The sequence below is a fragment of the Benincasa hispida genome, chromosome 1 (assembly GCF_009727055.1).
Source record: "Benincasa hispida cultivar B227 chromosome 1, ASM972705v1, whole genome shotgun sequence".
Classification (NCBI taxonomy): domain Eukaryota; kingdom Viridiplantae; phylum Streptophyta; class Magnoliopsida; order Cucurbitales; family Cucurbitaceae; genus Benincasa; species Benincasa hispida.
In genome coordinates, this window is record NC_052349.1 from 15,354,306 (window position 1) to 15,426,394 (window position 72,089).

At 35.2% G+C, this 72,089-nt stretch overlaps 2 protein-coding genes and 1 pseudogene across 2 annotated transcripts; all 3 read left to right on the plus strand.

Annotated features, from left to right (window-relative positions):
• Positions 1-29,939: 29,939 nt before the first annotated feature.
• LOC120070241 (G-type lectin S-receptor-like serine/threonine-protein kinase LECRK2) lies at positions 29,940-35,129 on the plus strand. Its single transcript, XM_039022127.1, has 2 exons — positions 29,940-31,346; positions 32,708-35,129. Exons 1-2 carry the CDS (start codon positions 31,272-31,274, stop codon positions 34,628-34,630), a joined length of 1,998 nt encoding a protein of 665 aa, XP_038878055.1. The 5' UTR covers positions 29,940-31,271; the 3' UTR covers positions 34,631-35,129.
• A 1,015-nt stretch (positions 35,130-36,144) lies between these two features.
• LOC120076072 (G-type lectin S-receptor-like serine/threonine-protein kinase LECRK1) lies at positions 36,145-37,239 on the plus strand. The gene has a single exon (XM_039029855.1). The coding sequence runs from the start codon at positions 36,145-36,147 to the stop codon at positions 37,237-37,239; it is 1,095 nt and encodes a 364-aa protein (XP_038885783.1).
• A 30-nt stretch (positions 37,240-37,269) lies between these two features.
• Positions 37,270-38,807, plus strand: LOC120070242 (annotated as a pseudogene).
• The last annotated feature ends 33,282 nt before the right edge of the window (positions 38,808-72,089 follow it).

Genomic DNA, 72,089 nt, shown 5'->3' on the forward strand with positions numbered 1-72,089 from the left:
ATGTAATAATATGAGATATTTTCTTCACTATTTTCGTCACACACCTTCTCATGGCCCGAGAGGTGTCTACTCATAGCTGGACTATGAGATATTGTTCATTAGAGGGATCGGTGGTACTTAAGGAGTTAGATGTAACTACAGGGGAAAAACTATAAATTGGCCCAACTGTACTTATGAGCATCTGTGAAGAGTTATCGTATTGTTAATTGGTTATATCCGATGGACACAGAAATATATCTGTGGTGAGAAGAGTGCAGTTGTCGATCTTTAGTGGAGTGCCTGAAAGTTAACGGATGATGGATCTCGTGGCTAAAGAGTTTAGTCGGCTATTCACGTACCGTTGGAGCTTTAAGCTATAGGTTCATAAGGTCCACTTGGTAGATCAATGGATTCAAGTTGAGAATCAGTTTTTTAGTCAGTTTGAAATGTTCAAATTGACAAGAGGGAGTTTGATTATATATGATATGATTAAACTGGTCAATTATATATGATATAGTTGACATGATGTATGACATACATTAATCGGAGGAAAAAGATATAAATATGATTTATATCTAGTAGAGGAGAAAATTACTACGGTTTAAATGTTGCATATGATGTGATATTAAAACTATAGGTTATAATATAATATGATAAGTTAGTTATTATATTTATTTATAATTAAAAAATTATGAGATAATTTTTGGTAGTTTTCTCCATAACCGTGCGTGAAAGTGGGAGGTTGCATTCAGTTTTCATAACTGAAAGGATAAAATGAAAATAATTTTCATTTTGGAAGGGATCGAAAAATCGCTTCATAAAATTGTACACTATCTATCATTTAGCTAACAAGATCCTACACGACAGCTCAAGTTTTCCTAAACGATCGTGTACACGCGCAATTTCATAAACAATCGTGTAGTTTTAACTAAGTAATCGCATGCCTGAGAGAGATTACCTAAACGATCGTCTAAACGATAATTTGATTTACTAAACGATCGTATATCTTTTTTTACTAAATGATCAAGCACTAATGTATATGATAGACTCCAAACCTCTTCCACTTGCTTGGTCATTGAATACGATCGTTCTTTCCTCCTACCCTCTACCAAATCTAATAGAGTTCACACCTCCTGGATTCTCACTCCAAGAATACCAAGGTCACTAAATAGTGGTGTCCTAGTTGCTGCTTGTTCATGTAGAAGACCATTCAGTGTTGACCGACAACGAGAGATCTAGGTTGCCATTGGAGCGACAATGAGAGGTGCTGTTCTTGATGAGAGCGAGAGAAAGACAGAGGAAGAGTCCTTCAAAGGTGAGTCTCTCGTTTCTTTGTATTTAAGTTTTGAAAGCATACTGTAATTTATTCTGAAATGCATAACTTGTATATATGTTTGTGAATGTTGTATTTCTGTCACAATGAATTTGGAACGATCTTGCTTCCACTCATAGGTTCTCTTTAATAAGAGTTCCTTCACTACCATGGTCATGACCTCGACCACGATTATTATTAAAACTCACAACATTCACTTTGGGAATGGTGTCGTTCCGGTTGGTCGAGATTCATGATTTTTCATCAATAAGTCATTATTTTGTTCGATTACATGAAGACATGAAATTAATTCAGAATATTGTTTAAAACCTTTCTCTCGATATTGCTGCTGCAGGAGCATATTCAGGATATGAAATGTAGAAAATATTCTCTAACATATCAACATCGGTAATTTTCTCTCTACATAAACACAATTTCGAACTAATTTTAAATAATGCGGACTTGTAATCACTTACTGATTTGAAATCTTGTAGTCTCAAGTGCATCCACTCATAGTGAGCTTTAGGAAGAATAACTGTTTTTTTATGATCATACTTCTTTTTCAAAATTTTTCACAAGATACGAGAATATTTTATTGTAAGATACTCCATTTTTAATCCCTCGTGGAGATAATGACGAAGGATTATCATAGATCTTGCTTCATTTCCTTCATCCACACTGAATTTTGTATTTCCTTTTTTAATAGTCTCTCCAAGATTCATAGCATCCAGGTGGATTTCGGCATCAAGCACCCATGATAAATAACTATTGTCCTTAATATCAAGGGTGGCAAATTTTAATTTTGTGAGATTTGTCTTGGTAGCACTATCATAAAATATTGAATATATATTAGAAATTTAATAGATATTATATATGCAAAATAACATTAAATTTATTAATTATAATGAAGAGGAAAAAAATCGACATACCTTTATGACCTACCTTTAGCGAGAAAAACGACGAGAGCTCGTGCTGATAACATGTTGTGAATTTGAGGTGAAAAACGAGCACAACGGAAACACAAATATTGAAAAATATAATATTAAAATAATAAATAACTAAATAAATAAAATAACTAAATAACTAAATTTAGAATAAATAAGGAAAATTATAGAAAATAGAAAATTCCTCAAAAAAATCTCCACTTTCTCCAAAATTCATGAAATTTCAACCAATGTATGATATCTACAAAATCCACAAATGACCACTTATTTACGGGAAATTTTTGCAAGTGGGGAAATGACACACGTAGACACTATGCATAGGTGGTTGAATGACATATGACCAATACATGTGGTAATGAAAAAATGATACTTGACATTGGACACTAAGCATGACTAATGGACCTCTATTATTATTATTATATTTCTAATAAAGAGTATGGTTTTTTTTTTTTTTTAAAAAAAAATGAACATTATGTAGCCTAGAAAACTTTAATTGGGTGGGAGATTCAATTTTTTAACTTTTAATTTAGAACCTATGTAACCAACCATGATTTAGTAAAGAAAAATGGTTAAACAATGTGATTTATTTGCAAACTACTTTTCACATGCTTATAAAGAACAACCAACTTAATGGAATATAGAGTATGATTTTCACTTTATCACAATAACAACGATGACTTTATTTAAAGGAATAAACGTGACCCGTAAAAAGGAAAACTTGCACATCTATGTGGTACTTATCACACTCATGTCATAGTGTTTTTCAATTTTAATGATTATGCTGCTTTTTTCTTATTCTGTTTGTGGAGAGTTTTTCGATTTCAAGATAGGATTTTACTCAGTCCATCAACTTTTGGTAGAAACAAAGCTTATTTGCACTATATTTTCCCTCAGTGTAGTACTTCCAGAATCGATCCTTAGTATTAGTTTGTTTTTTCTTCTTTTTTTCCTCATCGGCCTTAAGCTCGATTTGTCATCCATCTTGTGCAAAGGACTTTTGAATTTGTCCTCCCCAAAATCTATGTTCCCTTTTTTAAATATGGACGTATTTATTATTTTTTTAAAAAGAAATAGTGATTGAAACACAAATTTCACTATGGGTATAAATTGATACAATTATTCAAGTTAATGAAATTAGAAATCTAGGATTAAAATTGAAGCAATCTACTAAATTTAAAGCGATGAAATTCAAAGTTTAAATTTAAATTAATTGTAACGACCTGACTTCCTAAGACTTAAACTAGGTCGTTATTATAGACATGCATGTGTTGGATTTTATGTCCTAAAACTCGTAGATAGTAAATGCTATTAATTGATTGTTATCAATGATGAGTTATAGATATTAAATCAATAAATGTTATTGTTTGTATTATTGTCTATTTTGTCTAAATAACCCTAAATCCAATAAACTAATATCCAAGACTGCCTTTGATAGAGTAAACATGCAAAAAACGGAAACTAATAAAATCATTAAGCACTCTAATTACATTTAATTGGAGTAACAAGCATGTTAAAAACATAGTTTTTGAAGATAGGGTTCCAATTTTCTCATCTTTGTAGATTTCTACTGATGTTTACTAGTTCCACGAAATTGACCTTCAATTTCTTCAGTAGATTACCAAGAGAATCTTCTCTACTATTCTCAGCCTTGGATTGAGTGGTGGAACTCTGAATTGAGAGGATACTTGAGGTGATTGGAGAGGGTTTGAGAGCAAAATAATTTTATGCAAATTTTTTTCTAAAATTCTGATTGCATTCCCTTCAAACTAATCAAATTAAAGTATATATTCAACTTAACCATGCAAGCACTAATTTAATCATCTATTTGACACTTCAAATAGCACTTAATTAGTGGACTAAGTGTTAGATGTTGGAAAAATCCACTTAAACTCAAAAATGGGACAAATCCACCTATTAATTTATTTTTTAAATTTTATTTAATTTAATCTTTGATTTAATTAAATAAAACAATAAAACAAAAATTCAATTTCTAAAATTGGAAATTGGAAATTGATTTAATTTAAATAATTAATTAAATAATAATAATTTAATATCAAATATTAAATTGGTAAAACACCTAATTCAAACATGAATCCTATTCATATAATTAATATTTAAGTCATTATTTAAATATAAATTGAACTCTCCAAAAACGTTTAATTTCAATAAATTTAAACGTTTAATTATATCGAATATAATTATCCAAACCCTAAATTGGATTTGAATATTTCAAATTCACTATAAACCATATCCCTCTCTATCATGAGAGGGAGACCCCTTTGTTCAAGTCCAGGAATCAGTGCTTAAGGGAACAACCTATCTGCTAACCCTAAGACGGGTATGAGTGAATTCCTTCTTGCAGGACTATGTCTCTAACTATCTATTCGATTTTATCCCTAAAATGGGAGACTTTAAGCGGTGATATTGAACCACTCTCACATATGCAGATTAAAGAATAATCCTGAATAAATAGGAGTTCATAGTTAGCCTAGGATTAAGATCGAGTTACCTTAGGGCATCGATTTGAAATAGTCAGTTTTAACATTAAACGGTTGTATAAAGAAAAGTGACTTTTTGTGGTCCGGTCTTATGCAAACGTCTTTTGCATAGGATGCCCCCATTTGCATGTCTCTATATGAACGATTTCGGAATCACATCGTTTGTATCAATATACAAAGTAGGCCGCATCCATAGTGTCCCCAAGATGAGGTATCCAATCTTATCCATATACTTATAGATGTTTTTGGCTATAAACTAGAACTTGATCCTCTTTTATGTCTTGTTAAAGTATTCATACTATAGCCATGGGTACATTTATTGGATTCTATAATAGAGTGCAATTTTAATAACACTTTTATTGAATAAAGTTTCAATAATACTTTTATTACAAAAAAATAGAATATGTTTAAACAATACAAACTGTGAGTTTTAAGACATTCCCAACAGCCTTATGAGTCTTGAACTGTATGTGGAGACATACAGAGATCAATGTTCAACATACAATCTAAATGGTCTATAGTATAAGGATAAGGCTGGGTACCTTATCCTGTAACACTATGGATATGACCCACTTTATATTTGATACAACGTAATGATCCAACGCATTTGTGTAGGTGACACGCAAGTAGGGGTATCCTATGCAAGGAGTTTGCATAAGATGGATCGTGAAATAGTAACTACTAGATGCAACATCGTTGACTAGTTAGGTTTCTATTTCAATAGGATGACCTAGGCGACTTAGTCTTAAGCCTGAATATATTATGAACTCCTGTTCACGAGAAATTGTCCTTTCATTTGCATGGGTGAAGGTGGTCCGTTCACCGACCCAATATGCCTATCATTTTGGGAATGAGATCGAGTGGGGAGCTAGGAACATAGTAATACAAGATGGGATTCATTCCTTTCCTCTTTGGGGGTAAGTAGATGAGTGTTCCTTTAAGTGGTGTCTCCGGGACTTGAACAAAGGGCTCTCTCCACTTATTGGTCCGAGAGGGGTTTTTGTTTATTGGTTGGACCATAAATAGGTTGTTTAGAGGAACACTGATACTTAAGGAGCCAGAGTAACCCAAGGGTAAACGGTAATTTGACCCAGTTGGAGTTACGAACACTCGGGAAGGAGTAACTTGCTGGTATTGGTCTATATCCGTGGACACAGAAATATATCTATAGTGAGAAGAGTGCAACTATGGGTCTTTAGTGGAGTGTACCCATATTGATCAACTTGGTTAATGAGTTTAACTAATTAATCTCATATCGTTGGAGCTTCTGATCTACAGGTCCATCAGGTCCCCTCGTTAGCTCATTAATGGATACTTAAGAGGGATAATTTGAACTGTTCAAATTAATTTGAGGAAACTATATATTAATGTGATTAATATATAATTAATTATGGATATGATCTATCATCAAATTGGAAAGTAATATTTGAATAAGATCCAAATTAATTAATTCAAGTGAATTGATTCATAAAGAATTAATTAATGGAAAGGTTTTGCACATATACATGGGATATAAATAATTAACTGTAGATATTAAATTGGATTTAATGTAGAAGTAGCTATTCAATTATTGTGCAAATCAAAATTAGATAAGCGTTATTTAATTGGGCTAATAAAATTGAATAAGTACTATTTAATTAAATGGAATAATTAATTAAATAAATATAATTTAATTAATTGTAGAAAAGGAAAATATATTGGGAAAGATGCTTGACCCTTCTCTATATAAAAATATCCCTATGGCCCTTTGGGAATGGACTAAATACATAATTCTCATTGCAGAAAAACTCTAACAATACACAACTCCCTAGTGTTATTGTGCAGAATTTTCTCTGAGCCTCCTTACTCTCCAAAACTTTATTCTCCTCTCCCTCTCCCAATAGTTGGATACCACCTTTCCCTCTATTGGAATCCTAGAGAATAATGAGTTAACTCTCGTGATAGTGTTCGAGATCGTTCAAGGAGTTGTTCGTGATCAAGATCGTTTGGAGATCTGTTCGTTGAAACCTTGGAAAGGATTGTTCGTGGCACTTGGGGAATCTAGAAAGGTAAGAATCGTTCTAACCCTTTCCCCAATAACATACTAGTTTACTTGTTTAGTACAACGATTTTGTTTAATGCAAAATCAAATCGTGGGATGCAAGGCGTTCTAGCACAATGCTTCCGCTGCTGGATTCAATCCCTTCAGCATGCATGCAATTCAAATTGACATATTTTTATTTTTGGGTTTTATGCTCTAAAACTCGTAGATAGTGAATGTAATTAAATGACCATCATTAATAAATGGTTATTAATGTTTTCATCAATAAGTGTTATTGATGTTTTATTTAATTTTGTCTTAGTAACCTTAAAATCCAATAAACTAACATCCTAGGTTGTCTTATGAGTTTTGAACTGTATGTAGAGACATATAGGGATCAATGTTCAAGATACAACTTAAATGGTCTATAGTATAGGGATAAGGTTGGGTACCTTATCCTGGTAACACTATGGATACGACCCACTTTGTATTTGATAGAAATGCAGTGATCCAACACATTCGTGTAGGAGACATGCAAGTGGGAGTATCCTATGTAATGAGTTTGCACAAGATCAGACCGCGAAATAGTAACCACTAGATGTAACTCCGTTGACTAGTTAGGTTTCTGTTTCAATAGGATAACCTAGATAACTTAGACTTACTCTTGAGCATGTTATGAACTCTTGTTCACGAGAGATTGTCCATTGATTTATATGGGTGAGAGTGGCAAGTTCTTTGACTCAACATGCCTACCATTTTGGGGATAAGACCGAGTGGGTAGGTGGGAACATAATCATACAAGATAGATTTCACTCCTTCTGGACTTTAGGGTAAGTAGATGAGTGTTCCCTTAAATGGTATCTCAGGGACTTGAACAAAGGGCCCTACCCTCTCACCGGCCTGAGAGGGGTTTCTGTTTAATAGTTGGACCATAAACAGGTTTTCATTAGAGGAGCACTAATACTTAAGGATGTAGAGGTAACCTAGAGGTAAACCGATAATTTGATTCAGCTGGTATTACAAACACTCGTTGGAGCACTAATACTATATAGTGAGAAAAGTGCAGTTGTGGGTCTTTAGTGGAGTGTACCCACAATTAACGAATATTGATTAATTTGGTTAAAGAGTTTAGCAAATTAATCTCACATCGTTGGAGCTTTTGATCTGTAGGTCCTTTAGGTCCCCATTCTAGCTTGTAAAGAACATTCTAGCTTGTAACGAATATTTTTTAATGTATGTTGATACATTTTAATGTAAAGTTTAATTTTAAACTTTATTATTAATTCTTCATATGATTCAAAATTAATAAATGCAAGAATGAAATATTTGAAAGGAGTTCAAATATTAATTTAATATGAATAAGATTCATATTGAAGACTATAGGTTAAAAATAATGGGTATTGGATGCGCATTAAAACTATAGGTTAAATGAGAGAAATAATTTTTAATATGATTCAAATGGAAAATTAAATTAAATATGTGATATTTAATTGGATGATTAATTATTGAAGAATTAGTTAGTTATTTAATTTAATTTAATTTAATTTAATTTTGAATTTAATTAAATTGATTAAATCAAAACTATAGGTTAAATTTATTGTACATTAGATGCACATTAAAACTATAGGTTATGTGAGAGAAAATCATTTAAATATGATTTAAATAATTATTTTATTAAATATAATTTGATTAATAAATTTAATTTAATTAAAACAAATTTTATTTAATTTAACTTAAACAAATCACAAGCATCTAACGACATTGAATTGAAATTAAACTAAAGAAATTGCTTAGTTAATCAATACAGTTGAAATAATTAGCTCCCAATTTTAGGGAAGTTACGAGAAAACATGGGATAAGTCTCACGTTTTTCTCTCCCTCTCTCACCATCCCTCTCTCTAACAAAAGGCTTTTGTTTTGCAGAGGAAGCAAAAAATAGCTCTCAGGGTCTCTGTGTGTGTTTTCTTTTTCATGAGAAAAGAAAGAAAAATTGTTCTATGATATTACCAAATTCGAAAAGAGAGAATCCCATAATTCTCTATAGCCTCAATTCCTGCAAGAATAGGAAAGTTTCCAAGTGGTGGTACTCAATCCCAATTCAATAGAGAAATTCTACCGAATTTTCAAAAGGTTTGCAAGGTAGGGTTTCTTCCCCTATATAATTAGCCTTTTTGGGAATTGCATGCTTAATCGATATTACTTTTTATTCCAATGCAAAATTGTTTTATTTTTAAATGCCAATTTAAAAAAACAAAATGGTTATGTGTTTTGGCTTTCGCTGTGCCTCGGGTTTTATCCTTTCAATTAGTATCAGAGCCAAATCATATTATCAATTTGGCCATTTAATTTTTTTTATTGGTTTGGTGGGATTTACTGCACTATGAATGTTATGGTTTGCAATTGAATAGTTTTTGCAATATTTGACCTTAGATTTATAATTTTGATATAATCAATGTAAAGACCCCTATGTTTTTTTAGCATTATTATTGTAAATCGATCTGTAAGTCCAAGTCTAGAATTAGGGTTCATGCCGATGAAAATCAAGACCAATTTGGCCGACATTCTGCATACACAATTCTGCCGAGAATTAGGATTAACAAAGCGAGCTTGGTTCGACTATGATTCAATTGGTGGTCCGGTTCAATTGGGTTGGCTTGGTTCGCAGGTTAGTGATCCAGTTCAGGCTGGTTCAGATTGGTCTGGTCCAGTTCTAAGCAGTAGAAGAAATTTTATGATAAAATTAGCTAAATTAGTGTAATTTACTGCTTTATTTTATCTTAGGGGGCCAAAATTGCAGGTTTATTTTCTATTTAAATGCTTTGTGGATGCCATTTAAATAAATCTCACCTTAGGTTAAGCATATTCATGCATTTTTTTGTTATATATTATAAGTGTTATAATGATGGTATGAAATGCGTGATTTATAAGTTCAAAGTTTATTTAATGTATGTGATATGTTAAATATATGAAATTGGAGAAGCATGTTGTATGACATTAATTAGAAAATACAATTAGTTATATTTATTAATGTATATGAATTTAGTTGATTTTCATAATATTATATGAGTGTTATATTTAATTGAAAATCAATATGCATTGAGCATGACACATCCATAACTTAATATAATGGTTATATTAAAGTCATGAAATGCATGTAATATGGTTTAATTTTTTAATTAGAATATGATTGTTGATTAATTAAAATCACAGTGAGCATGTTATAGGACTAATTACAGAGTTGCATGCAAACATAGAATATTAGGGAAATTATATTAATTTTAAATTGTTTAAAATTAATTAGACCTAAGATCACATTACTAATTAGATTAGAATAATTACTTAGTTTTTTTAAATAGTTTTAAAATTGACTAAGTAGGATAAATAGAATTAAGGTTATAAAGGAACTCAATCGATACAGTTCTGTCTAGACGAGAGGTATTTAAGTTGACGGTTTACGTAACACCTCCTAACTGAGAACTGGATCGGAACCTGAGTTGAATTAACCGAAGTCTTATTAGCATGCAATGTCACTAGGTAAATTAAATGGTTTAATACACCCAAAATTTAGCTAAATATAACAAAATCCTAAAATAATTATAACATTTTAGTAGGAGAAAATGGTATATAAGGTATATCATTTTTACGCTCTCACGTCCCTAAGAGTTCACACTGTGAGATCCATGCTCGGCTTCGTGTCGCCTTGGGCGGGACCTCCCTTCAGAAAGTGTTTGCATGGATCAATATCAAGGTGAATAGGGGAAATGTTCAGAGTAAGTGGGAAAAGGTCACATGTCAATGTATCCTACGGCCTCTTTCATTAGGTTGCACCGTGAGATTCTTATAACCCGCCTGCGTGTCGTCCTAGAGCAACCATCTCTTCAGAGGACCTGATCATAGGTTTCAGAACAATGCAAACTCCAGAAATGTATAGGATTTCTTCGATTAATTTTTAATAATTTTCTTTCTTAATAGTAGTCTATTGAAGCGTACCTTTGAAAGTCAAAAATAAAAGAGTCACAGTTATAGGACGAATTAAACAAGTTAATAAATCCTTGACCAAATTAATGGTAGCTAAGAGCTACAGGAATAAGAGTTATTGTAGAATTAGTAATTAGCTGAGATGGTCTCAATTCAGGGGACGGATAGCTGATCACCCTTCGGTGGGGATTGCCTAGTTTTTCTACATTGGATGTTTTATGTGATGGGTTAAGGCAAAAATAACTAAAATGGTCGTTTGTTTGTTTGCTTTTCAACATATGTAACGTTAATTAGATACCCACTAGAGGTTGTGTTTCCTTCGAGATTTACTAGTGATTGTGTTTCCTTCGGAACTCACCAGAGATTGGTCTCCTTTGGGATTCACCAGAGATTATGTCTTCTTCGGGATTCACCAGAGGTTGTGTTTCCTTCGAGATTCACTAGAGGTAGTGGGTACTTCTAGCTACGATAGGATGAGTTTAGATGTTCATTTATATGTGTTCTATGAATATTAAGGGTGTTTGTCCCACCAAAGGTTGACATCTAGAGGACATGGATGTCTAGCCTGACCCCGGTAATGGGTTATTTACTGAGTATTTTATACTCATCCTTTCTCATGTTATATTTTTCAGGTAAGTGCAAGAACATACCGGCGAGTGACTGAAGGAATCCATGACCATGCCATTAGGACCAAAGAAATGCTTCTGCTCACGTTTTCATGTTTTAGTGTTTTACATTCCATTCTTGATGCTAGAATTTAAAGTTCCATGGTTGAAATTTTTATTTATCAAACTTCATAAAATTTATTTTGAAAGATTTTAAGTTATTTGGATGTTACAAAAGTATTTATGTAAATAAATTCTTTTAGTTTAGTTAAAATCTGTGAGAGAGTCGTTTTCAGATTTTTGCATGTATGAAGTAACGACCTAATATAAGTCCTAGAAAATCGAGTCGTTACCATTGGTATCAAAGCCCATGTTTTGGGTTATGTAGACTGACTTACTAAGTAAGTCTAGATTGTCCTTATGGCCCATGAACGGATTCCTCATCATCGCCAGATATGTCTTATCAATTACAAGTTTTATGATAGTTGTGCATTAAAATATTTGTTTAGCTTAAATGCACCAATTATGTTCTAATGCTAAGCCAGTGACTCGATGGAAGATATTATAAGTTGATTATTCTATTACGATGCTATAAAAAGGAAAAGATAAATAAATAAATAAATAAAATTATGAGGTCACTTGGCACTAGTTTATCTCATGGAAATTCTATTAGAGACGAACAAATATATATCTCAGTTCAAAGATCTTAAAGGTTGATGAAACTATGTAGAGTTATGACAGTTTAGAAATAAAGGTATATATGTTTAAGCTAAGGAATAAAATTATAGATAGATTTGGAGTTATATGAATTTATTTGGAGTTATTGTCAAAAGTAAATTCAATTTGGAGGGGAAGCAGTTAATTTTCAATTGGAATTAAGAGAATGATGGTTATAGATGGATTTGAAGTTATTGTCAAAGTTAAGTTCAAAATTATGCATGCTAATTGTCGGGTCATTATAGATGGGAAGAATGTAACATCCCGTGTATTCATAATTTTGAATTAAATTCACATGAATTTATCTCTTCTTTCTCTCTTTCCCTCATGCGTGGTACACCTTCCAAATTCTCTCTCTCTCTCTTTTGTCTTCACGAAATGCCCCCACCCTCTTGGATTTTTTTCCTCCCCGTCGTCGTCCCTTCGCTCAACAATCGCATTACCGCTCACCTCCAGCTAGCGCCTTGCCGCAGAGAACCGTCGCTCGCCTTCAGCCAGTCACCACGCCGTCTGCCAAATCTGAGCGCACCCTTCGTCCTTCGCCACTAATCTACCACACAGATTTTCTTTCCTTCGTCACTATTCTTATTGGATCTTTGCTTTGGGATTGAAGTTAGTGTGGAATTTATTTTTTGTTTAGCGGGTTGATTTTGTTAACATTTTTGGTATAGTTTTAGAATGTTAAATTGAATGCTGCTAGTGTTTGATTGTTTGAGGTATTCTTGGAATTTCGACTTGAGGTGAGTAATCTTACTACTGGAATTGCCCATGTGCTAGGCAAAGAAATTTAAGCTGCCATTAAAGATTATGATGTTGTTTGCATATATACGTATGAGGAAAGAATTGCACTGATTAAATATGAACGATGTGTGATTGTTAGCATGAACTTCAGTATGTATGATATATGAACTCCTATGGATGTATGAGTATAAGTATAAGGTGATGTATGTATATGTTGTGAGCCTATGTTATGATGTATGATATATTTATGAGATTGTTGTATGTACTGCTAGTTAAATACCCACTAGAGGTTGTGTTTCCTTCGAGATTCACCAGAGGTTGTGTCTCCTTCGGGATTCATTAAAGGTTGTTTCTTCTTCGGGATTCACTAGAGGTTGTTTTTCCTTTGGGATTCACTAGAGGTAATGGGTACTCCTAACTACGAGGATGAGTTTAGATGTTCATTTATATGTGTTCCATAAATATTAAGAGCATATGTTCGTCCCACTAGAGGTTGGCATCTAGAGGACATAGATGTCTAGCCTGACCCCAGTAGTGGGGTTACTTACTGAGTATTTTATACTATCTTTTCTTATGTTATGTTTTTCAGATAAGTACAAAGACATACCGACGAGTGATTGAAGGAATCCGTAACTATGCCATTAGGACCAAAGAAATGCTTCCGCTCATGTTTTCATGTTTTAGTGTTTTACATTCCAGTTGATGTGAGAATTTAGAGTTCCAGGGTTGAAATTTGTATTTATCAGACTTCATAAAATTTATTTGGAAAGATTTTCAGTTATTTGGATGTTACAGAAGTATTTATGTAAATAAATTCGTTTAATTTAGTTAATATGTGAAAGAGTCATTCTAAGATTTATGCATGTATGAAGTAATGACCTAGTATAAGTCCTAGAAAGTCGAGTCGTTACACGCGTTACGAAGAGGGAGGGAGAGAGAAAATACTATTTTTTCTTCTCTTTTCTAATTTCTCTTTTCTTTTTCTTTTTCTTTTCTCAAATAACTTATAAATAAACCTTAACCCAAACCACCTATTTATAACAACTCAAACCTCTTTCCTTTTCCTTCTCCAAATTCCAAATATCCAAAATCTTTTTTGGATTTCAAATCCCAAATCTTTTTAGGAAAATAATTCAAAATCAGTTATTTCAACTAATCAATTTAATTTAATTATCTTCTCCAAAAATCTTAAAAAATCCAAAATTCTAATTTGAATTACATTTTTCAAATTAAATTAAAATTGAAACAATTTGACATAGATCCCAAATTTTCCTTTAATCAAATTTAAATTAAAAATTTCTTTTCTAAGCATATATAAAAATTGAATTATCTTTTCACAATAATCTACCCTTAAAAAGTTCCAACATAATCTTTAAATATTAAAAAATAACTGAATTTAAATTACATAAAAATTGGGATGACACATTAATACAACCTGCTTAAATCTAAGGTTAAAAAGTTATTTGTCCTTTCTTAAATTAACATATGAAATAAATTGAAATTCTGATCGATAAAATGTCAAAAGGATTCTATGGTTTGTAGGACATGTGGCAAGGCCCATCACTTGTGCATGTTGGGCTGACTTAACCCAGATATAGCATCTGAGGCCCAATCTAATTTGCAAACACTCTAAGCAAGTTGGGCTTTCTACACTACTATTCTAATTAAATAGGCTAAATTACAAAAATGTCTCAAATCTATCCTTTTTTTTTTTCATGAATGGCCTAATGGTTACAATATTACATCAAAATCAAGTCTAAAAATAAATGACACCCCTATTAATTTCTGACCATCAAAAAGAAAAAAAAAAAAAGAAAGAAAAATTCGAATATACACAAATATGAAAATCATCATACACAAATATGAAAATCATGTGTATTAAAATGATTTTGTTTCAAAATTGTTTATTTTTCTTAGTCTTAATTACCCAATTTTTTGCTCTCCCTCACCCACCACCTACTATACCTTTCTCATATTCTCTACATTTTTTTTCCAGTTTCAAATATATACGTGTTTATTTCAAATAAAAGTTTATGTTCTAATTTATCGTGTGAGCATTATTGTTATATAATATAAAATACATATTTGTAAAATAACTAAATTAATGTGTATATATGAAAAATTATGTGGAGTAAAATATCTCAATAGAAACGAGACTAAAATTAAAATATGGAACATATATTAGTACTTGTTCTGAATGCATTTGGAATAGGCTCGTGTATATTTTAACTAAATCTCGTATATAAACATAAAAAACAAAACACAAATGAACACGAAGATATATAATCATACTTCGGCATTAGATGTAGTCCACCAAATTTGGGGATTCTAAATTTTAAGTCAAAATCTAAAATCTATAAAAAAAGGAAAAAGTATATATTTGCAAAATGACTAAATATATATCTTAATTTTAAATATATACGTGTATATACACCACAAAGTATGTGGAATATATATTTTAACAGAAACGAGACTAAAATTAAAATATGTTGTATATATATAATATATAACACTTGTAAATTTATATACGTTCTAAATATATTTGGAATAAACTTCATACATGTTTGAAATAGACTCCATATATATATAAAAGAAATGAAACATAGATGAAAATGAATATTTGTAACAATAATTTTATATTAAATCTAATCACTAAAGTTATATATTCTAAATTTTAGGTCAAAATTTACAATATGTAAAAAAATGGGCGAAATTTATAACTAATTGGAAAAAAATACCTTTTAAAAGCAAAAACTCCTAAATTCATGGGAATGATGTTATGACAAATCTTGTCTTAATGTAATATATACGAAATTTAGTTAATAGTAAATTTGATTTCAATTTTTTTAGATATTTTAATTATATAATAATATAAAAGTTTAATATGAGAGAGAATGGATTATAAAAGAATATAAATATTTTCCTAAAATTGAGGGATACATACCATATTCGTTAATAAATAAAATAAAAATCCATTAAATGAAAATATAAAATTAATGATAAATTAAATTAATTATATATTTGTTTAAAAAATCTCCAAATGATTATTAATAAAAACGTTTGAGAAATTATTTTAAATGATAAAGCTACTAAAAATGTTTACAAATAATAGCAAAATATCACAGTCTATCTGCGATAGATAGCAATAAAGCCGATAGACTATTATCTATGTCTATCATGGCAGATAGATGTAATAGTATATTAACGTGCAGCAGAGGAAAAATAGAATCAAGAAGCACTCTAATCATATTTAATTTAAGTTTAAACATGCTTCACAGTAACCTTTACAGAAGAGAGTTTACTAAATACAATACCTTTGAAGTATCATCTTCAAAACCAACAGAAATCCACGTGAAAAAGCTTCGACCTTCAAGTAGACAAACACCAAGATCTTCTCTACTATTCTCTTGCATGGATTATGTGGTGGAAACACTAAATTGAGCTGGAAGTATATAAGATATGAAGAGGGATTTGTGATTTTTGCAGAGTTTCTATTGAAGTTCTTAGTAAGCATGAATCATAATTCATTTCAGCACTTCAATTTATAGAGCTTTCACCATGCAATTACATGGTTTGCATGAAGGGCAACTCCTACTTGATTGAGAAAATGGAGAAATGAATAAGGTAGTTGAAGACTTAGTGGAGATTTCCAACATTTTGGAAATCTCCATTTTGAAAATCAATTTTCAAAAAGTTTTCAAAAAAAAAAAAAATATTTCCAAAATCAATTTTGTAAATTAAACTTATTTAATTAGTTTTATAAAATTAATTCAATTAATTAATTTTTAAATAAAACTAATTAATTAAATTTTTAATTAAAATTAATTTAATATCTAATATTAAATTAATCAAAACCAATTCCATCAAAATGAAACTAATTTAATTAATATTTAAATCATATTTAAACATTAATCGTTTATCCAATTTCATTTAATTTCGATAAAATTAAACTTTTAATTGTATCGAATACAATAAATAGAAACCCTAAATGAATTTGAACATTTCAAATTGTAAACTCTAATTTCAAATCTTATCAAGATTACTCAATTTACTAATCCAAATTATGAGCTAGTAGAGGGATCTTATGGACCTACAGATCATGAGCTCTAACGACTTGTAATTAATTGGTTAAACTCTTTAAACCAAATTAATCACTATTTGTTAACTACCAAGACATTCCACTATAACTTGATAGTTGCACTATTTTCACTGTAGATATATTTCTGTCCATTTTAACCATAATCGGTAAGTCAATCCTTCACAGGTTGTTCGTATTTACAACTGGGTCAAAAGATTACCATTCTACCCCTGTAAATACATCTTGCTCCTTAAGCTCCCACTGATCCTCCATTGAACAATTGATTTATAGTCCAACTTATAAATCATAACTCTCTCTTCCAATAGAGGATGAAGCCCTGTTGTTCAAGACAAGACATCGGCGCTTAAAAGAACAACCCATCTGCTAACCCTAAATCGAGTAGGAGTGAATTCCATATTGAAAGGTTATGTCCCAGCTATCTATCCAGTCTTATCCCAAAATGGGAGGCTTATTGAACAGTGTTGTTGGACTACTCTCACCTATGCAAATCAAAGGATAATCCCGAATAAACAAGCAGAGCTCATAGTTAGCTCAAAATTAAGATCGAGTTACCCTATGTCATTCAGTTTGAGATAGTCAGTTTTAGCAGTAAACGGTTGTTATAAAGAAAAGTGACTATTTCGAGGTTCGGTCTTATGTAAACTCATTGTATAGGATGCCACCACTCACATGTTTCTATATGAATTAGTTTTAGATCACATCATTTGTATCATTATACAAAATGGGCCGCATCCAATAGTATCACCAGGATGAGGTACCCAATCTCATTCGTATACTTATAGACTATTTAGGCTACATACTAAAACTTGATCCATTTTTATGTCACCACATAAAGTTAAAGTATATACATGTTATAGCCATGAATTCATTTATTGGATTTTCATAGAATGATGCAATATCAATAGTAATTTATTGAATAAAAACTCAACAACATTTTTATTGATAAATAGATTATATTAACAACATTTACGAACTGCGAGTTTAGGCCCTTCCCAACAACAAACACATATAATAGTCTATTCAACACTGAAATTTTGCTATCATTGTAAATATTTTAGTTCATTTTCCTATATCTAAAAATAACCCAAATCATTTTTTTAATATTTTAATAACAAAATAATACGAACATTTAATAGGAGAGAGTGTGTACTACAAAATAATACGAACATTTAATAGAAGAGAGTGGCACGATTTTGGATTCATACGGGTCTACGGTGGTTCATGATGCAATGAGTAGTTTGGAAGCACGGTTGTTGGAGTTCATGGATGGTGAGGGAGGTTGGAGGTGGCCTATAGTGTTTTGGGAGCTGCTTGAGTTCTGGGGTCTTATCCAGGCAGTGGGGGCCTAGGGTGAGGGGGGAGGATTATTGGGTTTGGGTGTCGGATGCTAGTAGTCAGTTTTCTATCGCTAGTGCATGGGAGAGTATGCGTCCCCATCGTCCTAGGGTGTCTTGGGCTAGTATTTTGTGAGCGGGGGGTGGTATTCCGCGTCACTCCTTCTGTGTGTGGTTAGCCGTGAGGGACACGTTGGGTACGCGGGATTGGTTGAGAAGTTGGGTTGTGTTGTCAGAGGGGGGTGTCTTCTGTGTGGGGGAGGTATGGAGTCGCAGGATCACTTATCTTTTGAGTGTGGATTTGAGAGAGAGGTGTGGTCTAATATGTTGCGTCAGTTGGGTTTGTTACATCGGGTGGTTGGTTGGGATGTAAAGTTGAGTTGGTTGTGCCGAGTGGGATCGGGAAAGGGGGTGCGTAATAAGTTGTTCCATGTTTTCTGGTGTGCTTCCATATACTACATCTGGCAAGAGCATAATCGACGGCTACATGGAGGTCGACCGAGGTCGATGTCTGCTCTGGTTCACCTTATGATCTCTACGGTTCGTGCTCATGCTGCTTCCTAGCGGGTTGACCTTCTTGGTCTTATCTAGTGTGTATACAGATGTTTTTTCTTTTTGAACTTCACGTTGTTCTCTGTTTTGTTGTAGCCCCTAGTTTGTGGGGTTTGAAGTTCTTTTCGCTACCTTTTTCCCCGGTGGTTTGCGAGTTTGCATTTATGTGTTGGTTTTGTTCTGGTCTTATCCTATTGGCTTTGTTTTAGTTTTGTTGCCCTATCTTTGCTTGTGCTTTGTTGCTTTGATGCCTTGATCCTGGGCTGTGGAATCCCCTTGTTGTTGTATAATAATATCACTTATTCTAAGAAAAAAAATAATACAAATATTTAATACAGACAAATTTTTTAATATTTTAATTACAAAACAATACGAATATTTAATAGGAGAGAGTGTGTACAAGGTTAAAAAATTGTTCAAATAATCTTAAAATGTAAAATTTGGAATATAATTAAAGTTTATGACATTTGTAAATTATTGTTTGTGAAGTAGGTCAATTTTATAATTTTTTTAAAAATATAACATATAAAATCATGTTATTTATTTCTTAAAAAACAAGTGTCAATTATTTTTTTTGGGTTAAAATAGTGATTAGTATTATTTTATTGAGCATAATTCAACTAATTTAGGCATATTTTTTTAAAACAAGGTAATATTTCTATTTTAAGAGATAACTATCGATATGACGATTAGCATATATGTTAATTAAGTTTTAATCTTTTTACTCTACATGTTGAATTAAAGAAAGAAAAAAGTTAGAAAGATAACGATTAGTTAATTTAGATATTTGTGAATTATTATCGTAATATTGACGGAGTAAATCGTTAAAAACACATTCGTATTATTGATAGTTTTGGTTTCTAAACATAAAATATATTATTTAAGTTTGTTCTCTCTAATTTTTTTTTTAAAAAAAAAACAAACAAAAAAAATGGAAAAACCCTCTAGATATGCCTTTATTATATTAGCCCTCAAAACTTGTTTTTTTTTTTTTAAAAAAAAAAAAAAGATGATAATTTTATCCATCGACGTTTGTCTACACATTTCATTAACCTATACACCTCTATACATATATCACGTTAACACATTGATGGTTAAATATTTGGTCTCTGTACTTTCATTTAATCTCTAAACTTTCAAAAATAATGTTTTAGTCCCCATACTTTGAAATTGATTATGACTTAATCCACATTTAAGTTGTTCTTAAGATCTAAGAGAAGTTTGAGGTGGCTACCATGTAGGATTCACGTGTACAACTTTTTGTAGAGTCTATTCAAGTTTGATTGGATTAGAATTGGACCAGTTCAGATCAAGGAGATAAAACGCCGCTTTAAAATTGTGAGATCTAGGGCTATCTTTGCAATAAATCGTAGAAACTAAAGAATTGTAAGAACAACGAACTAATGTTGATGGCTAAAATAGCTATTAATGTTAGATATTTATGATATAATGAAAGAAAGTGAAATATTTTTTAATTTTGAAACATAAAAATTGATTTAATTATGCAGATTAAATTCATGGTTAGAAATTTCAATTTGGATTGAAACCATAAAATGAGGTTAGATTTCATGTACAAATTTAACATATATGAAAGTTAAATTTGTAATTTATTCATTTGAATGACTTATCTTTAATTTTGGTCAAGTAACAACTCAAATGAGTTATGTTTAATTGAGCTAAATTTGACAAATGTTGTAACCCTATAAAATAGATATGAAGAAAACAAAATGAGGTAAGTAGGCTCCCTACTAGCAATTCCATACTAAAATGAATCTTCAGACTTTCTGTTCATGATTTCATGATGTGCGCTAGAAGTATATTATAAGTGGAGATGGAAGATAAGATTGATGTAAATGAAGATGAATGATAAATGACTTCTCTAGGTGAGAAGATGGGGTGAGGCGTACACTATCTTGCTAATGTGTACAAGCTTTACCTAAGCTAGATCCAAGTATAAATCTAATTCAGGTTTCTGGTAAGTCCAAGGTCGAACACAGGGATTTGGATTAGAATAACGCAGGCCTTGCATTGCAACAGATAAAGAAGGGTTCTAAATAAATGCTGGAAAGGTTTTATCTACACTAATTTACTACATGCGTACAAGAAGAAACAAGAGTTCAAGTGAAATATATGGTTTAATGAAAGAATGGTGTTAAGTGATAGGGAAATGTGTTGATCCAAGTAAGATGAACATGAAAGAGTGTGGGTAAGGATGAAGATGAGAGATGCTTGTTTACAATCAAATGTATGTCAATGCATTAGGTTTTTGTTTATCTAATTATTCAACATTTTTCAATACGAATGCCACATGTTCCTATCTCTAGGGTGCATGTGTTAGTTACATAAAGTAGTGAAGAAAAAGTATTTTTATTTCTAAAGCTACTGTGCATTTTGACTTGATGTGTTTCTAGCTATCCTATTCTCTCGAATGGTTTTAGCTTGAGATAACTTCAACCAGATCATGAAAATGATTAAAGCTTTAGCATTTTAACATGCACAAAGTCACAAACGTATTTAACACAGTAGATCGTAAGTAGAGGCAAATGTGATGGATCAAATGCACGACTTTATAAAGAACAAAATTGTCTTTACAATAGCAACACTTAATCGCATGATATGATAAATGGAAGTAAAGTAAAAAGAAAAGAGTCAAGTCGCAGAGTTCAATTTCTTGTCCTCTTTAGCTTGATCTTAATATGTATACAACCAACTTGTTAAAGAAATGATGAAAAGTTCTCTCTCGAGGTTGGTTCTCTTCAATTCTCCTTGATCAACAATGGCAATGGTTCTTTTCCTCCTGTGTTGTTCTTGCAGCAACAAAACTATTATAATCTAAGCTCTAAGATGCTCTATCTATGTTATGCTAATTTCTCCGATTGCAAGTCTTCTATTTAAAGGCGTTTTCTTTCAACAACTTGTGATATGACAACATTAATTTCCATGCCCTAGTGAGCTGCCTGCCATTTCAGTTGCTTTTTAGACGCCGACATTCAGATACCCATACTTGCAAGTGGTGATTTGACAGGAACAACATGAACCAATATATCTTCAATGCGTTGGAATCCTTCAAACGCATGCCTTTGCATTAGTTGAGCCTGCGACACTTAGCGAATTTAATTGAAATCATGCGATGAGATGCGTTAGTGACGCAGTTTTATCAAAAAGAATGTTTTTGTAAAGGCTAGTAATGTTTGAAGAATTTCATGCATTTTCCTTTAAGATAGATGAGATTTTATCATTAAGAATTCTAATTGTTCCAACTTTCGAGAGACAATAACTTGTATATCTAAAAGTTATCACACCCCTAAATTTTAAACAATGCTCGTCCTCCAGTATTCCAAAAATAATTCTTTATTATCTTCATCATCTTAATGCACTGGCTTCACCTCTCATCATTATCTCCATCATCTTAAATGTTCTAGCTTCGCCCAGATTGCTTTTATGATGAATGGACCTGACCACTTGCATTTCAATTTGCCTGGGAACAATTGCAAACGTGAGTTAAATAGCAAGACCTTTTGACCAATATAAAATTCTTCTTACTGATGTGTCGGTCATGCCAAAGCTTATTCTTTTCTTTGTAGATCTTGACATTTTCATATGCGTTAAGCCACCACTCATTGAGCTCGTTGAGTTGCAGCTTGCAATGTTCACCAGCGATCTCTAAATTTAGATTTAGCTTCTTCATTGCCTAAAATGCTTTGCGCTCCAATTCCAAGGGTAAGTGGTATGCTTTTCCAAATACTAAAGAATAAGGAGACATACCTATTGACATCTTGTAGGCAGTTCTGTAAGCCCATAGTGCCTCATCCAGCTTCTACCCAATCTTTCCTGGATGTGATGGCCACTTTCTCCAATATAGATTTGATTTCTCTGTTGGATACTTTAGTTTGACCGTTGGTTTGGGGGTGATATGTGGTTGCGATTTCGTGCCTGACATTATATTTAACAAGTAATTTAAAAATGATACGGTTAATGAAATGTACATCTTCTTCATTTATCAACGCCTTAAGCATTCCAAAGCGTGTGAATGTTTCTAGTAAGAAATTTCGAAACGGTTGCTGCATCATTTTTGGCATAAGCTACAGCCTTGAACCACTTTGATACATAATCAACTGCTAACAAGATGTACTATTGTCTGCAAGACAGAGGGAAAGGTCCCATGAAATCAATGCCCCATACATTGAACAACTCAACTTCCAATATGTTGTTAAGAGGCATAGCATTGCTTGAAGAAATATTTCAATGCATTGGCAGGGATCACATCTTAGCACATACTCCCTAGTGTCTTTAAAGAGGGTGGGCCAGAAATATCCACTTTGAAGAACTTTTGCAGCAGCTCCTCCGAAATGACCCCCATAAGGAAAGTCATGACATTCAGTTAGGATGCATTGTGTTTCAACTTCCGAAAAGCATCGACACATAATAGAGTCAAGACCTTGCTTGTAGAGAAACGGTTCGTCCCAGAAATAGAACTTGCTATCATGAATAAGTCGTTTCTTCTATTGTGCATTGAAGTGCTTAGGAAACTGTTTTATGGTTAAATAATTAACAATGTTAGCATACCATGGTTCCCTGTCTTCAATTTTAGGCAGGAGTTCATCAAGGAATGCATCTCTGATTTCAACCTAATTTTACTATATTTCCCTGTTTTCCAGCCTTGGCAGGTGATCAGCCACCTGATTCTCAGTTCCCTTTCTGTCTTTGATCTCTACATCAAATTCTTGTAACAGCAGTACCCATCTAATCAGCCTTGGTTCTACGTCCCTTTTGTCCATCAGAAACTTGATAGTGGAGTGGTCCGTGTAGATTGTTGCTACTGCACCAACCAAATATGCTCTTAACTTCTCAATACCGAACAATACCGCCAATATCTCCTTTTCAGTAGTGGTATAATGTTCCTAGGACTTGTTTAATGTCTTTGATGCATACGAGATAGGATGTATCATATTTCCTTTTTTCTGCCCTAACATAGCTCCAAATCCTACATCACTTGCATCGCACATTAAAGGGTTGCGCCCAGTCCGAGGCTATCAGTATCGGAGCTGTTGTAAACGCATACTTCAATGTATCGAATGCGTTGATGCAATCTTCATTAAATATTTAAGGCCTGTTTAATTCTAACAATGCACTCAACGATCGTGCAATTTGAGAGAATCCTTTCACAAACCTTCTGTAGAAGCCCGTGTGGCCTAAGAAGCTTCGCAGTGCTTTAACGTTCACATGTAGGGGAAGTTTGGCTATGACGTCAATTTTCACTTCATCAACTTCCAATCCTGCTTTAGACATCTTGTGTCCCAAGACAACCCCTTCAGTCACCATGAAGTGACATTTCTGCCAATTCAATAGGAGATTTGTTTCCTCGCATCGTGCGAGAATAACCTCTAAGTTGTCTAGGTAGGATCGAAAGGAATCCCCAAAAAAAAAAAAGAAAAATCATCCATAAAAAATTCAATGGTATGTTCTAGAAAGTCAGAGAAAATCGCCATTATGCATCTCTAGAAAGTCCTTGGTGCATTACATAACCTGAAGGGCATGCGTCTGAATTCGAATGTTCCAAAGAGGCATGTGAACATTGTTTCTCTTCGTCTTCAGGGTCAATAAAGATTTGGTTATATCCAGAGTATCCGTCTAAGAAATAATAAAATTCTTTGCTAGCTAGCCGGTCAAGCATCTGATTAATGAAGGGAAGAGAGAAGTGGTCTTTCTTTGTCGACGCATTGAGCTTCCTGTAATCCATGCATATTGTCCACCCTGTGACAATTCTCGAGGGAATGAGTTCATTGTTGTTGTTAACTATCATAGTGGTGCCTCCCTTTTTGGAGACGCATTGGACTGCGCTCACCCAACTGCTGTCAGAGATGGGGTAAATTACCCCTATGTCGAGTCACTTGATAATTTCTTTCTTCACCACTTCTTTCATTACAAGATTTAGCTTGCGTTGAGGCTCGATCGATCCAGTTTTCCCTTCCTCCAGCCGAATCTTGTGCATGTAGTAGGATGGGCTAATGCCACGAATGTCAACCAGCATCCACCCGATTGCACGCGTATGCCTTCGCAACATCTGCAAAATAGAACACTTGTTAGGCTCAGAGAGATTGGCTGAAATAATCACAAGCAAAGTGTTATTGGATCCAAGGAAAGCATATTTTAAATGATGAGGTAGCGGTTTTAGTTCCAGTGTTGGTGGTTCTTCTAAGGATGGTCGTGTTGGTTTGGTTTGCCACTCATTCAGACTTAGCAGTTTAAATTTTCTTATGGTTTCACCCAACGGATGGACCTTGCAGATTTGGTCCATTTCTTCTTCATCAAGCAACTTAATTGGACTATTAGGTTGACGTTATTCATCGTCTGGGAACTTCAATGCGTTTAGCACGTTAAATTTTACTTCTTGGTTATCCACGCGCATAGTAAGCTATCCCTTGTGCATGTCTATCAAAACCTTCCCAGTGGTAAGGAATGGGCATCCAAGGATGATTAGAACATCTCGATCTGCTTCATAATCTAAGATAATGAAATCTGTTGGGAATATAAACTTGTCAACCTTCACTAAAATGTCTTCAATCTTTCCTTTCGGGTACATGATTGTCCTTTCAACGAGCTGAAGTGTCACAGAAGTGGTTTTGTTTCACCAATTCCTAGCTTCTTGAAAATTGAAAGGAGCATGAGGTTAATGTTGGCTCCCAGGTTGCACAATGCATTACCTACATTTATCTCTCCAATTGAAGAAGGGACTGGAAAGCTTCCCAGATCCTTTTGCTTCTCAAGTTTGTTATTGATCAATGCATTGCATTCCTGCGTCAGTGCCATGACTTCCAACTCACCGACTTTTCTCTTCTTTGTTCATCCTTTAGGAATTTTACATACTTTGGCATTTACTCCAAGGCTTCTATAAGAGGAATGTTAATGTGTAATTGCCTTAGGATTTCAAGGAAACGCCTAAATTTCTACTCATCATTCTTCTTTTGCAGGCATCTGGGGAATGATGCATTCAGCTGCACCGTAGGCGACCCTACGTTAGACGTGCTTGGTTCAAATTGACTTGTAGCTTTGGGCATTCTTTCTTCTCGACCTTCAAATGCCTTTGTGTGCATTGTGTGCTCATATGCTGAAGGATTGTTATTTCTTGGGTTCATCTCCTTCCCATTATTGCTTCCTGAAGTTTTCGTGTTGTTAGGAAGCACTCCTTGCGGTCAATTCTTGAGTTCATTAGCAATCTGTCCCACTTGCATCTCCAAGTTTCTGATAGATGACGCTTGACTCTTTAACAATGCGTCATTTTGGGCTATGTATTCCTTCAGGAGATTTTCAAGCGGAGATGTTGACTCGACGCCTGACCACCTCTATTGAAGGATTGATGCTGAGGCTGCTGTGATGACTGGAATCCAAGCGACGGTCCTTGCCTCTACTGTTGGTTTGTCCCCGGTTGATATTGTTCCTACTGGTGACCTCCCCAAGAAAAAATTGGATGGTTTCTCCATCCAGGATTGTATGTGTTCGAGAATGGGTTGTTCTTGATAAAATAGACCAACTGCGGATTATGTGGGCAATCATTATAGGAGTGAGGTTCTCCACAACCCACACAACTAACTATAGGTTGTACAAATTCGTCCACCTGATTCACCTTTTGAGTGTGGGCTGCATTTCCTGATGATAAAGTTTGTAAAAGGTTTGTCATGGCAGCCACTTGTGCAGAAAGTGTGGCTATTGCATTTTAATCAACATTGTTCACATTCTGAGAACGCCTCCTATTGTCTGTTCTGGCATCGTAAGTATCGTCCACCCATTCCATGTTGTGTTTGGCGATGCGATTTAATATTTCCTTAGCTTCATTATAAGACTTATCCATTATGTCGTCAGTTGCAGCTGTGTCAGTTGCCATCTGAAAAGCTCGGTTCAACCCCCCATAAAAGGTTTCCATTTGAACAGTTAAAGGTAGTCCGTGGTTAAGACAGTTCTTGACTAATCCCTTGAAGTGTACCCATGCGGCACTCAATGTTTCAAATTCTCATTGTTCGAAGCTCATAATTTCTCTACGCCTCCTTGTGTTAGTAGTAGGAGGGAAATAATTTTGCATGAACTTTTCCACTAATTTCTCCCACGTTGTTATCTCGCCAGGTTCCAAGGAACTTGCCCATTGCTTTACGTCATCGCGAAGAGAATAGGGGAATAAAGAGAGTGATGGCTTCTGGGGTGATTCCAGGAATCACAAACGAGTTGCACGTTTCAAGGAAGCATTTCATGTGGGCACGTGGAACTTTACCACAGACACCTCTAAACTGACCTACTGTTTGAAGCATCTGGAGCATTATGAACTTCAATTCAAATCTCATTCCGTCTGGCATTGGATATATGATCCCAGGCGAAAAGTCATACAGCACAAATGATGCATACTCCCATATTGGATGCGTATTGTTGTTCGCCATTAGGATTGGATTTGGGGTAGCGTTGGCTAATTGCTGAGCTAAGATCAAGTTTATTTGATCATCTACCATTTGTTGTTGTTGTCTTAGTTGTTGCCTTAACCTTCGACAACGATTCAATCGATTTCTTCATCTAAAGGTCCTTTCAACTTCGGGATCGTATAGGAGCTTAGGAGTGTTTTCCCTGCTCATATAACGTTTACAAACTTAGGCTTAACTTGTAATACTCCCTCAGCTGCAAGTTTTTCTACAAAAGACACAAGCAAAATTCTGGTTAGCCTTGTTGCTAAATCCCTGGCAACGGCATCAAAAACTTGTTCGTGATTTAATGATGTGCGCTAGGAGTGTATTATAAGTGGAAATGGAAGATAAGATTTATGTAAATGAAAAAGAATGATAAATAACTTCTCTAGGTGAGAAGATGGGTTGATGCGTCACACTCTCTTGCTAATGCGTACAAGCTTTACCTAAGTTAGATCCAAGTATAAATCTAATTCAAGTTCTTGGTAAGTTCAGGGTCAAACACAGGATTTTAAGTTAGACTAACGCAAACCTTGCGTTGCAACAGATGTAGAAGGGTTCTAAATAAATGCTAGAAAAGTTTTGTCTACACTATTTTACTGCATGCGTATAAGAAGAAACAAGAGTTCAAGTAAAATATATGGTTTAATGAAAGAATGGTGCTAAGTGATAGAGGAATACGTTGATCCAAGTAAGATGAACACGAAAGAGTGTGAGTAGGGATGAAGATGAGAGATGCTTGTTTACAATCAAATGTATGTCAATGAGTTGGGTTTCTGTTTATCTAATTATTCAATATTTCTCAATGTGAATACCATATCTTCCTATCTCTAGGGTGCATGCGTTGGTTACAGAAAGTAGTGAAGCACAAATATTTTTATCTCTAAAGCTACTGTGTGTTCTGACTTGATGCATTTCTAACTATCCTATTCTCTCAAATGGTTTTAGCTGAGATAACTTCAATCAGATGATCAAATGATTAAAGCTTTAGAATTTTAACAAGCACAAAGTCACAAATGCATTTAACACAGTAGATTGTAAGTAGAGGCAAATGTGATGGATCAAATGCATAACTTTATAAAGAACGAAATTGTCTTTACAATAACAACACTTAATCGCATGATATGATGAATGGACGTTAAGTAAAAAGAAAAGAGTCAAGTCGAAGAGTTCAATTTCTTGTCCTCTTTGGCTTGATCTTAATGTGTGTACAACCAACTTGTTAAAGAAATGAATTAAAGTTCTCTCTCGAGCTTGGTTCTCTTCAATTCTCCTTGATCAACAATGACAATGGTTCTTTTCCTCCTATGTTCTTCTTGCAGCAGCAAAACTACTATAATTTAAGCTCTAAGATGCTCTATCTATGTTATGCTACTTTCTCCGATTGTAAGTATTTTATTTATAGGCATTTTCTCTCAGCAACTTGTGATATGACAATATGAATTTCCATGCTTTGGTCAACTGGCTGACATTTCAGTTGCTTTTCAGACGTCGACATTCAGATACCCACTTGTAAGTGGTGATTTGACAGGAACAACACGAATCAATGTATCTTCTATGCGTTGGAATCCTTCAGACACATGCCTTTGCGTTAGTTGAGCCTGCAACACTTAGCGAATTTAATTGAAATCCTGTGATGAGATGCGTTAGTGCCACAATTTTATCAAAAAGAATGTTTTTATAAAGGCTAGTAATGTTTGAAAAATTCCATGCATTTTCCTTTAAGATAGATGGGATTTTATCATTAAGAATCTTGATTGTTCCAGCTTTCAAGAGAATAACTTGTATTTCTACAAGTTATCACTTTCTAACTTAAGTGCCAGAGTGTGTGTGGCATTCACCACACCGGTGTGCACTTGCTAATGATTTTCTTTTTTCGATATAAATTTACCATTAGTGCCACATTGAGGTCAAACCATTTTACTGTCCAAATTTTGACATCAATAATTTATTCTAAAAAAAATTATAAAATATATTTTTATTTTAAAAAATTATTTTATTAATAAAAAAAACCCTTGTAGCATCAACTAAATTGTATAAAAAGACCAAGATACTATATAGCTCGAGCTTTAAACTTAGTGGGATGACAAAATTCCTCGTGGGTTCGGGTCCCGCCGTGTAACGCTTAGGTGGGAAATCCCTGGCTTGATTGAGGAACGAGGGTCCAAACCGAGGATATTTAAATCGAGTCCCGATCGGCGATGGGGCAGAGAGACGGGGAAGGGATCCCCCTTCCCCCGATTTTTTTTTTAATTGTTAATATAATAATAATAAATTATATATACTTGAAACACGTTAGCTTCAACTATATTTTCGGTTTTTTTTAAAAAAGAAAAAATTAAAAATCTAATATAATAAAATTTAAATTTTGATTAATTTTATAATAAAAAAACATGTAATGTTTAATTTAAACAACTATATGTAACAATAATACTAATTTCCTATATAAAATTTTACAATTTTTAATATAAATATTAAATTTAGTTTAATTTTAAATAATAAAAATAATAAAATAATAAAATAAAAAGTTGGAGATTTTTCCCTACAGGGACCCGAATTCCCAAATGGGTATTCCCCACCCCAACCCTAACTCTCCAAAACGGAGAATGGGATGGGGATGGGAATTAAAAATCCCCATGGGACGAAGATGAGGAGTTCATCCCCGTCCCGGCTCAGTCCCATTGCAATCCCTACTTTAAAGGTAGAATGTTGAGTTTGAAGCTTAGAGACCTAGTTGTAATCTAATCCTAACAAAAAAAAAAAAAAAAAAATTGTAAAATTTGTTTTTCATAATAATATTTTTACACATAAAGTTGACAGACTATCTAATTTTATTTGGAAAGTAACAAGTAACTTACACAATAACTCATGATTTATTGTAGAATCATACTTGATGGCACCTAACTTGACTTCGTTGATGCACCTGACGTTGTCAACTAACTCACAAATTGGCACCTAGTAATTTCTTTTTTTTAAAAAAAAAATATTTCATCCTTGATAAGGGATGCATAGAGATGGATGCAACATGAGTACATCACAGATTACTCTATATTGCACCATACAATGATCCATTATTATGGATTTAAAATGTCAATATCAACTAAAGAAGACAATGTGTTTGACATTTTTTAATAGTAAATTAAATATGTGAAAGAAGAGTACTTGAAATTTACATATATTTTTTTAGTACAATAATTAAGAAAATGAGAGATCAAATCTCCAAATTTGGAAAAGAAAGTGCACGTAAATTATAGTTGAATTAATGTCATGTTTATCAATCTGCAATCAAACTTAGTATAATTGCAATGAGAATCAATTGATGGATTAATTGTAATGAGCCTCAATTGCAAGCGTACCTAGATACACATTTGCAAATGTAATCTAATTACGATTAAGACTTATTACTTTGTAGTGTCTTAATACCATGAGATTTTTTAATCATATTCATTCCCCTTCTTTAAATCCTTCCGTGTGGGGGCTTTAATCCCATTACTCCCACACCATATTTTCCTCTTCCAATAACATTTTCTCTTAGTGGATTTTTCTGAACTTGACTTCATTCCCAAGTCGTCGTATCAAATCCATTACAAAGCAGCTTCCAGATTAGACCATTCCAAACACAATTTTTTTTCGCTACTCTATTCTAGAATTTCCTCTAAAACTTCGATGGCTGCCATTAAAGTTTTACATCTTTCTCTCCCGTTGCTTCTTTGTTTTATTCACTGTTACGCCCAGACCGGCACAATTGAATTGGGTTCATCAATCCTTGCTGGGTCGCATAAAACTTGGGTATCATCCTCCGGCGAATTTGCTTTTGGGTTCCACCAAACTGTCGATGGCAAATATGTTGTTGGCATAGTATTCGACAAAATTCCTGAGAGAACTTTGGTTTGGTCCGCCAACAGAGACAACCCGGCACAGGCTGGTTCAAACATTAGTCCTCAGAGGCACCGGTGAATTTGTGCTGATTCATGAAAATGGTACTGAGGTTTCAATCTACAATGGGAAAGACACGAGCTCTGCTTTAGTGTCCGACAATGGCAACTTAATGCTGCGGAATTCCTCGTCCATTCCCATATGGCAGAGCTTCGATCATCCCACCGATACTCTATTGCCTGCACAGGTTTTTAAACTACTACACAACTAAAAGTTTAATGTATTTACTCTCTCTTAGCTAAATCTTGAAATTACTTCAAACTGCTATAGTTTGTTGTTCCACACAAAATTTAGTTCATATCAACCCTAATTTTTTTTTAAAATTAAATGCGATAAAAAAATTAACTCTAAATTATTAATTAAAATTAATTTTAAGATTTATTGAAAGTATACCTCCTAAATTTGAAATTGAAAATGTGTATAAAGCAAAATCGTACTTGAATTAAATTTAATAATTGAGTAAAATATGCTTTTTGTTTTTTGAATTGGAATTTCAGTTTCATTTTGTTCTTGTTTAACAATTTTGGTCTTCGGTCAGATTTAAATCTCATTTAGTAACCATTTGATTTATGATTTTTAGTTTTTGAAAATTAAGCTTATATTTTGTTATCTATTTTCTATTCATGTTTTAAAAAAGTAGGTCAATTTTTTATGACAAAATTCATGTATTTCCTTAAGAAAGGTGAAAACCATAATAGAAAAATGGATAGAAAATAAGCATAAATTTCAAAAATAGAAAATAAAAAACTTAAAATCTCATTTGTTAACTATTTGGTTCTTCAAAATTAAAACTATTTTCTCCCAATTTTTTACAATGAATTTGTATCTTTCCTAAATATAAGAGTTGAATTCTTAGTTAAATTCCAAAATAAAAACAAGTTTTTAAAAACAAAATTATACTTGGATCTTTAAAATATTGGTAAAAAATAAATAACAAAATTAAAACTTTAGACATGGAATGATGGTTTATAGGCCTAATTTTCAAAAACTAAAAACTAAAAACTGAAATCTCGTTTGATAACTATTTTGTTTTTTGTTTTTGTTTTTGAAAATTAAGCTTATGTACACTACTTTCACCCTCAAATATCTTCCTTTATTATCTACTTTTCACCCGTGGTTTAAAAAACCAAATCAAATTTTGAGAACTAAAAAAAGTAACTTTTAAAAAGTTATTTTTATTTTCAAAATTTGACTAAGAATTCAAGCATTTAATTAAGATGCAAATTATTATAAAAAATGTGGATAAAATGGGCTTAATTTTCAAAAACAAAAACAAAAAATCAAATGATTACCAAACGAAACCTAAATTGTTACTAAATGAAGCCTAAATTGCTACCTAATGGAGCCTTGGTCATTAAAATTTAAATATAATTTCTAATTAGTCTCTCAATATAAAAACTACAAGAAAAAGCTCTAAACTCATTTGAAAAAATGCATAACAAATCCAAGTTGAAAGATGAGTAACCCAAAATTATTTTATCCATAATCTTTTGTATGGCCCATATAACTTTATAGATTTAATCTTTTATATAAATACTGTTAATACAGGTCCTTCGCATTGGCCATCAACTGTACTCGAGTGCCAACAGAACAAGAAATGACTATTCAACGGGCCGATTCATGTTGGATGTTGCTAAAGATGGTAATGTCCTATTGACTGCTTTTCGAAATGGTGATCCTGCTTATAACTATACTGGCACGTCTGGAGACACCACGGCCATTGTCTTCAACCAAACGACAGTTCTATTATATGTTGTTAATGCCACGGCAATTACATATCCTATGACGACCAAATTGCCAGTCCCAGTAAAAGACTATTACCACAGATCAATTCTCGATGATCAGGGCAACTTCCGACAGTTGTATCGGATTAAGAATGGGGGCAAAAACGAGTGGATTACGACATGGAAGTTGATTGAAAGGCCTTGTATGGTGAGTAACATTTGTGGGGTGTTTGGATTTTGTTCAAATGGCAATGAAACTGCGATTTGTGAGTGTTTGGAAGGGTATGTGCCGATCGATCCAAACATACCCTCTAAAGGGTGTTATCCAAATCCAAATATGGTCATGGACTTTTGTTCATTGAATAATGCAAATGAGAGCTTCAAAATTGTTAAGCTTGACGATTCTGATTTCCCATTTCTTTTGGACTCTGACGTGTCCATGGTTGGACCAACAGATGAGAGCAGGTGCGAGGAAGCTGTGAGGAAGGACTGTTTTTGCTCAGCAGCCGTTTATTTTGGAGGTAATTGCTACAAGAAGAGGATGCCGTTGTTAAACGCTAGAAAAAGCATTCCTGACACCAGTAATCTAGTGGCTTTCCTGAAAGTTCCCATAATCATTAATGGCAAAAGATCCCTTTCTAACGAGGCCCTGCTAGCAATATTTGTCGTGTGTTCAACATTCGCATTGTCTTTTGCAGTTGTGTCTGTCTATTATCAACCCTTTATTACAAAGGATTTCTTAAAAGGGAAGAAACCTGCAAAGCTGAAGCCATTGGAGGTGAATTTGAAGGCATTTTCATTCAATGAATTGAAAGAAGCAACAAATGGTTTCGATAACCTACTTGGCAGAGGATCTTTTGGTGCAGTTTATAAAGGAGTTTTGACTTTGAGAGATCAAGAAGTGGAGGTTGCTGTGAAGCAATTAGAGAAGAAGGTGGTTGAACAAGGAGAAAAGTTCTTAACAGAAGTCCAAGTAATTGGTTTGACTCATCATAGAAACTTACTTCAATTGTTGGGATTCTGCAACGAAGAAGAGCATCGGTTATTGGTTTATGAGCTCATGAAAAATGGTCCTTCGTCAAATTTCCTGTTTGGAGAGAAGGAAAATCAGAAGCCTAAATGGGAAAGCAGAGCAAAAATGGTATTGGAAATTGCAAATGGGTTGTTATATTTGCACGAAGAGTGTGAAACTCAGATCATCCACTGCGATATAAAGCCACAAAACATTCTTCTTGACGATAATTACCGAGCAAAAATCTCAGATTTTGGGTTAGCCAAGTTGATGAAGAAAAACCAAACACGGACAGCCACGGTGATAAAAGGAACAAGGGGATATATGGCGCCAGAATGGCTCAAGACAGCACCTGTTACAACAAAAGCCGACGTTTACAGCTTTGGAGTCATGTTGTTAGAGATCATATTTTGCAGAAGGCATTATGAAGAAGAAACACAAGGCAATGATGGAATAATACTGGTGGATTGGGTTGTAAGTAGTGTGAGAGCAGAAAGATTGAGAGACATAATAAGGCATGATTGTGAAGCAATGAATGACTATGAAAAGTTTAAGAGGATGACAATGGTGGGAGTGTGGTGCATCTCTTCAGATCCTGTATGTCGGCCATCCATGAAAGAAGTTGTACGGATGCTAGAAGGAAGCAGTGACGTGAGAATCCCTCCTTTGCTTGAACGAATGAGATATGCATATTTTGTGTGGTTGTTTATGTTTCATGTGTTTTTGTATAATTGACTAAGGTCATGTTTGAATTGGCTCTCTCTTTTTAAAGCCTTTTGAAAATTCATTTCAAATATGCCGTAAAGAGATCCCGAGTAATTTGTTTACTTTTGTATGTTTTGAAGCAATTGGTCTTTTAATGAATGCACTAGAAAAAGAAGGCTCTTGCTATCATTTAAAAAATTGATGTGTACAAAGATGTCAAGTTCTAATATAATGTGTGAGTGTAAGAGAGATTTATCCTTTGGGTTGGTGTTCTAGTTCACTTAAGTACCACAAAGACTAATGCTATTTTATGTAGAGACTGACATGGAACTAATGATTGAATTAAAGCTAATGAAAACTAAACCGAGTGAGAAAACCAATAAGAAATGTGTCTTTAGGGAATTGATTTCACCAATTAGATTTATGAATTAACTAATTTAATGCACAAAACAAACATGCAATAATTTCATAAGTCGAGAAATAAAAAAAACTGTATATCTCGACCACAATTAACTCTTCTACAAAATAAGAAAACCAATGTCCCTATCTAGTTTCGATAACATGCAAGGCTTTAAAGTTTATTTCTTTTAGCAACTTCTAAAGCAATCACAAATCTTCCGATCTTAAAACTACCTTAATCATGCATTTAAGTTCTAATGTAAGTTCTAATATAAGGCTCCTCTCTCAAAAATCAAAAAACAACAATTACTCTATGCCAGTAGGTTAAAGGCATTAAAGTGGTCAATGCATGAATGGAAGTAAGCACTAAATAGTGCATTCAATTAAATAACTCCCAAAGATCCCTAGGCTACACTAGTCCCCAGGGCAGGGAGTTTAGCCATGCATAATCATAGAACAAAAAAATAATTCCATACTAAAATCCATAATAAAGCTACAAAATAGAAAAGGAAAGAAGACAAACCAGGTTCAGTGCAGCAATCTCCTATTGCCGGTACGACCTCTAGCATTAAAAATCTCTTTCCTCAACTTCAACATCATCCTTCGGGCCTCGCAATTTACTTGATTTTTTCAATAATTCTTTCAAATGCTTTGTTTTTTCATTAATTCTATAAAAAAAATGTTAGTGAAAATGATCGATTGATTTAACAAAAGATAAAAATTCATTAAAAAAAATTGTATAAATTTTGAGTTCAATGAAATGAAACCATACCTAAAAATTTGCAACTTTGTTTTCCTCTTTTAATGGTCTACCGTACTCATTCTGGATGACAAATTCGCACATATAACATCACGTCACACCAAGACTTTAGAAAGACCTTTTTTGGCTCAAAGAATCATCAATCTTCTCTGAATTGAATCCTTCCGTGTGGGGCCTTCATCCCATTACACCCACACCATATTTTCCTTTTCCAATAACTTTTTCTCTTCGTTGATTTCTTAACTTGACTTGACTCCCAACTCCCAAGTCAATTTTCGTCGTATCAAATCCATTACAAAGCAGCTTCCCGATCAGACCATTTCAAACACACAAATTTGTCACTACATGTTCTGAAATTTCTCCAAAAACTTCAATCGGCTCCATCATGGCCAACAATATCACAGTGCCACTCCTCATACTTCTTTCTTTTCTTCTTCTAAACTTCTATCAGTGTTTAGCTCAAAATGGCTCCAACGTAACCAGGGGTTCTTCCATAACTGCAGGATCTAACCAACCTTGGCTTTCTCCATCTGGGGATTTTGCCTTTGGTTTTTACCCTCTTCCAAATGTTCTCTACCTTGTGGGAATTTGGTTCGATAAAATCCCAAACAAGGCTGACCAGACCTTGGTTTGGTCGGCTAACCGGGACACTCCCGCGCCGGTAAATTCCAAAATAAGCTTGAACACCACCGGCCAGTTTGTGCTTTTGTTCCCAGATGGCGCGATTCAAACAATTATATCCACACAAACGCCTGCAGATTCTGGCCAAATGCAGGACGACGGCAACTTTGTGTTGAAAGACTCCAATTCTGCACCCATCGGACAAAGCTTTGATTCGCCAACAGACACGCTCCTTCCTGGACAGATTTTAGGGGTCAACAAAAAAATGTTCTCTGCAAAAAACATCTCGGATTTCTCAACTGGGAATTTCATGCTGCAAATGCAAAACGATGGAAATCTGGTGCTCTCCAATTACCACTTCTCCAATATTGGGTATTGGTTCACAGTCAAAACTGATATTAACAATACTGTCTTAGTGTTCGATAATTCCTCTGCTTTAATGTACACCAGTGGAACTGCCCCAATTGAACAGATATTTCACAATTTGACTGTCAATGTTCCAGCTCCAGTTGGGGATTACTACCACAGAGCAACAATTAGTGTCCATGGCGATTTCCGACAATATGCTTACCCCAAAACTAAAGGCAGTGGATGGATAAGAGGTTGGGGAGCCATGAGCGACCCTTGTCTTGTGAACACCGTTTGTGGCTTAAATGGGCTCTGCAAATCATCCGACAACGATACAGTAACCTGTGAATGCTTGCCGGGTTTTGTTCAATTGGATCCGACCAATGCTGTGAAGGGATGTCGGCTACAAACTCCGATCAATTACTGTACTGAAAAATCTAGGAAGAATTTCGAGGTCCAGGAGATGGATGATGTCGTTATTGACTTCCCCCCAGACCTGGTCAATTTTTAGAATTGGCTTCTACGGACGGGGCTGATGTTGAGAGGTGCAAAGAGGCAATCCTCGGAGATTGTTACACCATGGCTGCAACTTTGAATGGTACAAGATGCGTTAGGAAAAGGACGCCATTAATGAATGCTAGAAATACTTTCAATACAAAAGGATTAAAAACTCTGATCAAAGTGCCTGTCCCATCAGCGAACACGGGGGTTTTAACCAGCAAAACTAAAGACAAATCGAAATACCGAAAATTCCTCGAGATTGGCAATATAATTGCTGGAGTTCTGGCAATTTGCTTCGGCGCTGTTGCCCTCTTCTCTCATCCCATGACTGGAAGATTGATGAGAAGGAAGCAATTTTCAAGTGCAAGTGCCATCGGAATCAATTTCCGGGAATTCACTTTCCAGGAATTGTTCGATGCAACCAATGGATTCGACAGAATCCTCGGCCAAGGAGCTTCTGGCAAAGTATTCCGTGGAAGTTTACACATAGACGGAGTCGATGTGGAAATTGCAGTGAAACGGCTCGACAAAAGGACTGAAATTGCCGAGAAGGAATTCGTGACGGAGGCCACAATCATTGGGCGAACATATCACAAGAATTTGGTCAGATTGTTAGGTTACTGCGTCGAAAACGAGAAGAATCAGCTTCTTCTAGTGTACGAGCTAATGCCTAATGGAGCACTATCAACTTTCCTCTTTGGAAGTGGCGAAAACCCTAATTGGACACACAGAGTAGAAATTGCAATAGGAATAGCGAGAGGATTAGCGTACTTACACGAAGGGTGCGAGGCGCAGATCATCCATTGTGACGTGAAGCCCCAAATGTACTGCTCGATTCAAATTACACAGCGAAGATAGCAGATTTTGGAATATAGAAGCCGTTGAAGAAGGACCAAACGAGAACGAAAACGGTGGTGAGAGGGACATACGGGTACATGGCGCCGGAGTGGCTGAGGGGAGCTCCTGTGACGGCGAAGGTTGACGTGTACAGCTATGGGATAATGTTGCTGGAGATCATTTGCTGTAGAAGGTCAATTAAGCTGCATCGAATCGAAGAATAAAGTGAGGAGGAGGATTTGGTTCTGTCGAATTGGGTTCTGTGTCGGGTGGCGGCCGGGAATCTGGAGGCGGTGATCGCAGATAAACCGGAAATTTTGAAGGATTTCGAAAGGTTTAAACGAATGGCAATGGTGGGACTGTGGTGCATTCATCCAGATGCGTCTGAAAGACCGTCGATGAAGGTCACCCAAATGTTAGAAGGCACCGCCGAAGTTGGAACCCCTCCCTCTCCTTCGCTAATCTAAATAAATTATTGTTTCGTGTTCAGTTAAAAATTATTATTATTATTTGTTGAGAAGACAATTTAGGTTAAAATTGGTTTAATAGTAATAAATCTTCGTGTGTCAATTCGATTGTAATGGGGAATTGGATTTCTTATGTAATTAAAAAAAAACTTTTTTGATCACTAGATTTTTGGATTCGTTGTCTTTATATTTCAAAATGTTATACATTTAATTTTTAGTTTGGTTTCAATTTTGTTTTGTGCTTCAAAATGTTACTATTTTACCTTTGACATTTGACATTTGACTTTAGTTTCAATTAGAGCTTTAGATTTCAAGATTTACATTTTTAATGTCAATTTTCATTAAATACTCACTATTCATCTTTAATTTCAATTTATGTTAACAAATTTAAAATAACCAAACAGATTACTATTAATTAAGTTCCACTACTTTTCATCTTTTAAAATTAAATTAAAATTTTACTTCATAATTATTTTAAACTAATTAGTAGACATTGACATCAATGATTGAAATGAGTATTTAATAAAATATGGAAGTTAAAAATATAAAATCTTGAAACCTAGAGATGAAAAAAAAAAAAAAAGAGAAAAAATCCCAAATTTCAAGAATAAAATTGTAATGTTTTGAAATCCAGGGATCAAATAAAAACTAGACCAAAAATCTAAGAAAAATGTATTTTTACCTAAAACATTTACCAAACTTCCAAATGTCCATGGTTTCAGACTTTCGAATAACCTTTTTAGACATTCAAGCGTCATCATCTTATAATTCATTGTCCATACGTCGGTCGTTTATTATTTGTTTAATATTTGGTAATTTTGGTATTTTAATTTCTAATTATGTGTTCAATTTTTCCTTTCACCCTTCATTATTATATTGTTTTGTGTGTTGTTAAGTTGTATGTCCTAAAACTCGCAGTTTGTAATACTTAAACATATTCGATTTGCAATAAAATTGTTATTGAGATTTATTAAATAAAGTTGTTATTGAACGTGTAAATTGCACTTGTAATAGCCTAAATCTAATAAACTAACAAACCTCTGGCTATAGCATGAATACTTAAACTTTTATGTAGAGACATAAAAGTAGATCAAGTTTGAGTATATAACCAAAACGATATATAAGTATAAAGATAAGGTTACCTTATCCTAGGAACAATATGGATGTGACTCGTTTTGTATTTGATACAAACAATGTGATTCTAAAAATCGTTCATGTGGAGACATGCGAGTGGAGGCATTCTATGTAAAATAAAAAATATTTGCATAAGATTGGACCACGAAATAATTACTTTTGTTCATAACATCTTTTACTGTTGAACTGACTATTTCAACTCGATGGCCTAAGGTAACTCGATCTCAATCCTGAGATAACTATGAACTCTTGTTTATTCGGGATTATCCTTTAATTTGGAATGGTAAGAGTGACTCAACATCACCGCTCAATAAACCTCTCATTTTAGGGTAAGACCGGGTAGATAGTTGGCGACATAGTCCTACAAGATGGAACTCACTCCTACCCGATTTCAGGATTGGCAGATAGGTTGTTCTCTTAAGTATTGACTCTTAATCCTGAACAAGGGGCCCCGCCCTCTATATGACTGAGAGAGACTCGGTTTATTGGTAGGACCATAAACCAATTGTTCATTAATGGATCAGTGGAGATTTAAAGAGCAAGATTGATCGGTGCAAAATAGGTATCGTTAATTCTATCTTACCCGAGAAAATGAAATTTATAAGGCTCTAACAACTACCAAAACTAACGTGTAGTTATAGTGTAAGTAAGAGGTCGATCCCAAGGAAACCTCTATTAATTGGTCAAAAATAGTCTTTGAATTAAAAATAATAATAATAATTAGGGGGAGAGAGGTTGTTTGTAAAGAAATTAAAAGTTAACTAAAATGAAGATAAATACAAATTGTAACACAAACTCACGATTTTTGTTAGAAGAAAGTTGATAGAAAAAGATTATTGGGAATTCTTGTACTAGGTTTAATCCTATCATTATTCTTGAATAATTGCTTGAAAACTCAACATCCCACAATCCAATAAGGAAAAACCCTTAAGGATCCATATAGTTAATTAACGAGAATCACATCAATTAGCCCTAATCTAAGTCAAAGACACTTTCATATAGCATTTATCATGTTCTTTTCTTAGATTGCTTTAAAGACATGGGTTATCAAGATTGTGATATTCAAGAAACATACCGGAGTAAGATTCAAGAATGATTGAATGAATGTTCTAATTAAGAATTTCAAGAGTTAAATTCGGAAAAAGTCCTAATTAACACAAGAAAACTTAATTTTGTAACCTATCTCACCATTATGCAATAGTACCAAGCAAGAATTACATACAAGAATTCAATGGAATCAAAGCATCAATTATTATCCATTAATTTCCATTCAAAATCAGCCCAAGAACATTCAAGGGTGAGGGCAATTCAAGAAAATATAAAAAAGAACTCAAGAATTAAACCTAGAATTTAAAATTCCCAAGAAAAAGAATTACCTAGCCATGGAGATAAGAAACCTTGATGAAGTTCTTGAAAGTATGATGAATTCCATCAATCAATTCACCAGGGAACTGTAAAAGTTACAAGAATCTCTCATACAAAACACAAAGTTGGGTAATTTTCTCTCTAATTTCATTCTAAGTTCTTTATCAATTGAAAGAATGAATTTTCTCTTTCTCCTCTTCGCTGAAAATGAAACCACTTATTTTATATCTACCGGTGTAGCGTCGCGATGCTGAGGCTAGCTTTGTAATGTTAAATCGTAAAAAAGCCAAGAAGTGTTAGGCTTGAGTCGTGACGCTGGGTTACGCAAGGCGGGCACACGCACGCAGACAGTCCTGTCAAAATCCGGAGCGTTGCGACCTTGGGTGAAACGTTGCCATGCTGCCCTGTTTTTGCAACAAATAGATGTATTTTATCTTCAAGCATTAAGCTAGCGTCAGGCTCAGTGTTGTGAGGAGCATTACGACACTGCAAGCATTGTCGAAATGTGTTGAATTGTTCCTCTTGAGGGGCAAAGTGGTAATTTGTCATAGATCTTCTTGTTAAGTGGTTCTTTGGTGTCGTTTGGCTCGAATTAGCTCCAAATCCTTTGAAATAACTTCGTTTGAGTCGGGATTGGAATTTACCTACAAAAATAGACATTTTAAGTAAATAATTGAATTAAAATTGAGAGAATTGGTACTAATAAGATAGCTCTTTACGAGACCTATCAAAGATATATTACAGGGATAAAACGGTAATTTTGACCCAACTATTAATACGAATAATCTGTGAATGATTGACTTATTAATCATGGTTAAATCAAGTGGACAGAAATATATCGGAGAGTGCAGCTACTAAGCTTTAGTGGAGTGACTCGGTAGTTAATGAATGTTGGTTGATTCTCGCATCGTTGGAGCTCATGATCTGTAGGTCCATTAGGTTTCCTTACTAGCTCATAAACGGACTAAACCTTAGAATAGTGTGATGAGAGAATTTGAAACGTTCAAATTTGAATTAAGGAAATTGTTAAGTATATACAATATAATTAAATGTTTAATTATCGAATTAAACCAAATTGGAGAGTTAAAAATTATTTAAATATGATTTAAATATTAAAGCATGAATAGGGATTCATGTTAAGAAATTGGTGCTTTAAATGATTTAATATTTGATATTAAATTTTTAATTAAATTGTTTAATTAATTATTTAAAATCAAATCAATTAAATAATTTTATATAAAAATAATAATTTGATTTTATTAGAAATCAAATTTTGCTTAAAATGATTTAAGAGTAAAAATCATTTTTATTTGAAAAAATCACACTAATTTGTTAGTGGATTTTTCCAATTTAATCCCGCTATATTTCAACTTACATAATGCATGTTTTGGGTCAAATTAAAGGGCAATCTGATTGCATGTAATATAAGATTTAAAAAAGGAATTTCAATTAGCTGAAGGAAGCTCATGCAAAAATTAAAATTATATGAAGAATTGGTTCTTCATCTCATAGTCACCAAAAGCACTCATAGAATTTCCCTCAAATTAACTCTTATTTTGGATCCCACCATCCAATCTAAGGTCAGAAAATAGTAGAGAAGACATTTGTAGTGGTCTACAAGCCATTGAAGAGGAGAATCAAGCTAAAGATTGAAGCTAAGTTAGAGTTCTTCAAAAGGTATTTTACTGAAACCCTATTCTTAAGTTTTGAACATGCATGCTTTGAATCTCAAATTAATGTAATTAGAGTACTTAAAATCCTAATTACTTTCATCTATTGGAATGTCACACCATCATGTGTATATTACTGTTTCGGTATCATTACTTTGCTAGGTTTGATCTCGTATACGATATCAATATTTGAAGCAAGTATTGATACTAGTAATCATGTTTATCGGTATCAATAAACAACAATGATTGTTATTAGCTCTACATGATTAAAATAATAGAAAGTGTCACACTATTAACGGGTAGAAATGCACGTTATCATAGTGCTAAGTTCTTAAACAATGTTGGCTTCCGTTGATAATGTGTTAGATTGCGTCCAAAAAGCATTAAGTTTATTACATTGCGGTCGCATGCATTCATCGCATAGGAACAGTTGATTTTTGTATTTTTATGTAGAATATGCGTTCACGCAAGACGAAAATTGCGATCATAGGAAATCATTGATCGAGCACAGCATTACTACAAGGCTTTGCGGTGATTGTGTTCGCAAACATTTGCTCAAGAAGGATTGCCGCAACTTGGTCGGTGTAACTTGGTGGGCGCATCTGGATGAAAGGCATAATTAATCATGATGGGATAGAAAGCTGATGACCGTCGAATCCGAATTAAGTTGACAGCTGTTAACGATAACAAGTACATTTAGCTTTTCAGTGACAAATATTCGGCGCATCAGTCAGGGAATTAAAGCCATCCCATCTGTGCAATCATAAGAGAGAAGCCGCCTTTCACCCTGGAAGCACTATAAATATCAAAGGCATCCTTCAGAAAAGGGGTTTGAAAAATTCATAAGTTCGGATCAGTTAGCTCAGCATGTCTTTGTCCATAGTTTTCCTTTTTATTTTAAGGCGGAGCAAGAGAAGAGTAGAGATGTCGGAGATCACTCAGGGCAACTCGAGAGAGAACCCTAAGGCATAGAAGCAGAGAGCGGGCCGACTCTCGTGAGAGTGAGATTATCTTTTGAACATGAGTAAAAAGATAGTGTAAAAGCCTAAGAAGCAAGAGATTGCTACTAGACTCTTTATTCTATTCTTGTATTGTTGTTTTATACTTCATCTTTATATTTATATACTGAAAGTTCTTATTCTACATCTGTTCACTCTCTTAGTACGTATGAGTAGTTAAACTAGTCAAATGGGTTGAGAAGAACTAAGCTAACATGACCTAGGACTTTCATTGCTTACGATTATCTTGTTTTATGCTGTGCCCAACACCCCTTTAGAGCTACTCGAGAGCGAGTCTAAAGAAAGAACCTAAGACTCGAGAGAGCTAGGTTAGAATCTAGACTCGAGAGAGCAAGATTAGAACTGCATAAGCAAGAGATAGGGACTTAGAGATAAGCTCTGTTTGCCAACCTCATGTTTCCTCCATAATTTCACTTCATAAGATAACGCATCAAGTTTTCGGCGCCGTTGCCGGGGACTTCGGCAAAATAGTGTGCTAACGGTAATTTTTCTGATTTTTTTATAGACTCTCAATCTCTGACGAATTAAGACCCGGAGATTGAGAAGATGTTTAGACGGAGATTAAGAGACCACTAACAACAACAGTTAGATAAATAAGAGATGGCATATCTCTGCCGAAGAAGTTCGATTAACTTTGTTTCTATTTTCTCTTTGTGATCAGGTAAGAAAATGGGCGTATTCCCTCGAGCCGGGAGAGATCACTTCTTGGGAATAGGTCGTAGAGAAGTTTATGAAGAAATATTTTCCACCTACTGAGAATGCTAGATGAAGAAAACTCATAACAAATTTTGAACAAGACATGGACGAAACGGTCAGCGATGCCTGGGCGAGGTTTAAGAGGTTGGTCTGGGACTGTCCACACAATGGATTGCCAGACTGTCTTCAAATGAAAATCTTTTATCATGGTTTAAATCCCGCTTTGCAGACTGCTGCCAATGCGGCAGCCGTTGGTGGTCTGCTAGACAAGACGTATGATGAAGCTAAAAATATCTTGGATCGCATCTCTAAAACCACGAGGATTGGAGAGAAAGTGATAAGAGATTGAGAACCAAGGATATCGATGCAAGTAATGGTGCTATTGCTTCACTACAGAATCAGATGACCGTAATAATGAACTTAATTCAAGGAATTACGATCAACAGCCCAAGACCGCAAAATGGACAAGTCAATGCAATTAGTCAAAACACCGTAAGGTGTGCGAATTGCGGTGATGTGCATGCAATGGAAGAATGCCCGCAGAATCTACAGTTTGTTTACTTTGTAAAAAATAATCCCTTTTCGAATACCTACAACCCCGGGTGGAGAAACCACCCCAAATTTGCATGGAAGAATCAACAGCAAAGTTTCCAATCCGTGGTGCAGAAAGAAGGGCCACCTGGATTCTTCCCGCGCAATAACGGTCAAACAAGCAATCAAGCCAGTAGCTCGCAACCACCACAATCATCCTCCTTAGAAAGCCTGTTGAAGCAATACATAGAGAAAAACAAAACTGTGCTTCAAAGTCAGGCTACGTCCATCTGAAATCTAGAATTACAGATGGGTCAAATTGCAAGTGAGCTAAAGAACAGACCGCAAGGAGCTCTGTTGAGTTCAACAGAACTCCCATGCAACCCGGGGGGATCAGGTAAAGAGCAATGTCAAGTCGTGACATTGCGAAGTGGAAAAACTGTGGAGAGAGAAAGAAAGAAGCCCAGCCGGATTACTCCCATTGCGGCGAAACTTGAAATTGCGGTAACACAAGAAGAAGAAGGAGGAAAAGAAGCAATAGAGCCAGAAGTTGCATCGACTTCAAAGCTAACTGAGAAGAGGACCGTGAAAGTGCAGTTACCACCTTTCCCGCAGAGACTTAGAAGGAAAAAGAATGAAGAGGTACAGTACCAACGCTTCCTGTCTATGTTAAAACGATTACATATTAATATTCCATTCAGTGAAGCGATTGAGGAGATGCCTACATACACGAAGTTTCTGAAGGAAATGGTAACCAAGAAGAGGGGCACTGGTAAGTTTGCAACGGTGGCATTAACGCAGAGTTCAAAATCAATGATTCCACTGAAGATGAGTGATCCTAGGAACTTTACCCTACCTTACTCCATAGGAGGACTGTACATTAGGCAAGCCTTGTGTGACCTTGGAGCCAGCATCAATTCGATGCCTCTATCGATCTTTAAACAGCTGAATGTGGGGCAACTTTCGCCCACTACCATGACTCTCCAACTGGCTGATAGATCTCTGATGCATCTAGAAGGAAAGGTGAAGGATGTGTTGATCACCATAGACAAATTTATCCTACTAGCCGACTTCATCATCTTGGATTACGAGGACGACAAAGATGTGCCCATCATTCTAGGGCGACCATTTTTATCAACAAGTCGTGCCCAGATTGATGTGAATAAAGGGAAGATCACTTTGAGCATAAATGGATAGAAGCTCAAGTTCAACATCATCCGTGCCATGAAGTTTCCTGACGAAGAAGACCTGCATGACTCAGACGATGACCAGAATTTGATTGAAGAAGAAAAGTATGATAAAGAGAATGAAGAAGAGGATGCAAGCGCATCCATTGTTGCCTGCAATGTGCTTATAACAAAAACAAGCAAGGAAGAAGAGATGATCGCACACCAAGAAGAAGAGCCAATAGAAAAAGAAGAAAGAAAAACAACGCAACCGTCCCTAGTAGAACCACCAACACTGGAATTAAAGATCCTGCCAAACCATTTAAAATACGCATTTTTGGGGCAAAATGAGAAGCTGCCAGTAATATTTCCTCAAAACTTAATGAAGGCCAGGAGAATGCGTAGATGAGCATTCTGAGGAAACACGTGCGAGTAATTGGCTGGACGCTCGCTGACATTCGAGGAATCAACCTAGCGTACTGTATGTACCGCATTCGTCTAGAAGAAGACCGCAAGGCAACGATTGAACATCAGCGCAGGCTCAACCCTTTAATGAAAGAGGTCGTTAAAAAAGAGATCATTAAATGGTTAGATGCGGGTATTATCTATCCTATAGCAGATAGCATGTGGGTTAGCCCCATGCAGTGTGTGCCGAAAAAGAGAGGCATGACGGTAGTCCCAAATGAAAACAACGAATTAATACCGCAAAGGACCGTCATCGGGTGGCGCATTTGCATGGACTACCACAAGCTGAATGCGGCCACAAAGAAAGATCATTTTCCCTTACCGTTCATTGATCAAATGCTAGACCGTCTAGCTAAAAATGACTTTTACTGCTTTCTAGATGGTTATGCCGGGTATAACCAAATTATGATAGCTCCAGAAGACCAAGACAAAACCACATTCACCTGCCCATATGGGACCTTTGCTTTTCGCCGCATGTCGTTCTGCCTCTGCAATGCGCCAAGCACGTTCCAAAGGTGCATGATGGCCATCTTTTCAGACTATCTTGAGGACTCTGTTGAAATCTTCATGGATGAATTCTCTGTCTATGGGCACACTTATGAAGTCTGTCTAGCCAACCTGGAGAAGATATTGAAGAGATGCGAAGAGATGAATTTGGTGCTTAACTGGGAAAAATGCCATTTTATGGTAAAGAAGGGCATCGTGTTGGGGCACAAGGTTTTCCGGGGTGGGTTGGAGGTAGATAAAGCAAAAATAGAAGCAATTGAAAAACTTCTACCTCCAATAAGCGTGAAGCCTGTACGAAGTTTCTTGAGGCATGCTGGATTCTACAGATGCTTTGTCAAAGACTTTTCGAAAATAACACGACCACTGAGTGCATTGTTGGAGGCTGATAGAAAATTTGATTTTGACAACAATTGCCTCAATGCATTCAGAGTTTTAAAGAATGCACTGATTACTGCACTCATGTTAATTGTACTTAATTAGACACTGCTTTTTGAATTAATGTACAATGCAAGCAGGTATGCGATGGGAGTAGCTTTGGCACTGAAGAGAAAAACAATCTTACTTCCCATCGCATATGCGGGTAAGACATTAAATCCTGCTCAGACCAATTATACCACCATAGAGAAAGAGATTCTTATAGTAATTTTTGCGTTGGAAAAATTTAGAGCATATATGCTAGGAAGAAAGGTACTCATCCATACTGATCATTCGACAATAAAGTACTTAATGACAAAGAAGGACACAAAGCCATGGTTGATCATATGGGTTCTCCTCCTTCAAGAATTTGACATAGAAATAATTGACCGAAAGGGGACGGAGGACCAAGTTGCGGATCACTTGTCCAGATTGGAAAATCTTGAGGTTGACCGCAATGAGTCAGAGGTGGGTGTAGTGTTCCCGGATGAGCAGCTGTTCCATATTGAAGAATTTCCTTGGTACGCTGACATAGTCAATTATCTGGTTTGCGGACAATTTCCTGAAGATTATACCTATCACCAACAGAGGAAGCTCAAACATGAATGCAAATATTATTACTGGGATGAGCCGAATCTGTATAAAAAGGGGGCAGACTAGATTCTGCGACTATGCGTACCAAATGCTGCTCAATAAGGCATATTATCACAATGTCATGACTCACCATATGGTGGGCACTTTGGAGGATAGCGCACTACAGCTAAGGTTTTATAGAGTGGATTCTTCTGTCCAACATTGTTTAAGGATGCAGCTGACTATGCCATGAAGTGTGATCAGTGCCAATGCACAGATAACATTTCATAGAAACATGCAATGCCGATGAACATCATCTGGAGCTTGAGTTGTTCGACGTATGGGGTATTGACTTCATGGGACCATTCCCTCCCTCAAATGGTAAACATTACATTTTATTAGCCGTCGATTATGTATCTAAGTTGGTAAAGGCAGTGGCATGCGCTGCAAGCAATGCGGCGGTAGGCTCCCAATTCCTGAAGAAAAACATTTTCACTCGTTTTGGCACTCCATGTGCCATCATAAGTGATGAAGGGTCCCACTTTGTCAATCATACTGTCAAAGAGCTGCTGCTAAATATAACATTCTCCACAAAGTGGCCACCGCATACCATCCGCAGACGAATGATCAGGCCGAGGTGTCCAATCGAGAGATCAAGCTGATACTTAAGAAGGTGGTAAGGCCTTCGTGAAAGGATTGGGCAATAAAGCTCGACGATGCGTTGTGGGCATACCGAGCTGCATTTAAAACACCCATAGGTATGTCCCCGTATGCGTTGGTATTTGGTAAGACATGTCATTTGCCTCTGGAGCTAGAATACAAGGCAATGTGGGCGGTGAAGAAACTGAATTTTGATTTGAAGAAAGTAGGAGAAGCGAGAAAACTTCAACTGGTCTAGAGGAATGGAGGATTAACGCATATGAGAACGCAAAAATTTACAAGGAGCGCACCAAGCGCTGGCACGACAAACACATATGCAGCAAGAACCTCCAAGTCGGGCAGAGGGTCTTACTATTCAACTCACGACTACGACTCTTCCCTGGAAAATTAAAGTCACGTTGGTCCAGACCATTCATAGTTAGACAGGTATTTCTGCATGGCGCGATTGAATTATCAAATGATGACAGAACCAACATATTCAAAGTTAATGGGCAACGAGTAAAAGCGTATCATAGAGAAGGCTGGCATCACCAAGTCGACTCCGTGGAACTAAGGAACTTTGAATAAAGAAGGAAGTAGGTGGTCCCTACGTTATCAGACGATCGAAATTCATCAGGGACGCAAGTTTTAGGAATCATGGAATCTTCAATTCTTCTTTACTACTAAGAATTTTCAGTTCACTATATCTTTTCAGTCTTTATCTATTCTTACTCTTCTTATTCAAAAAAAAAAAAAAAAAAAAAAGTGGTAAAAGAATTCTGTTTTGTTTAAAATTATTTGACCCTCTCTCTATTTTTCTTGTAACGATTGAGGCGCTGGATTGCGGAGATGTTACATGAAGAAACAACTTATCTTATTCCATCACCACAATCCAAAGAAGATAGATCACCGCAAAGAAGGATGCATCAATACACAATGCAGGCGACATTGCAAATTTGGGGGTTGTATTCTTCCTTCCCTTTATTTCAAATTTTGCACTATCACATCACATTTTAGTTTTAAAAATTTTATCACCACATCCTCTTTGATTACCGCAATCATTTGACATGGATAAATTTAGTAAGTTACTGTATGCTGTCTCTTTGCCAATTATGATTTCAATGATGTAATACATGCTTCTATTTCTTTCGTATAGACTAGAGTCAACTTAAATTTAAGATAGTCACCTCATGAAATATTTCTAGAAGTTAGGAGTCTGCTAGCTTTCTTTCAAACTCTCTTTACGAAGCTTTCTAAGAACATCGCATGACTTCTTTCAATCTTTTGGCAATGGGGACATTGCTGCATTTTAAATTTGGGGGTGAGGTATTTATTTTCGACCTTGCTTATTCTATAAAAAAAACAGAGAAAAGAAGAAAAGAGGAAAATAACAACTCCACTGTCAATGCAATGGGGAAACCCATGTTGATAAAAGTTAAGTTGTGAAGGGCACTTACCCGTAGTTGGATGTCTGCATGACACATGTGGGGGCAAGCCAAAACGAAAGTAGGTCACAAGGATCAACGCATAAAAATAATGATAGCAACTCTGCTGCCAAGTAGGTATGAGTTTAGTCTGAGAAAAGTGCATTACTCGTGGTTGGATATCTGCATGACACACGTAGGGGAAAGCCAAAATGAAGGCAAGACACTTGGGTCAACACAAGGTCAGAGAAAAAAAAATAATAATGTCAAGAAATATGCAAGGATAAAATCATTTAACACCCTAGTGGTAAAGTTTTCTTTTTGAAATAAATCATGCGACGTCCCGAAAGTTAGTAAAGTCCTTTTGAAGGTTAAGTTTGCGGTCCCTAGGTCTTAGAAATATTTTAAGAAGAGACTTGAATAAGACTTAAAGAAATTTTGGTATATAAGAGCTGAATGAGGCATCCTTGAGAAATCTAGGAAAAGAATATTGCGGTCGACTTGCTAAAGGAAATCTTTAGCTTATGCTTGAGGACAAGCATTGTTTAAATTTGGGGTGTGATAACAGGCAGAAATGCATGTTATCATAGTACTAAGTTCTTAAACAATATTGGTTTGCGTTGATAAAATGTGTTCGATTGAGTCCAAAAAGCATTAAGTTTATTACATTGCGGTCGCATGCGTTCATCGCATAGAAACAGTTGATTTTTGTATTTTTATGCAGAATATGCGTTGACACAAGGCAGAAATTGTGATCATAGGACATCATTGGTCGAACGCAGCATTACCGCAAGGCTTTGCGGTGATTGTGTTCGTAAACATTTGCTCAAGAAGAATTGCCGCAACTTGGTGAGCGCATCTAGGTGAAAGGTATAATTAATCACGATGGGATAGAAAGCTGATGACGGTTGAATCCGAATTAAGTTGACAGCCACTAACGATAACAAGTACATTCAGCTTTTCAATGACAAATATTCGGCGCATCAGTCAAGGAATTAAAGCCATCTCATCTGTGCAATCATAAGAGAGAAGTCGCCTTTCACCCCGGAAGCACTACAAATACCAAAGGCATCCTTCAGAAAAGGGGTTCGAAAAATTCATAAGTTCGGATCAGTTAGCTCAGCACGTCTTTGTCCACAGTTTTCCTTTTTATTTTAAGGCGGAGTAAGAGAAGAGTACAGACGCTGGTGATCGCTCAGGGCAACTCGAGAGAAAACTCTGAGGCGTAGAAGCAGAGAGCGGGCTGACTTTCAGAGAGCAAGATTATCTTTTGAACACGAGTAGAAATACAATGTAAAAGCCTGGGAAGCAAGAGATTGCTACCAGACTCTTTATTCTATTCTTGCATTGTTATTTTGTACTTCATCTTTATATTTATACAATGAAAGTTCTTATTCTACATTTGTTCACTCTCTTATTACGCATGAGTAGCTAAACTAGTCGAATGGATTGAGAAGAACTAAGCTAACATGACCTAGGACTTTCATTGCTTGCGATTATCTTGTTTTATGCTGTGCCCAACACCCCTTTAGAGCTACTCGAGAGAGAGTCTAAAGAAAGAACCTAAGACTCGAGAGAGTTAGGTTAGAATCTAGACTCGAGAGAGCAAGATTAGAACTGCATAAGCAAGAGATAGGGATTAGAGATAAGCTCCGTTTGCCAACCTGCATCGCATGCACCCTGGAGATAGGTACGATATTATGTGGTCGCCTTGTTTGTGTGTGTGTCATTTCGTCATCGCATAAATAAGAATAGAGACTTATGTGTAGGTCCTATAGACTTATCGCATATATCGCATGCGTTCTAGCATTAGAAGCTATTGCATTCGCATCGAGAGATGGTTTACTATTGTATGTGTGTTACATGATCGCAAAGCATGAACGCATCCTAGGAAGTGTTAGCCGAAACCATTCTCAACCAAACTCCGCCACATTTCTTTATTTTTATTACCGCAAACAACCTTAACAACTATTGATTTATTTGGTTACCGCAAAGTTTTCTTAAAAAATTGCCACCGTAACCTATTTTCCCAAGTCCCTGAGTTTGACCTTGGACTTACCAGGAACTCAGTGGGGTTTACACTTGGATTCCACTGAGAAAACTTGAGTACTCAATGCATTTTTCACCATCACGTTTCCCCTATAATTTCACTTCATAAGATAACGCCTCACACACCCCCTCCCAGAATCCCTTTCTATCCTAAGAGAAGAAGTGAAGACAGCAGATGCCAACCCTCTTATGACATCTACTACTCATCTTAACTTTCATAACCTACTCTTTATAGCGTTAAACACTTGATAAGCATTTATAAACATTAATTTCCTCAAACATTACACATCCAGAACAATTAAAACGGGTGCACAAACTTATACATACATAACATAATGTTTACACATATACAGAACAGTGGGTCCCATCTCCAAACTATCTTTAGTCCCTAATATGTACATGATGAACAACTCTTAAGCAAGACAAACTTAACAACTAAACTTCTCTTCCTCTTCCTTTCCATTCAAAACTTACACTTTGAGTGGCAGACTAGCAGAACAGCTATCCTTTGAGGAGTTGACCGCTACCTGGGAGAAAAAGAAAACATTGAAAAAAGTAAGCTACTAGCCCAGTGAGTGACTTACTTTTAAAACATTCTCATTTAGCATTAAATATAACATCAATTTCAGAAATAGGATGCACCTTTAAAATTCAGGGTTTAAAAACAATTAAAATCATAAGTATGTAAAACATGTAAAATCCTGAAAACTCAAATATCAACATTTTCATTGAAAATCATCATCATCCAGTCTTAGTTTAGAGAGACTCTGCTCGATCGCTCAACGTCGAATGCTTAGTCGATGTAGTGTAATCTCAATACAATCAACGTCAATATTATAGTACATACGTGCACGTGGTAATGCTCTAGACATCGTCCTAACTAGGTATCAGGGGATTCAAATACCTTCATACCTTAAGTATCAAATTTCCTCATTATATCATCATAAAACTTCATTTGGATAAGAATCTCAACTTTTGAAACATCAAGCATTCCAGTAAAAATAAGTCATAAGCATATTCATCATGAGAAAATAACATAACTTAAGGAATGCTAGCTAACGCATGCTTGCACTCATCAAAACTTAAGTATGCTTCATAAATCTCAATGCTTTGGAAAAGATTGGACTATGCATCCACACATCAATCTTCAAACTAAAGCATGCGTTGGAGTAATACTTAAAGAAATCATGCTTCACAATGGAAAATTCATCACAAGGCTAATAGCTCATGCATGGAACATTGTTAAGAAAGCATCCTTAAAACTTATGAATTCAATTGTAAATCATTCTTTGAAACCACTTAAAAGAAAACATTTATAAACTTTGTCACTCACTATTTTAGGCTACTTCCTCAAAGGATGATAGGCTTCCCCTATTTGCATTTACCCTATGACGTCAATAAATATCTTTGGTTAATACCACTAGCTCCCTTTTGAGCTTAACTTAAACATTAAAACTTAACACCAAACTTAAACATCCTTCACAACTCTTCATCGCATAGCCCAACTCAATGCGACTCAATACTTAGCCAAAATTTACCTTGCACTCAGCTGGCAAGTGCCAACGCGCTCATAACTCTCACTTAGGCGCCAAGACACGTTCATCGTGTCTACACGTTGAGCACTTGCCTACATTTCCCTTAGCGTGCCTTGACCAATAGCCTCTTCCTCCGCGCAACCTTGCGCTCACCTTGCACACACCACAACTAGCCTTGCACTTATCCTTGCAAGTCTTTGCACGCTTGCCCTCGCACAACCTCAACCATTAGCTGCTTGTTTGTCCTTCGGATGTAGTTGTCTGCTTATTCATCCACATTTTCATATTCAACTTTCAGCCTTAATAAGTTAAATTCCAAACATTATCTCATAAAATTTCCTCCTAAGAACTTGCTTCTAAACATCTTAACTCTCTTATCTTAAAATTTGAGCCTCTGATTTCTCTTACTAAGCTAAAAATTCATTAATCTTCTTAACCTGCCCGAGCAATCTGAGAGCTTGTATCACTTATGGAAATTTTCAATTCATGGCTCCAATAATACAAGATGGAATAACCTCATTCCTCATTGAGAGTAAGTAGATGAGTATTCCCTTAAGTGGTATCTCCGGAACTTGAACAAAAGACCCTACCCTCTCATTGGTCTGAAAGGGATTTATGTTTATTGGTTAGACTATAAACAGATTGTTTATTAGAGGAGCATTGGTACTTAAGGAGCCAGAGGTAATCCAATGGCAAAACGATAATTTGACTCAATTGAAATTATGAACACTCATGAAGAACTAACTTGCTGATATTAGTTTATATTCGTGGACACAAAAATATATCTTTAGTGAGAAGAGTGCAGTTGGGTCTTTAGTGGAGTGTACCCATAGTTAACGAATATTGATTAACTTGGTTAATGAGTTTAACCAATTAATATCATATCGTTGGAGCTTCTGATCGAGGGAACATTATTCAAGATGTGAACTATAGTCTCTACTGCATACCCCCAAAACGAGTTAGGTAATTGAGCATTGTTAGAGTATATTAACGTGTAGCGGAGGAAAAGCAGAATCAATAAGCACTCTAATCGTATTTAATTTGAATTTAAAAATGCTTCAAAGTAACCTTTATAGAAGAGAGTTTGCTGAACACAATACCTTTGAAGTATCCTTTTCAAATCTTGTTGAAATCCACGTGAAAGAGCTTCAACCTTCAAGTAAACAACCACCAAGATCTTCTCTACTATTCTCTTGCATGGATTGTGTGGTGGAAACACTAAATTGAGCTAGAAGTATATAAGATATGAAGAGGGATTGGTGATTTCTGCAGAGTTTCTATTGAAGTTCTTAATAAGCATGAATCATAATTCATTTCAACACTTTAATTTATACAGCTTACACCATGCAAATACATGGTTTGCATGAAGGGCAGCTCCTACTTGATTGAGAAATGGAGAAATGAATAAGGTAGTTGAAGACTTGGTGGAGATTTCCAACATTTTGGAAATCTCCACTTTGAAAATCAATTTTCAAAAGGTTTTCCAAAAAATGATTTCCAAAATCAATTTTGTAAATTAAACTTATTGAATTAGTTTTATAAAATTAATTCAATTAAATTAAAACTAATTAATTAAACATTTTAATTAAAATTAATTTAATATCTAATATTAAATAATAAAAACCAGTTCCATCCAAACGAAACTAATTTAATTAATATTTAAATCATATTTAAACATTAATCATTTCTCCAATTTCCTTTAATTTCAATAAAATTAAACTTTTAATTGTATCGAATACAATAAATAGAAACCCTAATTGAATTTGAACATTTCAAATTCTAAACCCTAATTTCAAATCTTATCAAGATTAATCAATTTACTAATCTAAATTACGAGCTAGTAGAGGGACCTTATAGGCCTACAGATCATGAGCTCCAACGACTTATAATTAATTGGTTAAACTCTTTAAACCGAATTAATCACTATTCATTAACTACCAAGACATTCTACTATAGCCCGATAGTTGCACTATTTTCACTGTAGATATATTTCTGTCAATTTTAACCATGATCGATAAGTCAATCCCTCACAAGTTGTTCGTATTTATAACTGGGTCAAAGATTACCGTTTTACCCCTGGAAATATATATTGCTTCTTAAGCTCCCACTGATCCTCCATTGAACAATTGATTTATAGTCTAACTTATAAATCATAACCCTCTCTTCCAAGAGAGGGTGGGCCCCGTTGTTCAAGACAAGACATTAGCACTTAAGAGAACAACCCATATGCTAATCCTAAGTCAGGTAGGAGTGAATTCCATATTGCAAGTCTATGTCCTTAGCTATCTATCCGGTCTTATCCCCAAAATGGGAGGCTTGTTGAGTAGTGCTGTTGGACTACTTTTGCCTATGCAAATCAAAGGATAATCCCAAATAAATAGGAGTTCATAGTTAGCTCAGGATTAAGATCGAGTTACCCTAGGTCATTCAGTTTGAGATAGTCAATTTTAACAGTAAACAGTTGTTATAAAGAAAAGTGACTATTTCGAGGTCCGGTCTTATGCAAACACATTACTAGGATGTCCTCACTCACATGTCTCTACATGAATGAATTTTGGATCACATTATCTATATCATTATACAAAATGAGTTGCATCCAATAGTGTCACCAGGATGAGGTACCCAATCTCACCCGTATACTTATAGGCCATTTAGGCTACATACTAAAACTTGATCCACTAATATGTCACCATATGAAGCTAAAGTATTCATGTTATAGCCATGGATTCGTTTATTGGATTTTCATAGAAGGATGCAATATCAATAAAAAAACTCAACAACATTATATTGATGAATAGAATATGTTAACAACATTTACGAACTGCGAGTTTAGGCCATTCCCAAAAATGAGCATAGCTTTGTTGAATTTTATATCCTAAAACTCGTGGTTTGTAAACGATAAACTTATTCTATAAATCAATAAAGTTATTATTAAAGTTTAATTCAATAAAGTTATTATTGAATATATGAATCGTTTATTTCATTTTAGAAATAAATCCAATACACTAAAAGATCCATGAGTATTATATGAGTACTTAAACTTTATGTGGAGACATAAGAGTAGATCAGGTTCGAGTAAATAGTCAAAATGATCTATAGTATACGAATAAGGTTGGGTACCTTATTTTGGTAACACAATTGGATGTGGCCCACTCTGTAGTTATTACGATTTGTTGTAAAGTGCTACAAAAAAAAGTGATCTTAATTCTTTCATGTGGTGATATGAGGAGTGGGGGCGTCCTATGCAATGAGTTTGTATAAGATTGGACCAAGAAATAAGTCACTCTTACTTTATAATGCTGTTTACTGTTTAAAGTTGACTATTTCAAAACGATGACCTAGGTAACGTAACCTTAATCTTGAGCTAACTATGAACCCCTGTTTATTCGAGATTATCCTTATATTTGCATGGGTGAGGGTTGACTTAACAGCATCGGCTCAATAAGCCCCCCATTTCAGAGGTAAGAATGGGTAGATAGCTGGGGACACAGGATGCAAGATGGAATTCGCTCCTACCCGCTTTTAAGGCTAGTGAGAGAGGTTGTTCCTTTAAGTGCTAACTCCGGGACTTGACTAGGGCCCCACCCTCTCATTGGCCTGAAAGGTACTTGGTTTGATGATTGGATCTCAAATCATTTGTTCATTAGATGATTGGTGAAACTTAAGGAACAAGAGGTAATCTCGGAGGTAAAACAGTTATTGACCTAGTCGTTATTACGAACAACCTGTGAAGGTTAACTTACTAATCATAGTATATCGATGGACACAATATATCTATAGTGAGGGGAGTGCAACTACTGGACTTTAGTGGAGTGACCGGTAGTTAACGAATGACGGTTAATTAGGTTAAAAAGTTTAGTCGGTTAATCTCGGATCGTTGGAACCATGATCTATAGATCCATTTGATCCCCCTACTAGCTCACAAACGGAATAAACCTATAATAGTATGATGAGTATTTGAAACGTTCAAATTCTAATTAAGGGAATAGTAATTATATGTGATATAATTGCATGTTTAATTATGGAATTAAACGAAATTCGAGAATAAGTTGTATTTAAATTCGATTTAATATCAAAATTACATGAATAGAGATTCATGGTAATGGAATTAGTATTTAATTAATTTAATTAATTTAATATTTGATATTAAATTAATAAAATTAATTAAATTGTTTAATTAATTAAATCAATTAAATTTAAAATTGAAATTTTGGATTTTGTGAAAATTCAAAATTAGAAAATCAATTTTTTCTAATTTAATTTTTTGGAAAATTAAATTGAAATTGAGAGAAAACTCAAATAATTTATTTTAAATCAACTTTAAAAGAATTGATTTTTGAGAATTTGAAAAAATTTAAAATTTGATTTAATTGAAAATTGGAAAAAAAAATCCATTTAGTGGGTTTTTACAATTTTTGATTCTTTGACTCATCATCCGCTCCAATTTCCACCAATTTGCTGAAGTAGAAGTTGCAACTTATGCAATCTGATTGCATGAGTGTTCTATTTAAGACACAAAATTTTCAGCTAAAAAGAATAGACATGCAAAGTGAAATTAAAGGCTGAAAAAACTGAAGAAGAGTTCTTAGTTTTTCTCCTCATTGTTCATCTTCTCTCCTCAAATTCCCTCTAAATCTCATCTCATTTTGAGTCCCACAACTCAATCTAAGGTCCTAGAGGATAGTGGGGAAGATCTTATTGTAGTTCACAACCAGTAGAAGAGAAGATTGCAGCTGAATTCGTAGATTAAAGAAAGTCTTCAAAGGTATTGTTGAAACCCTCTTTTATTTTCAAGAACATGCTTAATTTAAAGCTAAAATTGATGAATTAGAGTGCTTAAAGATTTTGATTTCTTCCACTACATGCTTGTTGAAACTAACATGCTCATCATAGAACGAACCTAGTATTTATTTCTCCTTTCTAATACATCATTTTGCTGAGGTGTACCAGGTGATGAGAGTTGGGATTGAATTCCATATTCTATCATATAGTCCTGGAATTCTAAATCTATGTATTTTCCACCTAATAGGTTTTCAACTTCAAACTTATACTCTTTAAACTTTACAAAGGCTTCAGACTTATATTCCATTTGGTATAAGCAACCATACCTTGAATAATCATCTATGAAAGATATAAAGTATTTGTATCCTCCTCTAACCTTTACGTTCATTGGACCACAATGATCCGAATGTATGAACTCTAAATGTTCTTTGGCTCTATAACCTTTTCCACTAAAAGGTCTTTTAGTCATTTTTCCTTCGAGACAAGATTCACATAGAGGTAATGAATCATCTTCTAACTTGCTTAGAAGTCCATTCTTTACCAATCTCCTGATCTTATCGAGATTTATGTGGCCTAATCCCAATTGCCAAAGATACATATCATTGTTACTTAGAGAAATTCTTCGTCTTTTTGTTTGAGTATTAGCAGTTTTGAACATCTTATGATTCAAAAGTGCTTTTGATTCATTTGGTCTTAACACATATAAGTTGTTTTCTAGTTTAGCTAAATACATAATCACACCTTTTTTCATAATGAACGCTTCATTTGAATTAAAAGAAACAAAGTATGATTGTTCAATTAAATAAGAAATAGAAACAAGGTTCCTCCTCATTTTGGGAACAATGTATAAGTTTTCTATAAATAGAAATCTACTTCCAAAAAACAACTTAGTAGCTCCCACTGCATGAGCTAAAATGGCGTCTTCCGTTCCAACCTTGAGCATCATTTCACCCTGTTCGAGCTGGAAGGAACTAATTCCCTGTAAAGAAGAACAAACTTGATTAGTGGCTCCTGATCAAGTATCCAGGCATCATGGTAATTCTCCACTAAACAAGTTTCCATAACAAAGTAAATCATATTTACATTCTTTCTCTTTCTTCTTCTCAGCAAGGTACTTGGGGCAATTGCGTTTCCAGTGACCATCCACATTATAGTGGAAGCATTTTCCCTTGTCAGCCTTAGCTTTGCCCTTGCCTTTCTCATTAGCGGAAGCCTTCCTTTTCCTTTCTTTCCTTTTCTGGATCTTTTTAGAACTAGAGGTTGAAGGAACAGACTTAGTTCCAGAGGATGAACCCTTATGAAACTTCTTGGAATGGGCAAAATTTGCTCTCCTTCTATTGGTCCCTTACCTTTCATAAGGGGCTCAAAATTCTGTAACTCATTTAGAAGGGTAGTTGGATTGTATTATATTTTGTTCATAACCGCATTAATGCGGAACTGAAGAAAACTCTTCACCAGAGATTTTAAAATAAAGAACACCTAACTCTGCTCGTTGATGACCACACCATTCATTTCAGTGACATTGAGCTAGACCATTAGGTCCAGAACATGTTCTCTCACTGATTGGCTTTCTTTCATGCACACATTATAAATGTATTTGAGGGCCTCGTGTCGGATCTTAATGGATGGTTGTCCAAACATCTCCTTGAGGGACTCCATGATCTGATGTGCAGACATCATGGCCTCATGCTTCTTGGTAAGAATGTCAGATAGACTTGCCAAGATGTAGACTCAAGTCTTATCATTGGCCTTCGTCCAACGGTCATAAGCATCTTTCAACACTTGGGATGCATTTCGAGCAGGGACTGAAGGACATTCCCCTGCCAAGACAAACTGCAGATCATTAATTACTAGAATCATATTCAAGTTAGATTTTCACGTTGCATAGTTTTCACCGGTTAATTTCTCATTTTTAAGCAAAGATGTGATTGTGGAAGACATGTTAAAACATAAAACAATCAATTGACTGTATTTATATTTGTCATAACCCATTACTTAATTATCTAATCAACTTGGCAAAAACATATGTAATCATAGAACCTTAATTAAACTATTTATTTTTGTTATTGCAACGATACTTTAGAGGTTTAGAACAATAACCACCGAAGGGTGATCATCTACTCCTCCTTTGAACTAAAATAATCCCAACCAATCACCAAACTAGAATAACTCTTATTCCTATAGTTTTTAGCTTTCGTTGTTTCGGTCAAAGATTCATTATCTAACTTAATTCATCCCGTAAGTGTGACCCTCCCATTTTCGGATCTCAGAGGTACGCTTCAACAGGCTACCGAAGGGAAAGAAAACTATTGAAGATTAACTTAAGAAACCCTATCCATTGCTGGAGTTTGCATTGTTTTCACCCCTATAACCAGGCCCTCTAAAGGGATGGTCGCTCCAGAACGACACGTAGGTGGACCATAGGAATCTCACGACACAACCTAATGGAGGAGACCTTAGGATACGTTGACACACGTCTCTCTCCTACTTACTATTAACACATTTCACATTCACCTTGTTATTGACCCATGCAAACATTTTCGAAGGGAGGCCGTACCTAGGGCGACACGAACCAGAGCACAAATCTCACAGTGTGAACTCTTAGATATGTGAGATTTAAAATTTGATATATCACATATACCAATATCCTTCCACTAAAGTATAATAATATTTTTTAGGATTTTATTATACTTAGTTAAAACCCGACTAATGAGTTAATCCACATCCATTTAAATTTGCTCAATATAACATTTATATTAAATAATTTAACAATACTTGATTTCATTTATTGAACTCTTTCAACAAAATCAATGATTTATTGCATGCTTATTTACCTAATTCACCTTCCAGGTCGGTTACCAGGTGGAGGTGTTCCGTTTCTATAAGCTTAAATACCCCCTCCTAGATATCCTTAAACAAATGTCCTTCATGGGCAATTATTTTATAAATTTAATCTTTTAATTAAATTCATTTTAATCCTATTAAAACAAATTTAAAAAAATTAACATTTTTCTAATCCCATTAGAAAAAAAAAACATAAGTCGAGCTGGATTAATTTTAAACTATTTAAAATTAATTTGGACCTATGTTTGCATACAACTCTTGATTATAGATTTTAAACTATCTCATTAAAACTAGAACATTTATGTTTTAATGCTTTATTAAAACCTATAAGTTTGCATCTAAAAATATTGATTAAATACAACAATTATATTTATCTAAGTAATGTCATGCTCAATGCAAATTCCATTTTCATTTGATAAATATAACACTTGTATAAATCATACATGAAAAACAAACATTCACATACATCATTCCACTATTTATTATAATAATTTTAATATATAGTATGATGCATGGACATGCTTAGGTTAATCATATATCACTAACATAACACTTATATCATGATGCATGAGCATGCTAATTTTATCATGCATCTATAAATATAACCCTTTATATTTATTTATGATGCATGTACATGTTTATCCTAAGGTGGGTATTTTCGAATCATATTACATACAATATGTAATATGAATTCAAACATTAATCTAAACATTCATCCAATGCATAATTAAATTAATTTAAACAACAAAGATTAGACTGATTTTAAAGGGAATTAGGTCAAAAAAACTGCAGTCAAACCGTCCTCGCATGCGCCACCAGCACTCCATCGAAACTCGGAGCGTTGCAACACTACGATAGTAGCATTGCGACACTGAGCAGCAGAATGTTGCTGTTCACATCGTTTTCGGCTCCGAACTTGCCCCGAACACTTCCGTTTCATCTCGATCTCTTTAGAAACCATTGTTTTTTCGATCGACACGGATTTACAGACTCGAAGCAAGAATTAAATTTCCAAAATAATACAACGGACCATTACAATTTAATCAAATTAAAAGTAATCTACGTGCCAAAATCGAAAACATCAAATCTTGCAAACCGACATTTAAACATTCTAAATGCAGAATATTAAACCCACCTCTAAACTGATTTTGTTTCAAAAAATACGAAGAACGTGGATGTAAGAAATTGACTCTGATACCAATCGAAGAGATCGTATCCCACAACAGAAGCGTTAGAACGCCTTGCATCTTGCAATTTGATTTTTACATAAAAAAATTCATTATACTAAAACAGAATACAAACGTGTAAATTAGTATGCTTTGGGAAAAGATTAGAACCATTTTCACCTTTGTAAATTCCCAAGCTTTATGAATAATCCTCTCGAAGTTCCAACAAATGGCTCCTCCAACGATCTTGATCACGAACAATTTCTTGAACAATCTTGACCACTACCATGAGAGTAACCTCGTTATTCTCTATGATTTCAATAGAGGGATAGGTGGTATCCAACTATTGAGAGAGGGAGAGGAGAAAAGGGTCTTGGAGAGTAGAGAGGATTCTCTTTGTGGCTTAGAAAAAATTTTGCACAATAAAATTTATGTGTTCTGTATAGTCAGTGTCTACCAAAAGGGCCATAGGGAGGTCTTTAAGAGAAAAGTCAAACCCTTTTCCTAATCCTTTTCCTATTTTCCTTTTCCATAATTAATTAATTAATTATTACTTATTTAATTAATTAGCTCAATTAATTTAATAACACTTATTTAATTAATTAGCACAATTAAATAACACTTATTTAATTTAATTTGTATATTAATTAAACAACTATTTATTCATTAAATCCAATGGATTTAATGTATATATATTTAATTATCATAAACATCGTATGTATGTGCAATACCTATCTTTTAGTTAATTCTTTGTGAATCTAATTCACTTGAATCAATTAATTGAATCTTATTCAAATATTACTTTTCAATTTAATTTGAATTATAGATCATATCCATAATCAATTATATATTAATCACATTAATATATGGTTTCCTCAAACTAATTTGAACAATTCAGATCATCGCTCTTAAATATCCTCTAGTAGCTAACAAGAGGACCTGGTGGACCTATAGATCAGAAGCTCCAACGATATAAGATTAATTGGCTAAACTCATTAACCAAGTTAATCAATATTTGTTAATTGTGGGTACACTCCATTAAAGACCCACAACTGCACTATTCTCACTACATATATATTTCTGTGTCCACGGATATATACCAATAACATCATGTTAGTTCTTCATGAGTGTTCATAACTATAACAGGGTCAAATTACCTTTTTACCCTTGGGTTATCTCTGATTCCTCAAGTACTAGTGTTCCTCTAGTGAACAACCTGTTTATGGTCTAACCAATATACAAAAATCTCTTTCGGGCCAATGAGAGGGTAAGGCCCTTTGTTCAAGTCTTAGAGACACCACTTAAGGAAACACTCATCTACTTACTCTTAAGGGCGAAATGAGTGAATTCCATCTTGTATTATTATATCCTAGCTCTCCAGTCGGTCTTATCCTCAAAATGGTAGGCATATTGAGTCGACGAACTAGCCACCCTCACCCATACAAATTAAAGTACAATCCTTCGTGAACAGAGTTCATAATATACTCAGGATTAAGACTAAGTTGCCTAGGTCATCCTATTGAAATAGGAAGCTAACTAGTTAACGACGTTACATTTAGTGGTTACTATTTCGCGGTCCAGTCTTATGAAAACTCATTCCATAGAATACCTCCACTCACATGTCAACTACACGAACGTGTTGAATCATTTCATTTGTATCAAATACAAAGTGGGTTCTATCCATAGTGTTACCAGGATAAGGGACCTGGCCTTATCCCTATACTATAGACCGTTTAGGTTGTATCTTGAACATTGATCTTTGTATGTTTTCACATACAGTACAAGACTCATAAGGCAACCTTGGATGTTAGTTTATTGGATTTAGGGTTATCAAGACAAAAATAGACAAACAACACAGACAATAACATTTATTGAATTAACATTTATAATTCTTTATTGATGACGATCAATTAATAACATTTGTATTAGTTGTGGATAATGCTATACATTTTTGTAGCTTGGATTACCATAAGATGGCTCCCCATGAAAATGTAAACACATAACTTGAGATACACTTTCTGTTATCAAGATCATTTGCCATGTCTACATTAGTATAACTTTCAAGCGTAGGTTTGCTACCTCCATAACACAAACTCACTTTGAAGGTACGTAGCAATTATCTGAAGATCTACCTCACTGGCTGGATTAGATATAAAACGACTCACTAGACTAACTGCATGTGTAATATTAGGTATAGTACACACCATAGCATATATCAAAGAACCAACAACAAAAGAGTAAGGATTGGATGACATAACTTCTTTCTCATTCTCTGTTGTAGAGAAAGCTCTCTTACTTAGCTTAAAGTGAGTTGCTAGCAGTGTACTAACAGGCTTAGCATGTTTCGTATTGAACCTTTCCAGCACCAATTCAATATACTCTTCCTGGGATAACCACAATTTCCCAGCTTTCCTATCACGAGCAATCTCTATACCTAGGATTTGCTTTGCAAGACCCAAATCTTTCATGTCAAATGACTTGACAAATATTTATTCAAATTTTGAATCATATCTATATCTTGTCTATCTATCAACATATCATCTACATATAAAAGAAGAATGTTGAAGCTGCTTGTAAGGAACTTTCTAAAATACACACAAGAATCAGTTGTAGTTCGTTTATAATCATTATTTATCATAAACGAATCAAATTTATTATCCCATTGCCTTGGTGCATGTCTAAGGCCATAAAGACTCTTCTTCAACTTACAAACAAGTTTATCTTTCCCTTTTTCATCAAATCCTTCAGATTGCTCCATGTAGATCTCTTCATTTAAGTTGCCATATAAAAAAGTGGTTTTACATCAAGTAGCTCTATCTTAAGACCAAGACTTACTGCTAATCCCAACATTGTTCTGGTAAATGTCATTTTGACCACTGGAGAGAAGATCTCATCAAAGTCAATGCTTTTTTTCTGGTTGCATCCCTTAACCACTAGTCTAGCTTTGTATGTCGCTATCTTCTCACCATCCTTCTTGTACTTGAAAACCCATATGTTTTTCAATAATTTCTTGCCCTTTGGAGGCTTCACTAGCTCATAGGTTCCATTTTTTTCCAGGAAATTTATCTTCTCCTTCATTGCATCGAGCCACTGGTTTTTTTCATCATGAGACAAGACCTCTTAATAGTTCTCTAACTCTCCATCTTCACTAACTAGAATGAACTTTGAGCTTGGATACCTTGTTGAAGGTTTATGCACTCTGGTGGACTTTTGAGCTTGAGTATCCTCTACATGGGGAATAGGTTGCTCCCCTTGCTCATGAATTTCTCCATGAATCACTCCCTCAACTGCATCTTCCTCATGAATTTCTTCTTCAGACGAAGACTCATCAAGATCATCATTATCAACATGATCTGGTACATTACCATTAAGTTGTATCTCACCAACATCATCAGGTACATCATCAACATTCTCATTTGTCGGCTGAACAATAGAAAGAGTAAAAGTAGAATCATCAGAAGTATCTAAACACAACTCTGAAAAAGAAGCATACCTTGTACTAAGAAGATCTACACCCTTCTCGTGCTCAAAGAATACAACATCTCTGCTTCTCATTACTTTTTTTTTTTTTTGGATCTTAGAGCCCATAACTATACTCTTCATCCCCATACCCAACAAAAACATATGGATTGGTCTTCGAATCAAGCGCATATGCATATATGCCTTGCTGTGAAAGACTCTGGGATGCAAATAAGTGAGATCATGTCCCTTCCATGCTCTCTCTAGAATGTCTACATCAAGAGGAATTGATGGAGATCGATATACATGACATGTTGCACTGCTTCACCCCAAAATGTCTTAGGAAGATCATACATTCTAAGCATACACCTTACCTTCTCCACAATTGTTCTATTCATCCTCTCAGCAACTCCATTGTGTTGTGATGTGTCAAGCTCTATCTTATCATGTCTAATGCCATGTTGTGAACAATAATACTTGAACTCATTTGAAGTATACTCACCACCATAGTTAGATCGAAGACACGCCAATTTGCTTTTGGTCTCCCTTTCTACCATGACATGAAACTTCCTAAAAATCTCGAACATTTGGCTTTTTGTCTTCAACATATACACCCAAGTTCTTCAAGTAGCATCATCAATAAAAGTGACAAAATATTTATTGCCACCAAGTGCCTCCACCTCAATAGACCCACAAATATCAGAATGTATTAACTCTAATTTTCTTTGCTTTTTGGTGGACTTCCCATAAAGGAAATTCTATGTTGCTTTCTTGCCAAACAACAATCACAAGGGTCAAGAGTAACTGTTTTATTAACAGGGATAAGAGATTTACCTACCAACAATTTAATCCCCTTATCGCTTATTGAAGGATGTGTGAACACCTATAATGAAAAGGATTATGGAGCCTAATTTTAATTTTTATAGAAGCAAGCAATTTATAGAGGATGGAAACACAATATGCATTTTAATTAGGCATGTGATAGACAGAAAAAGAAGAGGAAGAAGAGATCCAAAGATCACTTACCCTTGAAGACCAATTCTTCGCGTTCCTCTCTAATTTGTGTTGTCTCTTCTCTTAATCTCACGAACACTGCAACCGAACACCACCATGGGGTCTTCCCCATTATTCATAGGGACGAGAATCATGTAGAGATGTGGGCTTGCACTCAACTTTGGCATGAGGGAAGGAGAAGATTGAGAGTTTATTTTTCTTTCAGACCTATTCTACAGAACTCAGAGAGAAGGAGAACCAGAGAGAGAGGGCACCGTCTCTCTCCACCCCATTTGTTACGTGAGAAGATGAGAGAATCAGGGAATGAATGGGTTGAGGGAGTTACAACTCCCTCCAATTTTTTTTAATTTCTAAAAAAACAAATTTCATAAATTTGAATTTTAAATTATAAACACATAGGTTACTTTGCATGAATGGGGAATGAATGGACATTGCATGCGGCCTGAAAATTGCATGAAGCATGACACATAGGTTACTTTATAAATATTATAAACACCTCGTTGTGCGCAATGGTTTTAGTTGTTTCTTTTTAAAAAGCTAAAGAGAAATTAGAACTAAAAGAAATAAGAAAGACATGCATGCTCACTTAGGTTTAATTCATGGTTTTAAAGTGTTTAAAACTTGGATCACATCGGCCTAAGATCATGGTTCTAATAGGATTAGCAACCCTAAGGCTTTAATCTTTTAATCAGTTTAATAGGATTAAATTGGCTAATAAAAGGTTAAAGTGTAGCAAATCTATCTATAAGGGACCTTTTGTCTAAGGCGAGTTCTGTCCAGGCTGGGGTATTTAAGTTGATGGAAACGTAACACCCCTACCTGGAAACTTACGTAGAAAGGTGAATTAGATAGATTTGATGCATGCATGTAAGTTAAGGACAGTCCATTAAAGTGTTTAAATGTGACTACTTCAACTTGTTCATATTTTATAGGCAAATGTTGTTTATGAGCAGAGTTTAAAAAGGCGACTTAGACTAAAATTAGTAGCCAGATTGTCTAGGTTAATGAACCTTAGGTAAAACATTCAGTGGGAGGTGCTTGGGGCATAAGATGCTTCACTTAAACCTTTCATGTTTCTCCTAAATAGTCCACACCGTGAGATCTACCATCGGCCTCATGGCACCTTTCGCGTGTCCCCCTAACGGATGGTGTTTGGGTAGTTCAATATCAAGATGGATGGAAAGAGTGTTCATAGTAAGTGGGAGCGGGAAGTGCGACAGCATATCCTTCGGTCTCCCTTGTTAGGCTGAATAAAGTTACTGCACATCGCCTCGAGGCACCCTGAGAGTGTCCCCCCTAAAAGATGGCAGTTTTGCGCATTTCTTTATTTGATCTCCTGTAAGAGGATAGGTAACTTAGTCTATTGTCCTAATTTTCTTTTTTCCTATAGTGGGCTCATTAGGGCGGGACTCTGGCACCGAAAGCGAGGGGTCATACTTACATGAAATTGTTAAAGGTTAACAGTTCTGGACCAAAAAATGGTGGCTGTTAGGTTCAGTTCCAAGAGTTGGTTCTGTCTAATGGTTGAAAATGTCTCATCCCAACGAAGGGGCAACTGATCACCCCACTGGTGATGTTTGTCCCGCCTCACTGAGGCATCATTACAAAATAAAAGTCTATATCTTATGGTACTTGAAACTGTTTTGCAAAACTGATTGGTTTTAAAAGTGGTTTAGCAAAATCTAATAAAGTTTTGTTCGTATTTTCAGCAATTTTTTCAAAATGGCAACATCCACGTTGGCATTACTAAGCGCCGAAAAACTTATTGGCAATAATTTCGCAACTTGGAAACACATGATCACGACAATCTTGATCATCGAGGATCTCATGTTCGTTTTCACGGAGGCTTGTCCTCTTATTCTAGTTTCTAATGCCGCTCGAAATGTTCGGGAGGCATATGAGTGATGGACAAGGGCGAATGAGAAGGCCCGAGCCTACATCTTGGCAAGTCTTTCTGAAGTCTTGGCTAAGAAACATGAGCCTATGGTCTCAGCGTGTGAGATCATGGAGTCCTTGCTGGGGATGTTTGGACAACTGTCTGAATAGCTTATGCATGAGACTCTTAAATACATATTCAACTCCAAAATGGAAGAAGGCACCTCTGTTCGTGAACATGTGCTTAACATGATGGTCCAGTTTAATGTGGCGGAGTTGAATGGGTCTACCATCGATGAGGGCAACCAGGTTAGCATAATTCTGCATTCTTTGTCGAAGAGCTTCCTGCACTTTATTAACAATGTGATTCTTAACAAAGTGAAATATAACCTTATAACTCTCCTCAACGAGTTGCAGACCTACCAATATTTACTAAAAATTAGGAGAGGAACAAAGGTGAGGCAAATGTTGCTTCATCCTCCAGGACGTTCCATAAAGGTTCGACCTCAAGAACGAAGTCGGCACCTTCTACTTCTAACTCTGCAAAGGGGAAGAAGAAGAAGGGTGGTAAGGGAAAAGGGAAGGCACCTGCTAACCCACCGCCTGTCGCACCAAGGAGGTGTCCACAGATTGCTAAGGGAAAGTGTTTCCACTGCAACCAAGATGGACACTAGAAGAGGATCTGTCCTCGATATCTAAAAGAGAAGAAAGTAGCCAAGGCTAAGGCTAAGGCCAATAAAGGTAAATGTGATTTACTTGTTCTTGAAACTTGTTTAGTGGAGAATGATGATTTTGCCTGGATAATTGATTGGGGCACCACTAACCATGTTTGTTCTTCTTTTCAGGGGATTAGATCTTGGTGACAGTTGGAGGCTGGTGAGATGACGACCAGACACGTCGTCTCAGCTGTGGTAGTGGGAGGACTCCAATTAGCTTTACAGAATAGGTTTCTTGTTTTAAAAGATGTATATATTGTTCCCGAACTAAAAAGGAACCTAATTTCTGTAAAGTGTTTATTGCAATGTAAATATACTATATCTTTTAATGTGGATAAAGCATTTATTCATAAAGATAGTGTTTTTATTTGTACAGCAAATCTGGAATCGAATTTATATGTGCTAAGGCAGTTAGCCATTAATTCCCTCCATAATACTAAAATGTTTAGCTGTCGTAACTCAATCAAAACGTCGACGTATTTTTCCAAAAGAAAATGCCCAACTTTGGCATCTTCGTTTAGGGCACATCAATCTCAATAGGATTGAGAAATTGGTGAAGAATGGACTTCTAAGTGAGTTAGAAGAAAATTCTTTACCAGTGTGCGAATCTTGCCTTGAGGGTAAGATGACTAAACGACCTTTTACTGGAAAAGATTATAGAGCCAAGGAGCCTCTTGAGTTAGTACATTCTGACCTTTATGGTCCTATGAATGTGCGAGCCCGAGGTGGCTATGAGTATTTTATCAGTTTTACTGATGATTACTCTAGGTATGGGTACGTTTATCTTATGCAACGGAAGTCTAAATCCTTTAAAAATTTCAAAGAGTTCAAGGTTGAAGTTGAAAACGCATAGGTAGGCGGATTAAAACACTTTGATCGGATCGAGGTGGAGAGTTTTTGGACTCGACATTCTAAGACTATTTGATAATACATGGAATCATTTCCTAACTCCCAGTATTGGGTACACCTCAGCAGAATGGTGTAGCAGAGAGGAGAAATAGAACCTTGTTAGACATGGTTCGCTCGATGATGATTTACGCTTCCTTATCAAACTCGTTTTGGGGTTTCACAGTGGAGACGACGATATACATACTCAACTGTGTTCCCTTCAAGAGTGTTGCAAGAATACCTCTGAAGTTGTGGAACGATTGTAAAGCTAGTTTACATCATTTTCGCATTTGGGGTTGCCTTGCACATGTGCTTGAGGCTAATCCCAAGAAGTTGGAACCACGGTCGAGGTTATGTCTCTTTGTAGGCTACCCGAAGGTACACAAGGGGGTTATTTTTATGATCTGATGGAAAATAGGGTGTTTGTTTCAACAAACACTACTTTCCTGGAGGAGGATCATATAAGGGAGCACAGACCATGAAGCAAAGTCTGTTGTGTGAGCTTTCCAATGAAACTACTGAAACTTCAACAAGAGTTGTTGAAGAGCCTACTACATTAGCAAGAGTTGTTGATGGGAGTTCATTTAGTAGGTCGGTTCCACCTCAAGAGTTGAGGGAACCTCGACGTAGTGGGAGGGTTGCAAACCCACCCATTCGCTATCTGGGTTTCACGGAAATCCTTGCTATGGTAGCAGATGGCGACGTTGAGGGTCCGTTGTCTTATCGGAAGGCAATGGAGGATGTTGATCGGGATGAATGGGTCAAGGCCATGGATCTCAAGATGGAGTCGATGTACTTAAACTCAGTATGGGATTTTGTAGATCAGCCTGATGGGGTAAGATCTATAGGTTGTAAATGGATCTACAAGCGTAAACGGGGTGCTGATGGGAAGATACAGACCTTCAAGGCTTGACATGTGGCAAAGGGTTATACCCAGGTAGAGGGAGTCGGTTATGAGGAGACTTTGTCACCTATTGCCATGTTAAAGTCGATCCTCATCCTTTTACCATTGCAGCTTATTATAATTATGAGATCTGACAAATGGACGTTAAGACGACCTTTCTGAATGGCAATATTGAGGAGACCATTTACATGGTGCAATCTGAGGGATTCATAGCCCAAGGTCAAGAGCAAAAGGTTTGCAAATTGAATCGATCCATTTATGAACTGAAACAAGCGTCTCGATCTTGGAACATACGGTTTGATACTGCGATCAAGTCGTATGGCTTTGACCAAAACGTTGATGAACCTTGTGCCTACAAGAAGCTCATCAATGCTTCAGTAGTCTTCTTAGTGTTGTACGTAGACGATATCCTATTCATTGAGCATGATGTAGGTCTACTGACTATAGTTAAGAACTGGCTAGCGACCCAATTCCAAATGAAATATTTGGGAGAGGCTCAGTTTGTTCTAGGTATACAGATCTTTCAGGATTGTAAGAACAAAGTGCTAGCATTGTCTCAGGCATCGTACATTGACAAGATATTGCTCAAGTACTCAATGCAGGACTCCAAGAGGGGCCTACTTCCGTTCAGGTATGGAGTCACTTTGTCTAAGGATATGTGTCCTAAGACGTGTCAAGAGGTTGAGGAGATGAGACGGGTCCCATATGCGTCTGCCATTGG

Excerpts from the sequence above, each read along its gene's own strand:
- LOC120070241 (XM_039022127.1), top strand. The coding sequence starts at position 31,272 with ATGCTGCGGAATTCCTCGTCCATTCCCATATGGCAGAGCTTCGATCAT. Across the intron at positions 31,347-32,707 it reads ATACTCTATTGCCTGCACAG|GTCCTTCGCATTGGCCATCA; the intron begins GTTTTTAAACTA and ends CTGTTAATACAG.
- LOC120076072 (XM_039029855.1), top strand. The coding sequence starts at position 36,145 with ATGGCCAACAATATCACAGTGCCACTCCTCATACTTCTTTCTTTTCTT.